General features: G+C 39.1%; 1 protein-coding gene across 1 annotated transcript; it reads right to left on the reverse strand.

Annotated features, from left to right (window-relative positions):
- Window positions 1-13,055: 13,055 nt before the first annotated feature.
- Window positions 13,056-32,211, reverse strand: LOC148830720 (nectin 1a). Its single transcript, XM_088920883.1, has 9 exons — window positions 32,081-32,211; window positions 27,932-28,288; window positions 27,001-27,125; window positions 26,704-26,854; window positions 24,066-24,181; window positions 23,067-23,208; window positions 15,578-15,985; window positions 14,887-14,998; window positions 13,056-13,676 (listed from the first exon to the last, which is right to left on the reverse strand). The coding sequence occupies exons 1-9, from the start codon at window positions 32,121-32,123 to the stop codon at window positions 13,568-13,570; spliced, it is 1,563 nt and encodes a 520-aa protein (XP_088777009.1). The 5' UTR covers window positions 32,124-32,211; the 3' UTR covers window positions 13,056-13,567.
- Window positions 32,212-69,496: the final 37,285 nt, after the last annotated feature.

Below are 69,496 nucleotides of genomic sequence, written 5' to 3' on the forward strand. Positions count from 1 at the left end.
AGCCCTTCCTTGTTAGTTTCATTGGTTCCCGCATCATGTGAGCCTGGGACCTGCATGCGCCTGGCTCTGTTATGGTTTTAGTTTCTGTTTCTTGTTCCTGTTCCTGTTTCCCCTGCCGGTACCGACCCCGCTCTGGATTTTAATCATCTGTCTCGGATGGATCGCCTGGCCTTGGACTTTTTGCGCCGTTTTGGATTTCCCGTTTGTCTCATCCCTGGATCATATGCCTCAGCCACACCTTCCCCGACCACCAGTACTCCATGGACACGCCCCCCCCCCTTCATCCCCCTATCCTGCATGCCTTTTTTCCTCGTGTTTTCTCACTCAACCCTGGATCGTGTCGTCTGCATAGGGTCCAGAAAGAACTCTTCCTGACACTGAGGTGCCAAGCCATGCAGAGCCTTATAAGTGAGCATTAGGATTTTGAAATCAACACAGAACCTGACAGGAAGCCAGTGCAAGGACTCTAGGATAGGAGTAATGTGATCACTTGCACTAGACCTGGTCAGGATTCTGATTGACGAATTTTGGACATATTGGAGTTTGTTCAATGTGGATTTAGTAACCCCAGAGAGAAGAGCATTATACTGTAGTAGTCAATTTGGGAGAAGAGAAATGTGTTGATCGGCTTTTCATCAACAGTTAGCGATAACATAGGATATAGTCTGGCGATATTTCTGAGGTGAAAGAATGATGTTTTGACAATATGTTGCACATATGGGTTGAATGTCAAGCCTGAATCAAATATCACCCCCAAGTTTTTTAATTTAGACAGAAGTTCAAATACAGTGCCATTTACTGATAGGGTGTCAGCACTGGCTTTATAAAGTTGATGGGTTGTACCAATATGCATGACTTCAGTTTTTGTCACAGTTTAGATTAAGGAAGTTTAAAGTCATCCATGTTTTTATGTCGGATATGCAATTAGAGAGAATAGAGACAATCACATCAATGTCAGGTTTGGTATGGATGTAGATTTGAGTATCATCAGCATAGAAGTGATAGTTGAGGCCATGTGATCTTTAAAGTAAGATAAAAGTGATCAGAAAGTAAGATAGTGTGGTTAACAGTGTTTAAAGCAGCACTTAGATCAAGAAGAATGAGGATAGAAAAAGAATCATAATAATAAGCTATTAGAAGATCGCTAGTGACTTTTACCAGGGCAGTTTCTGTACTGTTAAGTTCTTGGAAGCCAGACTGCAGGAGTTCAAAGAGGTTGTTTGCAATGAGACGGTTATTTAACTGAATTTTAACAGCATGTTCTAGAATATTTGCAAGAAAGGGTAAGTTGAAGATGGGGCGAAAATTGCTTAGATTGTCCAGAACCATGTTCGGTATTTTTGACACAGGGGTAATGGCATCAGTTTTGAGGACCATTGGTACAACACCCGTGCTCAAGGATTCATTTATTATATTGAGGACAATGGGACAGACAGAGGTGAAACAGGATCGAAATAAAGCGGTGGGAATGGGATCTAATAGGCAGGTGGTGGATTTCATATGCGAGTCAAGAAGAGAGAAGTTTGGAGAGACGGGAAGCAGTAAAGTTAGGCAAGCAGGGAGGAGGTGTGGATGTGACATGCGTTGTGGAGAAAATGTGATGCTGGATGTTGTCGATCTTGGTGCTAAAGAAATCTAAAAATGTGTGGAATATATATAAATATATTATATATTTAAGGGTAATGATATGTGCTAGAAGCATACAATCAAACATCCATCCATACATCAATTTTCTAGCTGTTTTTTCTAATACAGTGTCACAGGGGAGCTGGTGCCTATCCCAGCAAGCAACATGCATGAGGCAGGATACACCAGTCCATGGACTGGTCATAGACAGATACAAACACACACAAGGATTGATGTTCCCAGGAGCCAACTAAACTACCAGTATGTTTTTGGACTGTGGGAGGAAACTGGAGCACCCAGAGAAAATTCCCTTCGGGATCAATAAAGTCTTATCTTATCTTAAAACCCACTTGAACAAGGGGAGAACATACAAACTCAACACAGATAGCACCCTAGTGAGACTAAAATGCTAACCACTACGCTATCATGCCACCCACAATCAAACATATAAAATATATATGTGAAGGGAGAGAGCTTTCAAATTTTATTTCTGGATAATCTGTGCTGGAAGGACAGCCTGTCTCTTCTTTGTAATTAATGGGCCTGAGAGCTGTGAGCAGAGAGAAAGGGTTTCTGCGTCATAGAAAAGAAGCATTAATTGTACCTATATTTTCTCTAAGGAACTCTGACTCATTAACACGAACAGTGGTGCTGTAGAACTTGAATGAGTCACACATGACTAATGGGTAAATGAAAAGGAATCAGGGGAAAGGGGGGTGTTTAATTTTCCTGCCAACAGCTGTTATTTCTTGCCTTTTCCAATCAAGACAGACAGTATCATATTACTATTTGATATAGAATGGATGACCTTAAACTCTTTAAAGCAGGCAGTGCTTTTGAAGATTGGACCTGAAGGGACACAGTCCAGCAGGTGTTATAATCCTCTTTAAATCTTCAACATGCAATGAGCTGGGAAAGGTCCAGTTTAGCATAATTGTTGGAAATCAGTATTTAAGAACAGAGCTGCAATGAAAACCTGCAGACACAGTGGCATTCTTGAGCCAGGATTGGAGTCCTCTAATGTAATGATACATTATCTTTTGGAAATTACAAATACAAAAAGGGAAATGCAGAGCTTGAAGAGGCTACTTTAAAAAAAACCGTAGGTTTATGTAGGCATATCATTGTCACTTTAGGGAAGCAATTTAAGAGGCATAACGTATGAGGATAGGAACAAGTAAAAAGTTTATTCCATGTTGAGAAGAGAAGAAAGGAAATGCAACGTTTCGGCTGTGGAGCCCTCTTTGGGTGTGAAGGTAGCATGGAATAAACCTTTAACTTGTTCCTTTGCAGCCTACGCATGCCGATGCAGCTACCTACTTGAACTACACATTAGGATAGATAGCTAAAAGCATAGAATTTAAATCACACAAAGCTAAAATTACACATTGAAATAAAATGGCACAATGCACTCATGTGAGCTCAGACAATTTTGGTTACCCTGATATAATCAATACTGCTCTGGAATCAAACCAGATACATTTTTGGGCTCAAAGGAATGTTCTTCACTGACAGCTAAAAGAACCTGTTTAATCTTGCACAAAGAAGACTAAGAGGGGACTTGATTCATGTATTCATGAATAATTTAAATTAAATCAGTTGAAATCTCTCCAGAGATCCCTTTGACATTCATTTTTTCCAGCACTGATGGAACCAAAGTACGGAGCTGAAGTCATCATTCCAAAAAATAATTTAATTCAAAACCACGAGTCATATCTATATGTTCTTGGAAAACAATATGAGCTCCTTAGTCCATCTTAACTCTACTGATGGGGCAAAGTGATTCACCAGGATGCCTGTTGTGCCAAGGGCGAGAGAGACTGGAGCACATCCTCAGCTGTTGCCCAAAAGCCCCTGGAGAAGGCTGCTATTGATGGCACCACAACCAGGTGCTTAAGGCCTTAGTAGACACTATAAGCAGAGGCATCAACAGCAGTAAACATCACCATACAGCAAATCAGACCATTGCTTTCATCAGAATCGGTCAGCAGCCACAACCACAGCCCAGAGAATCAGCGGGTCTCCTGGCAAGACATTGGCAGCTGAAGGTCGACCTAGGGAGGAAGCTTAAGTTCCTTGACTGTAACAACCACACTTAGGCTAGACATAGTATTTCTGTCCAAGGCATCTAAGCAGGTGGTCATGCTAGAGCTAATGGTTCCCTGGGAAGACTGGATGGAGGAGACCTATGAAAGGAAGAGATCCAAGTATGAAGACCTGGTTAATCAGTGTCATGGGAAGAGGTGGAGAGCATGGTGTGAGCCCATCAAGGGGAGTTGCAGAGGATTTGCCAGTCAATCCCACTGTAGAGCCTACAACCTTTTGGATTTAACATAGGTGAGCAAGAGGAAGGCCATCAAAACCACCACAGAGGTTGCAGAAAGAGCCTCAAGATGACCATGGATCAAGAGGAGTGATCTATGGGTGACAAAACCATCTGGAAATAAGCAGTACTAAGTTTACAAAATATTAGCTCTTACTCCTGAGCCTGGACCCTGTTATTGGTACAGATGTCCTGTCGAGACTGCAGGCACCTGCTCTTCAATCCTGTATGTTCTGGCTGGTGTCCGTTTGGATCAGTGCATTTCACACCCATTACCTGTGAGTCTCAATTATGGCTTGATTGCATTTATAATTATAATAAACTTTATTTTATATAGCGCCTTTAAAGGTGGCTTCTCAAAGCCCTTTACAGAATGACAACAGCAACAACAACAATTAAAAATAAACAATAAAAAATACACAAGATAAACACGATGAGAATATGCAGAGGAGAAGTAGATGGTGGTACTACATACAGTAGGAACAGAGGGGTAAAGAATGGAACCAGTAAAGTAAAGGCTCTTTTAAAAAAGAAGGTTTTGAGTCTGGATTTGAAGAAGTTTAGAGAAGGTGACTCTCTGATATCCTTGAGGAGAGAGTTCCAGAGCTTTGGGGCATAACAGGAGAAGGTCCTGTCACCCCACAGAGTGTAGAATGTAAATGGGCTTGGGGGACAGATAGGTGACCAGAATTAGAGGAGTGAAGGTTGTGAGATGGGGAGTAGGGCGATAATAGTTCAGACAGGTACTGAGGTGCCAAGCCATGCAGAGCCTTATACTGTAGGTGAGCATGAGGATTTTGAAGTTGACATCCACAGACAGGGTTGGCTTTACGTTTAGGATTGACTTTAAGTTGATGGGGGGTGCCAATAAGCATGACTTGTCACAGTTAAGATAAAGGAAATTTTGAGTCATCCAAGTTTTTATGTCAGAGATGCAATTAGATAGAATAGACACAGTCACTTCAGTGCCAGGTTTGGTATGGATGTATATTTGAGTATCATCAGCATAGAAATGATAGTTGAGGCCATGTGATCTTAAAAGCTGACCAAGTGGAAACATGTAAATGCTGAAAAATAGGGAACCCAGTAACAAGCCCTGAGGAACACCAGACTTAATTAGACCAATTTCAGACCTAAACCTGCCAAGGGAGACAAAGTGACAGCTATCAGTGAAGTAAGACATGAACCATTTGAGAGCAGTGTCAGAAACTCCAAACACAGTCTCCAGACAGGAAAGTAAGATGGCATGGTTAACAGTGTTGAATGCAACACTGAGATCAAGAAGAATGAGGATAGAGAGAGAACCAGAATCAGAAGCTATTAGAAGATCATTAGTAACTTTGATCAGGGCAGTTTCTGAGCTGTGAAGTTGACAGAAGCCAAAGGTTATTTACAATGAGATGGTTATGTAATTGAAATGTGACGGCATGTTCTAGAATTTTTGCAAGAAAGTGTAAGTTGGAGATTAGGTTTTTAGGTTGTTAGGTTTTTTTGGCACGGGTGTCATGGCAGCAGTTTTGAGGACTGTTGGTATAACACCAGTGCTCAAGGATTCATTTATTATATTGAGGACAATGGGACAGAGAGAAGTGAAACAGGACTGAAATAAAGTGTTGGGAATGGGATCTAATATAGAGGTGGTGGATTTCATATGTGAAACTAGTTTACTGAGGGATGCAGAGAGAAGAAGAGAGAAGTTGGAGAGAAGGAAACCAGAAAAGTACGACAAGCAGGGAGGAGGTGTGGGAATGATATGCGTTGTGGAGAGAATGTGATGCCGGATGTTGTCAATCTTGCAGCTAAACAAATGTAAAAATCTGTTGCAAAGTTGCGATGAGGGAGGTAATGTGGTGGGGGAGTTAGGCTTTAGCAGTCTGTTGATGGTGGAGAAAAGATGCCTGGGGTTGTTATGGTTATTTTCAATGATGTGAGAGAAATAGGTGGATCTAGCAGATTCTATCGTATCCTTGTATTCAGACAAGTAATCTTTCCAAGCCTGATAATGTACGTTTAGGCCAGAAAGACGCCACCTATGCTCAAGTTTCCGGGAGACTACCTTCATAGATCGCAGATGGTCAGTCTACCACGGGGCGGAGCGAGAAAAAGAGATGGTGCGAGTTTTTAGAGGAGCAAACGTGTCAAGAGTAGATAAAAGGGCACTTTTAAGCAAATGCCTAGAGGATCAGAGGAAGGGAAACAAGATAAGGAGGACAGAACAGAATTTGCAAACTTAGGCTGATCAATTGATCGCCAGTTGCGGAAATTCACAGAGTGTGAGCAGGAAGTGTTAGAAACAGGTAATTCCAGATTGAAAAGAATAGCTAAGTGGTCAGAGAGGCCTAGATCAAGGGAAGAGCACTGGGAAACAAAAGAGTCACTTGCAATGATTAAGTCAAGGGTGTGTCGTTTGTTATGTGTAGGGCTACGAACAAACTGATTTAGATCAAAGCATCCCAACAGAGCTAGAAAATCCTTAGCCAAACTGGAAGACCTTGAGTCAATGTGCTTATTAAAGTCCCCAAGATTGCCTGAAAGGATTAACAGTGTTAGTGTTTCATCTTCTCAGGTCTAAATGCTTCCTACTTCCTGATTTGAGTTTTCTGCCAACCACAGTTGCTCTTTAACCACTACATGCTGCTGTTGAATCCTCCACATTATTTAAAACCTGCATGTTATTTAATGCTATCCATTGTCTGCGAATGACTGCAGTCCCATCAAGTGTGTAGTCAGGTTCTGGCTTATTGCAACCCTCTTAAAGAGGAACTGCAGCGTTATTTTGACATTTCAGGGTATTATAATGAATCAGGAATGATGAGTGCCTTTCAAACCGCAATGAAACTAACAAGTACATAGTTACATGCAATCCTCTAATTTCCATCACAAAGAGTATGCGTAGCGCGATATTGCAACATAACATCCGGTGACGCAAAAGAGGTCCTATTACATTATAAACATGTTTTAGACCAAGCAAATTTTGCTACTATATTATTAGTAAATATTTTTTTAGGTCGACACATACAAGGCAACATGGTTTTTAACCACTTTTAAGCATTTCATAAAAAGAGCAACCTGCCAACCAATATACACTCATAATAATTAACATTAAGAGACCATGTTTCATTTGCTTACCACGACTAGTGAGCATGAAGGGCTGTTTTCATGTCACAGTTCATGGGAACTCTCGCTCTTGCCCGTGGCGAAACCAACAATTTGCGACAACATGACAACCATGTCATACTTTCACAAAAGTTTACCATTTTAGTCTTTTTGCAATACTGTCCATTTATTATTTTGTTACTGAGATTTAATACCCAGTCTGAGAAATTGGGACTGCAGTTCCCCCTTAAGGATAAAGCACTTACTGACACTGTGACACTCTCTAAGAAATGTGGACACCTGCGGGGATTTGATGAAAAATACAGCCAGACTCAGAACATATGCAGCATCTGACCCTCAAAAGCAGCAAGTTCTGCAGGGCTGAAGTACTAAGTCTACTGCTGGCTTGGGAGACCTCTGCAGTGTCTAAGTGTGACATCACATTTAGTAACAGGCTCTTGCACACTGAGCTCTGTTTCATTTTTTCTCCATGTTACACCAATCTTTTCTCCCTTTTACCACTGGGGGGTGGACTTGCATTAGAATTGAAATTGAAACCATTTTTTTATTTGCTTTTGTGCATCGGCTTGTTAGTGGCTTTGTATTTTCTTTGCTTACTTACAAAATACAAGCACAGCGCTCTTCCAAGCACCTATTTAGCAATACATTGGTGTCATCACAAAACAAAATACAAACTAAGTAAATACGTAGTTGTAGCCACAAGTACTACTACTGTTTTTTTCGTTGGACAGTTGGTGACAAACTTTTAAATTTAAAATGACCAAAACCATAACCTGAGTCTTTGAAGGGAATTCTGGGGGGCTCTTATTTCACACCCTCGTGTTCAGTGGGCAAAAAATCGGGTGCAGTACCTGTCAGTTTCAAAATGCTACAAGGTCATTGTCTTATCTTATCTCATTAGCTTAGCTTGATGAATTATGTCACCTATAATTACTTTCAAATTCTGTACATCTGAAAATAAGATTAAGTGGTAAGTTTAGTATTAATAACTTAGAACTGGGATCCAAACTGAAGTGGATAGGCAGCACACATCATTGCATCTCCAGCACCATTTTCTTTTATGTAAATATTGCTAAATCTTAGATATACAGAAGCAAAGGAAAACTGCTTTTCTAATCTAGAATTTGAGTTTAGCTTTGAAACACATTAGGAGGTGAAAGTTATGTGGACATTGGTGACGCCTAGTGAAAAAAAAAGTGAGTTGCAGCCTTAAATATTTTTTTTTTGTTTTTAAAAAGGATGTATCTTTCTTCAAGCAGGCAGCTCAGAAGCAGAAACATTGGAAGATCCATAGGTTTCATTTTCATTTATGTTCCTTGAAGAAAATTATTATTTATTTCTACAAGTACATCCCAAGGTTTTTACACACTGTGCAAAGACATACTGTTTTCTGAACTTCTGTAGAGTGACATCACTTGACGCTATTCACAGCCTGCCAACTTGCTAAATCTCATCTCCCAGAATCTTAGTGTTGGCTCGAGTCCCCCAATTCCAGGAAAAATGTCAAGAGCAACACCACCCTCTCTGTTTTAAACGACAGTTGACTCTGTTAAGTATGAAGCACTCTGAAAGATACCTCACAAAATATGAACGTCCTAGAAAAAAAGTCAGCATCCTTTACTTGCTTCTTGATATGCATATAGTAAAAATGTGATATAGACCTCTGGTAGCCTGAGAGTCCAACAATGGAGAGTCATTCCCTGACTTTTATTTAAATATTTCATTTAAATATAGACAGGCTCCCTCCTGGATTGCAACAGACCTAGTAAATGGACAATAAATTATTTAAGCTCCCTGGAATCCCATCTAAAACTAAAACTACCCTGATTTCACTCATGAAGCTCCAATAAATTTATAATAAAATTGAGGATATCCCTTGTCAGAAGAGGATCTCCAGAGATTTGTCAATATATTTACTGAAGCATGAGAAGATGGCACTTACACTTAAAACTGTGAAAACCAAAGCCCTCCATCCAAAAGCGCACCCTGCTGCAAATGGATTCACATTCATAATGGGTGTATGTAGAATATCTATAGCGCTTTTCACAGTGAGTACTATCTTTCACATAAGGCTCATAATGACATAGATCTCGTATTTCCTAAAATCTAAACGTACAGATGTACAGAAGCAGATGTCTGAGGACCCCATCATTAATATTGACACCAAACTGATGGGAAGTTCAGTAATTCCTACTGTTTAATTTGATGCTGTTTGATGCTGTTAACTCCCCTATCTTTGTTCTGTGAACAAGATATCTCAGGCTCAGCTTGTAGCTCTCTGACTGCTCTTTCAGGACTCTCTTCTCCTCCTCTGCATCACATTCACAGGTTCTAGCATCAGTAGTTGAAAGGCACCTTCTGTCCTCTGCTTATACTCAGACTCTTGGTTGTCTTATTTCCTTCCATGTCTTTGTCAACACTTTGTGATTGTTATTATTATTTGCTTAGCATTTTCCTTAAACAGAACAGCTTACAAAATATACAAAGTTAACATTGACTACATTATAATGCTCAGATCTTTCTTTCCTCTTAAACATCTGTCATTGTTTTGTGGATACTTAACTGGCAGCCATTTCCTCCCCTCACATCAGTTAAGTCTGTAATGTGTGGTCTGCTCTAGATTCCTTTCTCATCTAATTTTTCGTTCTCTCTGTTTCTCTAGTTTCTGTCACCTTGTCTCGCTTTCCCACTTCCAAGAATGTTAGCGTTACCCTTGGTCATTGGATCTGCTTGTGCTTGACTCCAGTTTGGCCTGGAAACATCCACTGCCAATGGAATTTCAACTGAAATAGCTTTTGGACACTACTCTCTACTGACCACTGCTGTCCAGTCTAGATGGTGTAGTTGTACATCTTCAGTTCCAACAGGTCCAAGTTTAACCTCAAAACCCTCCAGACATACTGGTTCCCAGCTAAAATCTTGGGTTTTCTCCCTCACTTCCACCTTCTGCTATGTTACACTGCTGCCACGTGAACGTGCGTGGGCCTGACTTGTTCAGACATAGAAACATACATATAAAGTAACGGTCACTGTTAAAACATAAAAATCATTTGTCAAATGACAAATTTGCTCATGCATGTAAGATTGGAATGGCATGGCAGATGATTAATCCAGAATGTCTGCATGTCATCCAAGCAGCAAGTGCTTCTTCTCTCAGTGTGGAAAGAGTTCACATCCCAACAGCACCTGATGATGGACCCAGTTCTGACCTTTCATTTCAGAACAGGTCTCTTCACTGAAAGGCAAAGAGCTGGTTATACAGTATGCGTGGGAGACTTCTCAGATAGGAAGAATAATTCCTGCAGTGCTTAAAAACGATATTAGCAATCAAAATTATACTTTCAGGTGGGTAGCTGCGTCAGCATGCGTAGGCTGCAAAGGAACAAGTAATAGGTTTATTCCATGCTGAAAAAAGAAGAAAGAGAACACAACGTTTCGGCCGTGGAGCCTTCTTCAGGTGTGAAGAAGGCTGAAGAAGGCTCCACGGCCGAAACGTTGTGTTCTCTTTCTTCTTTTTTTCAGCATGGAATAAACCTATTACTTGTAAAATTATACTTTGACAGCTTTCAGGAATACTTTATTTATTTAACTAAAATACAACTAAGAAACTAGAAATACAGTACTTAATGTATGTGAACAAATCTAAAGGTATAAATGTAGAGAATTTACAAAATATACACTATTAAGCACATGTATTTTACATTGGCATATGAAATTTATATGAACTAAAAACTTCAGATTAAATCTTTGTTCACTGTTTTCTTTTGTCTTTATGAACGTATAAAATTAAGATATTTAATAAAGCATATATAAGACTTGACCTTCAAGAGGCTTTTAATAATACATAACATTTGTCATTGTAAAGATAATCGTATGTATAAGTGTTCTGATTCATGTAATTATGGATATTAATACAGCTGTTTTGTCTTTTGGAAAATGGTTATAAAGCTTTCTGAATGTTATTATAGCATCATTAAGGTATTATTCTGCAACATAGGACAGCATTCAAATAAAGAAGTACCCTTATTTCAAACAGAACATTAAACGTATTTCAAATATAGTATTTCAAATAAAACATTATCCCTACAATACGAGCAATTAAAATGAGAAGGAATAAGCAGCTTATTAGTTTAGACCACCCTCATTATATTTTCTACTGTACACTTCTGAGCCTGTGGGTTAATTACTTTTCATGATTAAAGAACATGTTTCTTTGGTGTTAATTTTGAAAAAGAGTACAGTTGAATATTCATGAGAATTAATATTTTTGTGTCATTAAAAATAAACCTGGAGATTAGGTACCAGATACCTCATTCCAGGTCTTATGTGAATATTTCACACATATTGAAGTAACTAAATCCTTTTAGTCTTCAACAGAGAAGACTTGGAATGGACCTGATCCAAATATTCAAAATTTTCAAAGGAACTGACAGATTCAACCCAGTGCACATCTTCAGGAAGAACAGTGAAAACTGAACCAGAGAGCACAAATGGAAACTATAGTATGTGGAAGTGCATTTGAAACTGAGATCAATGAGCACTTTTTACCAAAAGGGATGTGAGAGACTGGAACAAGCTGCAAAACTATGTTGTTGAAGCTGAAACTGTCACGATTCTAATCCCTCCTCCTTAAGGGCGCTCCTGCTCTTTCACATTTTACCTGATCTCCTGCACCTACCTTCTGTTCCAGTCTCCCCTTTAAAAGCCAGACGCCCCCACTATTCCGGTCTCAGTATTGGAAGATGGACGCCACAAGGCTTACCTATTTTCCGGGTTGTCCGAAGGCAAGCCTTTTCCCCAGCGTCTTGACCATATGCGTCCGGGGCTTGGAGCGACTGTCCCCGTTACCCTTTTTTATTCCTCTGACCCTTCGCTGGATCCTGTTCCGGCTTTTAACTTCATTTGTCTTTGTCATGGATGGACCACCCGGCTCTAGACATTTGCCTCCCTACGGATTTCCCTAAGTAACACACTTTGGACTGTTTGGCTGGACCATGTTTCCCTCAACACCTTCGTCACGCCCCCCTGTTCGTCTACCAGCCCTGTTCCTTGTCTCTTCCCCCTGTCTGTTCACTCCCTTCAGGATTGGGCTGTCTGCATAGGGTCCTGAAAGATACTACGTGACAGAAACCCTGGCTTCCTTCAAGAAATGGCTGGATGAGATCTTTGGATCAATTAACTACTAACTACCAGAGGACTAGAGGGGGTGAATGGGCTCCACTTGTTCATAACTATTCTTGTGCTCTTATTAACTATTTAGTCCCTCATCGATGAATCATTCAGTTTAAAATTTTCTCTGAAATATATGTATTACTCTGATCCTCAGAAAGCCTTAAGGATTGCTTGGAGGAACCTAACTGTCAGTGTTTCTTATTCTGGTCCCTGATAGATGAGCTCTCTGCTGTTTAAACCAAAAGAAGTGGTGGATGGATGACTGTTTCCATACAATTATTAAATTAAGGCTGTGTTAGTGGTAACTAAAAACACTTTGCCATTGAATCTTTTATGACTTATACCCAATTCCACCAGCATCACTTCATCAAGTAATTTACTGTTACCATTGGCTAAGAGTATAGGAAAAGTAGTACAATACAATCCTCTGTTCACCTCCAGTCTGCAAATTAATTAGTGATACAGCTGGTCAATTTACCTAACCGTGTAAGCGAGTCCTAGCTAGGACATGACACCAGTGGTGGAGAAGTGATTTACTCTGTATGTTTTGTGAGGAAAGTTATTATCTTCAGTACCTGAGAAGTTATAATGTACTTTGTTCATTTTCTTTCAACTGTTATATCAATTTAAAATTTGGTGCAGTTTAAGAAACCACAATAGTAGTGCTTTCCTTGTAGACATACTGTATAATCTGACAGAAGAATGTTTACGTTAGGTATACACTCCATTCTAGACATTGGAATTTGATTGAGGGTGATCTCTCTTGTACATCACAGTGGCCAGTTTTGAACAATAGAGAGTTGGATAAAATAGGCTGCCTGAATGTAATAATTCAGTTTTGAAGATACATACTGAGCTTTATTCTCATTGGCTAATGAGGGATTGTGACAGACCCATCCCTTAACCAGAGCAGTCCCAAGAGACTGCACACACAAAAACTCACAACAGCCACAGAGTAGTGAAATCCAAGGGGCTTTTCAGTTCCACAGCAAAACAACACTAAAAAAACAGTAGCACCTTGCATGCTTTTTAAACACCGAAAAAGCTTAAAACACTCTGTGAGAATATGAAATTCTAAAGCCTTTACCAATTACCCAATAATTAAATCACCCTAGTGTGGCTATTTACAGTTAATTAGAGGTCAAATGTTGCCCTCTTGTGGCAGTGAGTTTTAAATGCCACCCCCAAAGTCACCCCTCTTAAATCAACCTACCACAGGATGTTTGAAGGGCATTTAAAATGGAAAAAGGCTAAAAGTTCTCAAAATGGGTAGCAAGGGTTTCAGACTCATAAGAAAAGCCTCATTTCAGAGCTGACCGTGCTGCTTGTCTATTTAATTGCATTATCTTTGAAGTTTATTTCCACCATTTCCTGTGTTTCAATTGTCTTGTATTTCGTTGGCGGGGGAGGAGGTTTAAATGACGGAGGCTCATCCAATCTGAAAGGTAGTTTGAAAACAATAAACATACTCAGATCATTTTAAATACACTCCTGCTTAGTAATGAGAATGGACTTCAACAATATGAGATTGCATTTAATAGAATATGATATGATAATCTAGCTCTATCATACTGTACTGTACTCCTCCAAGTTTACACTCACTCTACATTCCATTTACATTCTTTACATTCAGTGAGGTTGATCCTTTGTTAATTTTAGCTGGGATTAAAGCTTAGACTTTTGATGCCCTTCCTCCAATTTGTAGAGAGACAAAAACGTTGTCTTCAAATCTATACTCCAAATAAATGTTTTCTATGGTGTAAAGTCTTTTGCTCAGGCTTACATCCGATTTCCCTACATTCTATCCCATGTGTTTTTGTTATTTTGTTTCTTTTGTTTTTTATTGTAGTTTTTTGTCTTTATCACAATGTACAGAGTCATTGGGTTTTGAAGGTGTTTTATAAATAAAAGTTATTAATGTATGAGAGCTTGGGATAAAGTGGTGGAAAGACACTGTATACTATTTCTGTACTATTACAGTATTTTTCTTTCTTAATGCGGAGTTACCATGAAACGTAAATTGAAAAGATATTGCATGTAGATTGGAATGTTAAAAACAATATGGCTACATTGTAATTGCAAAGTCATTTTATAGAGAATTGTCTGCTAAGAAAAACATGTAAAGAGCCTGACAGGAGGTTTTAAAAGACAGGTGACAGCATTTGGCCACTGATAACTGTCTAGTGACCTTTGGAGCTGGAGCTAAATGGTTCTTTAGAACAATATGTGTAACTTTATGTGTAAATATTGTTTTAGTAATTTTTAAGCCACTTCACAAGCTGCAATCTTGAAAGTAGCTTTTCATTCCACTGTATCAGTGTTCAAGTTCAATAGTGAATCCACTCACACAGTTCCAATTACCCATCCCTCTGCAAAGAGCAAAAGTTAAAAATAATTCAACACCGTGCTGCAGAAAAGTCTTTGTCTGAGTTAATTAACTTAATTTAACTCACCTTCAGCCCATCCGGAGTTACAGTACATGTGTGATGTTATTATATGATGAAAGTAACAATATGTGACAAGAAAAAACATGCATTGAAAAGCTATAATGCATTGCTAAATGTAAATAAATGTTAACAAGTAACGGAAGTGATAACCAAACTACTGAAATTGGTGACAATAGATATTAAAAGGACAAATGCACTCACTTCTTCTGCTGTATGTATCTTCTGACCAGGACCACAATCAGAATGAGACATACCAGACATGGCAGGATAATAAACACTACTGTTGTGTGGCCTTCTTTACCTCCTGTGGCACCTGGAGAAACAATCAGTCGCTGAAATATAGATAGTAATGAACCTGAATAGCTAGTCAACGATACTCAGCTTTGTGTATTTCTAGAAGAAAGACCTGGATGTCTATGCTGCACTTTTTACACTCGTATACAGACAAACTATGACTATAACATGGTCATTAAAACCATTTATTTTAATACTTTTATTATTTCAAATGCCCATATTTGGAGTCAATGATTCCATGTACTCTTCAGAATGGGGGTGGGCAGAATAAGTTCTACCAATTCAACCACTCACTTTCACACAGGAGTGCTCATGTCAGCTGGAGCAGTGGCTATCCAGAAGTCAGTGTTGTGCTGGGGGCCTAGAGAGCTTTATTCAACTAATCTCCACCCAATCCCAATTGTGCAACACCACCTGAGAAATCCCACCTGTAGCTGACAAAGGGCAGGGACATAGGCTTGAATTTATGGTGTCTGGGCTGTGGAGCTCAACATGCACTTGTAACGAGTTTGGTTACTGGTGAAGTCTATCTGGAACACAACTTTGGTAGTTCAAACATAAAAAATAGGAGATGAAGTAACAAGATAACATACTGTACCTGTGTCTATTGCTACAGATGTGTTGAAATCCCAAGGGGTTTGAGTGAAGGATGTTATGTTGTACTTGAGAGTGGCTGGGACTGGATATGAGACTTTGCCTTTGGTTGCGAAGTCTGTGCTGTTTCCTTCATTATAAGACATGCTGGAGTTCTGCCAGCTAGTACTTGCTGAATGATGCGTGGAGTAGCCTTGCCCATGAGTAGCATTCACAGAAGAGGTTGTGTCACGTTCCTGTTCTGTCATTGTGGTCATGGAAATGTTGGTAACCTGCCCAGGGCTATCAGTGGTCCATGCTACTTGTGTTGATGCAGTAACATCAGTGTACATATCCGTTCCTCCAGTCTGGCTTATGTTTGGAGTAATACCAGGAGAAGCGGTTGTAAATTTGAATGAAGGAATTACTGTCCCTACAAATCAGAAAGACTGAAATTAGATATTTTTTGGTGACATACATGAATATAATGAAAAGAACAAGACCTCTTTAAAGGTTAGAAAAACATTTTTAAATTGTTAAGTTTAAAAGAACTTCAAATTCAATAAGGCAATGGCAGAATATGTTTAAAAATTTGATTCTGACCAGTGACAGAGATTTTCAGAGAGTTATATATGAGGGTAATTTTAATTACAGTATTTCTCTTCAGTAATTTACCCACACATTATTATTACAACACAAAGATTAAGTTGCCAGGTCTCCAATCCATCCATTTTCTAAACGCTTCTTCCCATTCAGGGTCACCGGCAAGCAACAGGTGCAAAGGCAGGGTTCACTCTGGATGGGCAGAGTTTTTTTCCCCGGAAGCCAACCAACCTACCAGTGTGTTTTTTGGACTGTGGGAGGAAACCGGAGTGCTCGGAAGAAATGGAACATACAAACTCAACATGGATAGCACTCCAGGTCTGGAATTGAACCCAAGGCTCCAGGGCTGTAAGGCAACAATGATTAACCACTACGAAGCTGTGCCACCCACCTGACCTACAATATATAAAATGATTTAATTTAATATATGCTTCCTGTACATCTTCATGCAAGGTGAGTCACACAACAAGATTACAGTTTGGACCACAAAGTATTTGGGAAATCAGTGACCAATTATAGTGTAATAAACCACTGTCCTTCCCAGATCTGTATCCTATGACTCTACCCTTTTTTAAAACCTTAATGGGGCTCATTCAGCTTGACCTTGGCACTGAACTTGTTCTGTCTGCTGAGAACTCAAACCTTCTTTCCAAGTGGAGCAGTAGCTCCTAAGAGAGTGAGCTTGTTGGTGATAAATAAACCTCTTCAATTCTTTCCTAACTTGTAGGAAATTCCAATAGGAATACCTGTTTTGCCTAACCCTGGATCAACAGATGAGATTTATTAGATGCCCACATCAGTGCCAACTCTGAAACTAAATTTACTAGACTAATCACAACACTAGACACCTTCTGTGTTCTGTACCTATTTATATTATACCTATTTACAGAGAAACCCTTTTTTAAAAACTTTAATGCGGTTAAACCTTAATTAAATAATAATTTAATAATTAAACCTTAATTGAAACCAGCAGCATTAGATTCCTCTGATAATCTCATGCAAGTACAGAACCTGTACTTATTTTCTCTGTAGACGAAGGTTCTCCAACCCTGAGATATTTGATTAATCCAGCAAGTATTCTGTTCATTTAAGAGAACTCTAATCCTTGGGTTGGAGGTACTCCTAAATGATAAATGATCTAATAATTCATCCATCCATTTTCTAACCACTTTATACAATACAGGATTGTGAGGGAGCCAGAGCCTATCCCAGCAAGCAATGGGTTCAAGACAGAATACACACTGGACTGTACACCCATCCTTCACAAGGCACATACTGTACTAACACAATCAAGCACACACTCACACCAAGGCCAATTGTTTCCAAAAGCCAAATAACCTAGCAGTATGTTTGTTAACACCAGGAGGAAATGGGATCATCTGGACAAAAGCCACATGAACATGTGAGAACATGCAATATCCATGAAGTTACATTAACATCTCAGGAACTGAACCCAGGGCCCAAGTACTGTGAGGCAGCAGTTCTAACCACTGTACCTCTGTGCCACCAGTGGTCCATTAATACATTATTTTAGTAAATCACCTGCTTAATTGACTACAGTGGACTTGTTCCATCTGTTTAGAAACTGGTGAACTAATGCTTACCAGCAAAACCTACTGTACTGGGACACTCCAGGACAAGGGTTAGGACACGTATAGAGCAATCCTCTAGACTCTAGAGTCTAGAGTTTCCTTAAGTACTACTTTAAGTAGTGGCTTAAAGTGACATAGACAGCTCTGACAGACAACTGCTTAGTTACACATGACTATGATCTACTGAACTATGAAGCATATTACAATGTACAGAAAGTGTAAAAAATCTAATATATTTAACCATGAAGCCCAATGTTGTGTTCGTCTGTTACTGGGGAGGGCCTTATGAAAGACAAGCGACAAACCTCAGTGCAGGCAAACAGGAAGCTACACCACAGTGTCAGCCGGTGCTGGGTGACACAGTTCACTTGTCAGATTCATCACCTCACTGAAGACAATGAGTCTTGAGTGAGTAACATTCATGTAGATTAAGTATAGATATCCACGAGAGAGTTAACAAGCCTCAAACACATGGCTGCTCTCATTTGGGATTTCAAAGTCTTCATTTGTTTTTATTAGGTCATTTAAAAATCATTTTCCAAAACATTTGCCCCCTCTTTAGAATAGTTTTGTCCTGATGTAATGTAATGGCAGAATCTATAGGGGATGGTAAATGTAGACACCAGACCAATTCAGCACACAAAACCTGGCCCTTTCTAGAACACTTCTTGTCCTTGTCAGTACTCCAACAGAGACAGAGATATAGTTCCTAGATGTTGTGCTTAATATTTTTGCTCTGTCAGTCTGAAAGTAAACTTCCTTTGCTAAGCTGCCCAGCAAAAGGAATTATCAACACAAGGACATCTGTATACTGTACATTCAAGCTCCTGCAGTTTTTTCAAAGCATTGATGATGTTTAATGAAAAGAAAACCACCAAATCTGTAAAACTTGAGCTCAGTTTATATAAGAACAAATACACTACTCCAAGCAAAAACATTTGTATCACATCTAATCTTATCAAATGTACTTCAATACCTATAACATGTCACTGTAAAGAATGTCTTTGAGATAACAAATTTTAAATAAAGTCTTTGTAGCACATCACTTAAAATTATTATTTTTTCCATATCCAATATCAGCAGTGACTTATCCCCAGCAAGAGTCATGGGAAACCGGAGCTTATCATGGAGGAACAGGGCACAAGGTGAGAGACCTTCCTTGAAAAGGCAAAGAAGCACAATTTTGAAACACCAGTGAACACAGCCAGCATGTCATTGAAAGATGGGAGGAAATAGAACCGTTGTCTGCTGCAGCAAGTGCAATGCAATAATTTCATTAGATTTCTTCGTAGGTCAGTTGAAATCAACTGCCATTGGTTATATAAGGCAACATACACCTTAGACTTACGACTTTCAGACGTAATGTAATTTAGGTGTGGGTGTGGTAGTTTAGGCTCAGTATGTCCCAGACTTTTTTCCTACTGAAAAAAACTTACCAATAAAGGAACTGTGTCATTGTTAGAAAAAAAACCCAAAACACAATGCTCTTTGATGTTCTGTATCTCATCAGAACGTATTGAATTCATATTTGCCATCTGAGATCAATAAAAAAGAAAAGTGTTTAAAAATAATTGAACAACAATTTTACCGCTCTACATAATTTAATTTCCTGAAATGTTTGTGTGGGTTTCCTCCCATAGTCTAAAGACATACTGTACAGGTAAGTTATTTGACGTATCAGAAAATTGGCCCTGGTGTGAGTGTGTGCCCTGCAATTCACTGGCATCCTGGCCAGGATGTATCTTCCCTTGTACCTGTTGATTGCCAAGATAGGCTGTGGCTCCCATATGACCCTGAGTTGAAGGAAGTGGTTAGCAAATGGATGGATGGAATTAAAGGTACAACAAATAGCAAGGCTGTAAAATAATCTTTCTCACTCAAAAGTACCAGCAAAAAAGAAGTTGCAGCCGCGTAACAGAATTAGTGCAAATCTGAACATTTTCTGAAGTCTTTGCAGCACTTTATCTGTCTTAGTCTACAACTATCCACACCCCATTCATTTTGCTTGTGTGTTTCTGAAAATCCAACGTTTTGTCATGTTCCCAGCCTGAATCATACAATACTATGATTTTCTATAACCAAATTATTTCTCTTGTAATTATTTCTCTTGTGATTTAGGTACAGTTTTAGAAAGTAAATTTGAAATTTGAAAAAAAATAATAGTAATAATATATAATAGTAATAATAATAATAGATTACAGAACATTATGACATGTACAGCAAAATTGTTCTAAAAGAAAATATGACATGGTATTCTTTTATTATTTCCATAAGGTATAATGCTTTAAAAAAACAATTTATTTTTACAGAACTTGGTTAATATGGAATACTGCTAGACTTGATTGATTTTGAGATGGCAGGCACTGAGGGTACCCATTGTCAGAGGCTACCACTATTGCACATTTTGAGTCTTACAAAGAAGATAAATAATACACAGAAATAGGTAATTAAAACCAAATTTAGATCTGTAAACATATATAGGATATTTTTTAGTTTTCCCTCATTACTCTTTTACAATCTATGAAAGTTTTCTAGATGGCAATTTGGAATTATTATTTTTTAAACCCATTAGTCAGTAGAGCACTATATTAAGACTTTCCAGTTCTACTCAGACACTGAGAGCAATAACCAAATCACAATTAGGGTACAAAAGTTCATTTTCTTCTCACACACATCTCCGTCTGGCCAGGCCAACTTGCTGAGCAAAAGAAATGAGAGCCTATTTAAAATGCAAGAACAGCATAACAGCATTTCGATGCAAAATACCACAACATGCCTTGTGTTAGACATACAAAGGAAATATGGGGAGTTTTTAAACCACATAGCACCAAGAAACAGACTTAAGTCAGCTCTGCTGCAGTGAGAGGATTTAACCTATATTTTGAAAAGACAATGAGAGTGAACTCTAATGTTAAGGTTTGCTATAAGTCAATTAAAACATCATCCTTGACCTTCCCACCAATTGTTCACTTATCCATTCCTTCAGTTTTTATGAATCCAGAGGAACTCTAGTATTTGTCAGTAAACATTTTCAAATGTAAGATTTCAGAATTCAAATACATCAGAACCTGAAGTAAAAGTGGCACATTTCTGATGATAAACGGATCCCTTCCAAGACGGATCTATACAAGTAAATCAGTGGTTGAAACGTGTAGTTGTTGAATGTTTTTCTCTTTGGTTAATTCTGAGCAGACACAGAATTACTACGGTGCATTTGAAAATTTTGCACTGTGAATTCTATCACACACGCATTATCATTTCATCATTTCTGTAAGGAGTGGGGTGAATATAAAAATGAAAATGAATAATATTTCACAAAAATAATTTCCATATGGTTTCTTTTAGAAAGATGTGAGTACTTCTATGACAAAGTGTGATACATGAAGCAAAAGAGAATAATTTCTTTAACCAGGGCACATTATTTTTTTGCTGTCAGAATAGTTGACAGTGGGAATATATTTGGAGGCTACTGGCATGCTACAATTCCCAGGATCGTCAAGAAATTCATCAGAAAGTGCCACACTGCCTCAAGGCCTTAATGAAAGCAGACAGGAATGCTATTATAGAGTTTTAAAATGTGGTGAACACTGTAGCTCCCGGGACAGAAATATAATGTGAAAGGAGCATACTGTATTAATCTATTTCCACCAAAATGGAACGTTTCAGCTAATGAAGCTCAGCTTCACATTTTGCAAGTTGTAAGACATTTAAGAGGTGTTTCAAAGCTGGGCTATTGACAATAGAAGCAAATCCAAACTGATTTAACTGATAAGGAGTAAATTCTCTGTGTGGCAGATGAGGATCCAGTAAGGATTTTATTCAGGGCGCATACCACCTCATTTAAGACTTACTAGTGTGTTGCTCCTAAAAAGGCATCAAATCAGCACAGGAACTCTGGATTAAAAAAATATAAGAATTCCTTAACAGCCCATAGAGGTAATGAAAGCACGGGCTTAGGAGAGATTTGTTTATTGACAGTGAGTGTGAAATAAAAATAATGGCCTTATAATCTATACTTTATTAAAGGCTGCCTTCTTGTGGATTTGTAGCATGTAGACCTTGTTTAAACCCCAGTTTCACAGGTTCCTCATGAAAAAGAGAAAGATGGGAAGATATTCAATTAGAAAAGTGGTAAGATTTGGTGTGCAATTCTGTTGGGACATCTTCGTCACAAAGCTTGGAGATTAAGCCCTACATGGTTGTAGGGGACCATTAATGCAAACACTAGCTGCTGGCTTGTTGTTGTCAAAGTCGTGACATTTTTTATATTTAATGTGTATGAGAGATTTGGAATTGCCCATATTTGTCATTTATGCACCTGTCCTACAGTATGTGTCCAATGATCGGGACTCAGTTCACAGCTGTGACTCCTGTACCCCCAAGGAGAGAATGAGAAAAGGGCAGACATGCACCTCTGACAAGCCCACCTGCAATAGTCATTTTACATGCTGCTTCCACCACAGTGCCTGGTAGGAGAGTTACTGACGACTGGATAAGTAGTGCATCTCTTGCTGTTGTCACTGTAAACCTGCAAACCTCTCAATAAAGTGTTTCTATTTTACTGGAAGACAGGGATGCACTGGCAGACTAACAACCAGTTGTGATTGGGGAATTGTTGTTACAGTCAGTATGTTAAGGTACATGACTCAGAGCTGAACCAGTGATATTTCTTGATTAGATATTTAACATCATGCACTGCTAACTGTTCTCAGCTTAGCCTGTCTTCTTTTCCATCTGTAAATCAAACTGTCCATTTGTAAGATCCCTGTTGTGTTATGCCAAGCTGTTTGCTTACTTGCATTTAAGATCATGGTGGATACATCCAATATTGATTTCTTCGGAGTATTTGATTTTAAAGCACCATATCACAGATCAGTTTTAATGGTTTCATGATGAAATGAGATCAAAGCAAACACTTGGATGATAAAGCAAACTTTGCCCTGTGTAAGCTTTCTTTTAAACAATGGGGTTGTGTTTCTGGAGTGTGTCAACATTTTACACTTAAAAATTCCTTATGAATTTACAAATGGATGAGTCTAATGCATTTGAGAACCGTTTAGATTGGGAGTGTAATGCCTGGTATTTTAGGAGTATTAAAAGCTGGTATGATAATTGCTTGATTCAGCTTGTGACAGAAATTAAAATGTAATCATGATGAGATTACAAGAGACAGGTTACATAAAGTATCAACGTTGACAATAGAAGCATAGGCCTTTAAATCATTTTAAAACATGACACTTTTAAGCTGTTCTTTGTGGTTTGTCCATATTTTAACTGCCAAAAATATAAGCCTTATGTCTATATGTGGCTAAGACATACCTTTTGTTAGAGTTATATAAAACTCTCTCTGACGTTCAAGGACTGCATCCTTTATTGTAGCTGTCAGTTTGTAGACTCCAGTCATCTCACTGGTCACATTTTCAATTTGTAGAATACGGGAATGTGAGACAGTCATATTGTCCTTTTGTGTAGAAGGATAAAAAGTTAAACATTACTAGTTAGAATTCAATTTGTATTTAAAGCTTTAGTAGACTTTTTGCAGTTTATTATGAAGCCCAACTGTATGTGCATTGTGCAAATATCTCAGACATTGTATCAGACACAATCAGGACCCCTTTCAAATCAACCCATTTTCTTTTGTAATTACTTTCCAAAATGTTCGAGCAATTGTTTTTCACTTGGACGTTATATATACAATATTTAAAAAAAAGGTAAAATAATTTCTGATTTAATATGTCTTAATATTATGCTGTTAGGCCACAAAATGTGTTACTTTGGAAAGGATGTATACATTTTCTATAGATGTGGACTATTCTTCTAATCAAGCCCTATATATATATACATATGTATCGTATATAAATATTTCCACACACAGAATCCAAACTTAAGGTTTTGTCTATAATAATTTCCCCCGTCACATGTGTTCGTTCTGTTCTTGGAATTTTCAGTTAGTTTTCAATGTCCCCTATTAGTATCTTAATACTAATTAAGAATAGCTTTGAGAAACAGTTTCCCTGAGATGTTCCTGTTTTCAAGCCAAATGCAAGACAGTAATGTGCTTTGAGCCACTTCACAAAGAAACTGTAAGGAGCACAAACCTCAGAAGTTATTCCAGCAATTGTAATGTCACAGACATTATTGCTGAAACCCTGTGCTAAGACAGTTGCACTGGCATTGCCCAAAAATTAAAATCTGGGTCACCAAGTTTATTATATACAGTACAGCTTATACAGCTGCTTTTGAGACTGTCCAGGTTTTTATATTTTCATCTTCATACACACAGCAGTACAATATTATGCTGTACTGTCATTACCCTACCTTTTTCCAAATGTATTCAGGAGGCTGAGAAGCTTCTGAATGACAGTCAATCTTTAGATTTGTACCTAGATCAGCTTCTATTGGACTCTGAATATCGCATTCAATTTTATCCAGATCTGTTAAAGAAGATAAAGGTAAAGAGCAACATATCAGCTTTTCAAAGTATTAATCTTGGAATTTCTGAGACCCTTTATATTTTGTCATTTTACAATGTAAAAAAGAAATGGAACACTCAGATCTAGTAAATGTAATTAACATTTTAAACATAGGTATCTATCTTATGTTAAGTTATGGAAAATGTGAATGGAAAATATATTGGAAAATCATGATACTCTTTCAGGATGAAACATGGCACATTGTCAGAACAAGAACATGACATCAGATATGACCTCCCTCAGAATGAACACAATACTCAAAGTACTGATGCATAGACCTGATCAGCCTATAGTCAGACTGCTGTAGGATGATATACAGTACTTCCTGTCCAACTTAAGACAACCAGAGAAGACCAGTTATGACACTGCTGAGACATTCCCACTGATGTTCTGTTGGACTCTGGCCGGAGTCACATAGTAAAAAGAATGGGTGTTGGGCACCAGCTGTTGAGGACAGTATGGATGTTAGTTACATTGTTGGGCCAGTGACCCTTTATTGTTGATTTAGCTGTATGCTCTATCCTCTGCATTTCCTGCCCTTATCAAAAGTCCTCTTAATACAGATGCTGGGCAATTAGCACACCTAAGGAAGAACAGGGTGCAATTAATCAACGCATCAGTACACCTGCCCATCTTTGGACAGCTTTTTCCTTTGTCTAGAAGGCCTACAAACCACCAGTCAAGACAGAACTGGGACCTATGGAAGAAGGAAACTTTGCTCCTTGTAGTTTTGCTACAAGGGACAGATTGTGGTAGTTGGACCCTGGAGAGGGCAGAGACAAACACGGTAGAGGAGGGGAACACCAGGGACACATAGTTCATGACAGTCGGAACCAGACAAGATGCTTATGAACTACAAAAGAGCTACACAGAGAACAGAACTACAGGACTGAATGAACTTGGGACATTTACTGGGTAACTGGGGTCCAATGGGGTGCTTATGGCCAGACTGGAATGTGTGTTTTGGATTTGGGTTTTGTATAATGTGCCCTGGGTGTTGGGTGGACATTATTAACTGTTGTATCCTTAAAATAAAAAGGGCACTTATACCATATTAATTCCTGTTGTTGATCTGTGTGTACTCTGGGGATTGTGGGAGATTAATGGTACCTGTGGCAAAGGGCAAAGGGTCTTAGCATCCCTTATGATTGCTAGGTAGTGTAGTCATGCATGAAGCAAGAATAATTATTATTTGAGGGGCTACTTTACAGAGACACTGTGGCCAGGAAAAAAATCTGCCCACAAAAAATTGAAATTATTTTTCTGAAGATGTGTAATTGTAATCCCAGGTCTGTGTTGTTTTGCACTGTCCTGATGGAAAATCAACATTTCCAAAATGGCTTACAGGAAGGGAAAAACTGTTCATTTGATGTCTTTGTTGATACATTCAGCATATGCTCACCATGACATCTTTACATATGTTTTCTTCCATCAAGGAGGTCAAGTACAAAACAGCATACATCTGTGAAAAAAACACTCCTGCAATATCTCACCTGCCACCTCAGATTTTCTCTACCCCACACATGATAGTGATTTTGCTTCTCAGCTATCAATGTTACCCCAGAATAACCACTGAGGATACAGATCATTTTTTAAAATGAAAATAGAAAAACAATACAGTCATTCTGCCATTCTGCTGAAGTGTGGGCTTTTTCACCCTGACATTTTTTGTTTTGAAAACAATTACAGATGGATCAGATGATTGCGAAGGTCTTGGCCTGGCATGGTGACCTTCTGCTAACATACGGTAGTCTGTCACAGAACCAGTTTTCTGGTTTCTGGGATCTAGTTAATGCAGGACTGACATGGCAGCTTCTCTTACAGATAGGGTGTTTTCATTAATCAAACAAGGCACAGTGTTATCTTTTACTTTTCTTGACTGAACTAAAATAGTGTCATTTTGAGTGGTATTTTTACAGATTCTTAGTCAATGGTTTTGCTGAGTTTTACCCAAATAATCAAATACAAAACCCAGAGCACCCAATTTTGTAAGAAATCACATGGTTTAAGTTGAGTATTTTGTTATTCCAAAGAACATTACTACTCAATCAAGAAATCTTCAAATGAAAATAACTATCTGCTGTACAGTACAGTATGTGCCTAATGAGCTACTGAAATGTAGATTGTTTTCAGTTTACATCAATTTACGATGTGAAAAGGACAGTTGTGAAAAACATAGCTAATTTCTTCTTCTCTTAAAGCTTCCAAAGCACAAAGACTGACAATCCAATTCACATGGATCTGACAATCCATCAGAATGATCAAAAAAGGGAAATCTGACTGACTAAAGCTGACCCACCCTGATGGTCCTGGGCCAATTACAGTATGTACTGTCACCTGGGAGATTCTGGGTCTACAAATGTATCAGATAACAAAATTTTGTGTAAGTGCAAAGATTATGTAAAAAATGATAATGTAAAATACACTGGTATATACTGTATAATGTATGAAAAGGTATTCATATAGGGAAGGATTCAACTTACAATGAACTTGAATGTATACTGTGATGTTCTTATCATTGAAAGGGTCTGAATGGAGCCAGTCAGGTTTGCAAAAGTACAGGCCACTTTCATCTCGTTTGACATTCCTTAAGATGAACAAGCCATCCTTGCTTTTGTAGATGGAAGTTTTATTCTGAAATTAGAGAACAGAAAAATGCAACCAAGTTGCACAGAATTATTGCAACAAATATGGGGAGTCTATTGATTTGATTGGACATGAAAATCAGAAATGATTAAATTAGCTGCAGAAGTATTAAGCCAGACTTTCTGCTATCTTACGTTTAGAAGCCAGAGGGAATACTGCTCTACTGGAATATTGCTTTCACAATGGACATTCACGTCATCGCCTTCTTTTATAGACCTTTTTGGCCAAGTCACATTAATGGATAATTTGAAAACAGGTTCTGAAACCAAGAAGAAGAAAGAATTAATCTAATGAATGCTTCACTTGAATGAAGCTAAAAAATGCAGTCTCAACAAATACACAATATGATAAAATACAATGTGTAACAATTATATCGCACAATAAAAGCTCCCATAAGCATACCAGGATAACTGTCGCTACAGCTGCATCTGCATGAAGTCATTATCATTTCTCAAGTCATTAATGGTGTCTTCCCTTACAGTACTTACCTTCCTTCTCTCTACTTCAGCTTTTGCCTCAAACTGTATCTTGTTATAAAACATTATAAATAAATTGGGTGCCTATAGAGCATTATTGAGTTTATTAGAAAATTAGCCCTGAAAGAAAAAAGGCACACCAGCACAATACATTGTTTCAGAAGAGCAAAAGTGCATCTTTGCCACTCTTACAGGAAAGATCTAAGCTAATGGAGAGTTTTCAGATCTGGCAGAAAATAGGTCAAAATTATATTTCCATGATAAAAGGAAAGGTATTTTCAGAGTATGTTTAAGAACTCATAAGATGGTTTACGACAATTTATAAAGGAGACAACAAGAGAAGACAAATATGATATGAGACTTACTCAATAGCAAATTAAGAATCCCCTTATAAGGTGAGGCTAAGTCTTTTCTTGAGGTGTATATATATTTTGACATCTGTCCAGTTGATTACTTCCATTTCATAACGTGATTGAGGATAGAGTTATGGTAAAATCTATAAATAGGCTATGTGAACTGAAATGTTTGTCTTGAATAGACAACCCAAACACTTTTGATCCAAGTGTTAACAACAGAAAGAGCTCGGTACCTGTGATGATGAGGTTTATGATGATCTTTATCGATCCCAAGGGGAAAGTGGTGAGCTCACAAACAAACTGGCCCATGTCTGAAGAATTGATGTTGTATAAATGTAGACGTGAACCATACAATGTAGAAGGATTCCCCTTCCTCAAAGGCTCAAATGTAGCATTTTTGTTCATATAGATTGTCCCAAATGTGGGATTGTGAACTACAATTTTATTTTCTTCTCCTCTTTCAGCCTTTTTCCATTCGATCTGGGCAATACTTAAATTTTTTTCTTCCTCCATAACACATGGTATGCTGACGTTCTGGCCCACCGTGACATTGAAAACGAGATTGTTTTCCATATGGTATCCATCCAGACCTTAAGAATAAAGAAGAAACCAAGTGATACACATTCACACTGAATAGACATTTAAACTTTCCTGGTGTTTCAGAAATGTAGATTGAATATATCAAAATTTACATTAAAGAAAACATTGGCAGAAGTTAATTTCAGGGCTTACCAGTTAACCATGTATTAATTGTGTGACTGAAACATTGCTAGTAAATGTGCAAAGCATGCCTAATTATTTTATCCACTAGGACTGACATTTATAAAGCGATCTGAGATGAGTATGCTGTTCAACATCAGCAGAGCTACTGAGAATTTGAATCCATAACCTTCCAGCTCTAATCCAGATCCTGTAGCCATTAGTCCACACTGTTCCCATCTCCAATGTTTTTGTTAGGATTTAAGTCTGCTTTATGGACCTCCCTAATATTCTTCTTTCAACTGCTCTGCATTATGTGGGTTTACAAGGTACAGTATACCTGTCAACAAAATTGTGTACATACTGTAGCTGCATTTCCACTATCAGCAATCCCTGTGACCAATGACCAAATATATCACTTTTTGGGACAAAACAATAAAATACATCTCTGTGTTCAAAATTAAATCCTGTTCTAAAAAAGACAACATGAAAGGCCTAAGGTCACAATGTACAGAATGTTGTCAGTAAGAAGATGAGTATAAAATACGTCATTAAGAAGGAGAGTGTATATTAGGAATGACACTGGCTCTCAAGCATTTTCAGCATGATGTGTCTTGGTCTGCAACACAGAATGCAGTTACTGATGCATCTAAAAATATGAACTTTCCGGTGTTAAGTTAAAATCAGTGAGAGAAGTAGCTGTAGCTGACCTTACTAGTTTTATTAATGCATGACAAGAGACTCGGGGGCAAGAAAAAAAAATACTGTAGGTTTTTTAAGGTCATCTTAAATAAGAATCAAAGTAGTTCTGTCCAATAAGTTAAAAGTTTAAATTCAAATGCTGGATAGTGTGCTGTTGATCAAGAGCATTGTTTAATTTGTGGACAGTAAAGCCTGATTTTGCATTTTAATGTTCTGCAAGTAAAGTATTTAATCGGCATAAGTCACATGTCGTGTTTCTCTGCTTTTACAAAAGTGGAGATGGTTGCAGTTTAGGTTGATGAACCCATTTAGCAAAATTCATTGCTTTTGAAAAGAAAATAAGAATGAATAGAAAAGAAAAATAAAAAAAAATAAACTAAATTTGTCCTTTTTGTCTCCTTTTTTAAAATGTTGTATTATTGTGGTATAAGACTATAGGGAAGTTTGTATATACAGTAGTACCCTGTGTTTTATCTCTTGAAAACGTATGTGTCTGCTTACACAGAAACACCTCTGTTATTTAAACATGTCATCTAGTTTAAAAATAATGTTGTTTATTTCTCCCTTTGACAAAATTGTACAGTGGGATTCTGGACATCCCTTTGCTTCAGTCATCTCTCCATTGGGGAAAAATGGTGACCACTTATGTTAACTCACAATTAGTTAATTAGGAGAGGACAATATATTAGATTCATTTACATTCAATTGTAAAAAGGAGTTTTGAGGGATGGAATTCCAACACTGCCTTGAGAATAGAAGACACAGAATCCTTTCAAATTCCATATTCCAGTGGAGAACCAGTCCCACAGTTTCACATTTTAAATATCTGCCAACAGGGCCCAGGAATCTGATTATATGTATTTGGCTTTGGCAAATGTAGTGCTGGGTCATCAGCAAAGATCTACAGAGTCTGCAGACCACTATCTTTCAGAAATGATTAATGATAATCCCTTCTGGGCTTATAAAACAGTGTAGCCCTGTATGATCTTAATTAAAATCTCCTTTCTATCTCTTCTAGAGAGCCCCATTCATTATGTGTTACTATAATATAATCTATTCTTTCACAATGCATCTTTTATTTTCAAAATTAAATGTTTTTTTCACCAGATTCATACTAGAAGCCAGATTTTGCCTAAAATAAAGCATCTCACTTCTCAAACGATTCAATTGAAAAAACACAACAAGGATATGATTTGTTCTGTTTATGTAAACAGTACCTGAGCTGATTGGAATGTGAATGTGAGTTTGGCTTAATGATGAATTATAAATGATGGATACATCAGATTAGTGTATAAAGAAAAAAAAATGTTGATGGTTTTGTAAAACTTTTTTAAGTTACTATGAGGATTTCTTATTTTGACAAGTAACATATTCACATTGTTTATTGAGTATCACAGACTGGAAGAGAGACCTGTTATTTAGTTCTAATGACTTCTATGAGTATGGAAGTAACATTAGTAACATTAACAGATCAAAGTGTAGTGATGCAAGAAGTCACAGTGTAGATCACTGCAGATGTGAAGTAGGTAGACGGCCATGGATGCCCATCTGGAGAGCTAAGCAGACACGTTTTGTCATACATTCACCGCAAGGGCCTTTTATAGCCTAAGCACAGCTCTTGTGCTTTTAAGTGTGTTTAAGACATTGAAAAAATCTGTTTTATCTGCCTGCTTTATTGACATAAAGGAACAATATCTAACAGAATTCTAAAAAAATTAAATATTAAATATTGTGGAAGTTACCGAAGAAAATCCTAAAGCACATGAATATGTGAAGAAATGAAATTGTGGTTTGGGCTATTTTTTGTTGAACAGGAAGGTGAAGATATCACACACAATTAGATCGAGGCAATAGGAACACTTAACTGGTGCGGTTAGAGGTAAACATAGTGCATACATAGCAATGTGGCTGCGTGTTGAACACACAACTGCATAAAAACACAAACCACCTCTGTGCATGAAGCTGATGTTGCTGTTTGCATTTTCGTTGTAGGTCATTATCCAAAAAGAAAATAAAAACAGATTAGTTTGCTTGATCTTCACAGTGTGATAGAAAGTAAGAGCCCAAGGTGTCAGCTGTAATTTTCTGGCAAGAAAAGAAATACACTCTAGTCTGGAATTTACTGTGGCTGTTAATATGCGAGGTACCTAGAACATCATATCTTTATATCATTATATTAAATCTTCTCATCAGTTTGAGCACTTGAATGAAGTTTTTAAAGTAGAAAGCACATTTTGTGTGCAGAGAAATTTTAACCAAATCCTTAAAACTAACCGTGATGAAACACTAAAATCATTGCAATAACACCATTGAACACAACAGAGCCCTGTAAACTGCTTACAAACTGCTAGCTTAAAGTGAGAAAGCAGATGATTGAATACCTGTAGCAATATACAGTATGTGTAATTGGTGCCACAGCATGGACCATTAAACCATTACAAGAATGTATCTGCAAACTTAAAAATACTTTTGCTTTATTTGTAAAAATAAAGAAGGAACAAGTTTCACTGGAATAGTAATCTTGACAATCTGATAAAAGGATTCAGATTCGCTCGTAATGAAGCATCTGTCTCTGATAGTCTCCAGCAATCAATGACCAAAACTGTGGAATTTTCTCTGTCAGGATTTTTTTACACTGACCACCTTTTGACTGCAGTGTACTGCAAACAAAAGGAATATCCACTCTTTGTTGATCTCTTAGTATTAACAAAAAAGTACAAGAGAATGTTCAATACAGATGGCAAATATTCTACTTGAATATCAGATGAAAGGAGTCAATGATATTTGCAATAGGTTGTCATGTATAATATATTATTTCACACTTTGTTCCTCTACAGCTTTCTAGTACTATTATGAACCAATACTTATCTGTGGTTCATGGCAGCAATGTTAAATACACAGTGATTTTAAATCATGTAAAAAATATAAAAAAGTAAAACACTCATTTCGATTACATTTTATGTCACATATGTTATGCCTACCTTCAGCGATGACAGCAAAGAAGAGAAAAGCTGTTAGAGCCATTTTTCATTTTCTATCCCGGGTGATAAATGCTTCTCGTGAAAATGGCAGTTGTCTCGTCTGTACAGGAAGTCAGTTTGCATTTAGTATGAAAACCACAGGTTCAAGCTGAAACACTTGAGCAAAAGCCTGCAAGCATGTTTCAAGATTTATTCCTGATTTTTTCATAGTCATATTTGATTTGAATTGCCAAATTTAATTTTGTATTGTTGAAATTTATGTGATGTGTTGAAGATCATTTAGAACTCTTTAAACGCACTGGAAACTCAGTGTGTTACTATAAAAAATGGAAATCAGATAAAGGAAGTGTTAACTGTTACTCTAGTCTAAAAATAAACATTTATTTTTTAATGTACACAAGGATTAAAGGATTAATGTAGCATGTCTCTTGAATGACCCTCAGCCACAGCAGTTTGTTTTTTTCTTCTGTCTTGTTGTTAATACAGTTTTATACAAAGCCAGAATGGCTGGGCGAGGTGAAAACTAGTGTGATGAGTGCATGTGTAGATACAGAATCTGATTAACACAGTACATTTCTGCATTAAGTCATCTTAACGTTTTCCTACATTGGATTATTATAATGCTCTTTATACTGGTCTTACAAGTCAAACCACGTCACAAATCAAGTTGATGCAGAATGCATGTCCTGTCTTAAAACAACAGAAAGACCCCATATCACTTGTATGCTGACATCTTTGCACTGGCTGCTAGTGAAAAATAAAAACTTATTTTAACTTCTTATTGATCAAACACAAAATGCTTAACAGAACGGTGCCAGATTATATAATCAAAATTTTTTTCTCAAAGTGCTTTGAGGTGATCAAATAGCATACTTCAGATTCCAAGGATGAGACTAAAGAAGAAACAAGTACTTTCAAATGTGCAAACTCTGCAACTTTGGATATGTTCTACTTTAATTGTCATTCAGTGCAAGCTTTTTTTAAAAATAATGTAGCTGTGTAGGAATCTAGATAAAAGAAGTATTCTGCAAAGCTCTTGATGTCTTTTGTATTATTATTATTATTATTATTATTATTATTATTATTATTATTATTATTATTATTCCTTTCAATCTTGCTGTAAGTACTTTACATTAATATAGTTTTCATTTCTATTTTTCATCACTGATCTTATTTTTTTGAATTTTTAGTTTATGCAACTAATCGTTTTTTGTGATCTATTCTTAATACATTGAAATTCCTTTGGATTTCTATCAATACCTCAGTAAGTAAAGACTAATTATCTCAATAGGCACCCAAGCTGTAGCACTGGCAGCAGGCAGACTTTCAAAAGGAATCTGTGCGATACTTTAATTAGTTCAAAAGTGCAACCAAATACAAAGACGACCTATGGATGTTATCATGACAAAAGCACTGTAAGCACAACAATTAGCAATTATATGTGTACTATCCCAATGCTTAATAGGGATTGAAAAAAGAACCCCTGCTGTTCTATGTTTTTATCAGCCAGCTGGACGTTGCAATACATTAATTTACTTTTATTAGCTCATTTCAGGCAAGATTTGGTGATGTTGATGGGAGGAGCTACGTTCAAGTGAGTCTCCAGTATGTGACATGCCAAGTCTACACTAACCAGCTCAGACTCAAACTGGTGGCATATGAATGGTATTTGGTCATTGTCTCCAAGCACTACATTGCTTTATAGGGCTTATTTTCCTGCCTGGGGCACCTGTTGTGTGGAGTTTGCATGGGTGTTCAGGTATTCTACTTTCCAGGCACAGTCCATGCTGTCTAGATGAATTGGTGTCTAAATTGTTCCCTCAACATGTGCATGTTAAAACCTTATTTCATGCCTATTGTCTGCCATGTTAGGTGTGACTGTGTGCGTGTCTGTGTTTTGGTCTGTGTGTCTGCCCTGTGATGGACTGGTGTCCTGTATTCTGGACAGGGTGTATCCTGCCTTGCCGGGATAGTCTCCTTCTCCCCCACGATCCTGAACTGGAAGAAGCATGAAGAAAATGGATGGATGCATTTTTCTGTATTGTCAAATGTTTTAAAATGGTGGCTTTTAAAGGTCCTCATACACAATTCAATTGACAATTATTTTAAAAATCACAAGGTGCAGATGATTAATAAAAGTGTCAAGCAAGGAGAAATATTTGATTTAATACAAGGGTACATGAAAATGAAAAAATAAAACTAAAATAATCACAACTAAAGTATGGCTGATTAAGGGCATCATATATACTGTATGTAGCAATGACTCTATGCATTGTATCTTTAAAATGTTAAACACTCTTGGTGAAGTTAAGCAAAATGTTTTTTTTATTTTAAAACTTTTTCACTTTTATTTCAAGAGCTATAAGAATGCAGAAGAATATTTGAATACAAATATTAGTAATTGTAATTTAGAAGCCTTTTTAATATACTGTACAAAACAGAGAAGATAGAAAGCTCGATATTACATCACAGTGGAGCACTGAATTGATAAGTGGTAGAGCACTGAATTGAGACTGTAGAATGACTCAAAGTAGAGTAGAATCAGAGTAGAACCAGATTAAATTTAGATTGTATTCAGCAGGCTAGAAACACATTCAAACATTAATTTCAGTTGTAAGAGAACATGACTGTCTATGGAATGGAAAAGTTTTATAAAAAAACCTTTAGCAATCATATATATCCTTTATATATAAGTATCCTGTAGTAACCAGTGGGGTCTCCTAACAGTTGGAAAGGGTCTTTATTTAAAGGGACAGAAAATGATTGTGTGTTTGTCTAGCAGTTCTTCCCTCTGGACCAGAATTTCCAAACCAGTGCAACAGCATGGTTGTTTACTAAAGCAGCAGTTAAACTTCAAATTAGACATTATTCCTGACTACTTGATCATTAAAGATCTCAAGGAACTTTCCAAAGGAGTAGGAATGTTAACCCCAGAGACCAGACTGCTGATATACAGTCTGGCCTCCTTCAAGGCCCCTGTTAATTAAACTGATGAAGTAACATCTCATTTGTGAATCATCAGATCTTCCTGATCTGCTGTATGTGTAGTTAAACTAGTGAAATACAACGGTGGGTGTATGTTAGTAGTAGATGAAGCGGGCTCCTTCATGTATGTAAAGATTTTTGGGATCATTGTGGCTGGAAAGCTCTACAGTATATAAATAACCTGACAATTAACGAATCATGACTGTCCAACACTATTGCATACTGGTTTTTTTCAAGACCACATCTTTGGTGCAATCAGCCACTCACTTATAATTTAGACAGTTATATGATTTAGACATCTACTGAATAATTTAAGAAAAGGCTGTCAAAGTCCTACAATAGTTTGTATAGGAAAAGTTGTTTTTTTGACTATATGATTAATTAAAACTAATGATAATGAATGATGCAGAAACTTTGAAAGGCAGTAAGAAGCCGGTTTACATTATCATAATAAAAAATAATCATTTTAAAATCTAGGATTGATAGAGACAGTAGGTTATTAACAAGGTAGGTTGCACCTGACCCTAAATTGCAAGAAGTGGTTAGATAATGGATTGATTGCAATGCAGTTCATTGACCTGCCCTTCTAATGAAGCTCTCACTTTAGAACATTTTCTATCTTTGAGGATAGAAAGTTAAAGAACAAAAACCAGTAGACAAGGAAAACTCCAAACACACTGTGGTCTCTGTATGGCAGAAAATGGTAAATCAGTACCATGTAATAATGGGAGTTCCTGTTCCACAGCAATTTTCTTTTCACTTAGTCTCAAGCTAAAGTTAATCTCAATTAATCACAGTCATGTACCAGTGCCAAAGAGCAGTTTCACAGACCTAAGAGACTTGAGGGAATTGTTATGGATTTGAAGGAATTAAAAATATCTGTTTTGTCAACTAGGCAGCTTGCTTGCTTTGAATAAAGAAATAACATGGTCAGTAATTTTGCAATCTGGATTAGTAATGAGTCAACTGATGTTGTAAGGTAAAATAGAACTGACAAAAGGATGAGCCAGGATTGGAAATACCAAGGATAGACTGAGTGACCATGATAAAAGGTCTCCCAAGATGTCTGCTAGGATGTCTGTGTCTGCATCTGGGGGTCCAGAGACATTGAGGAAATCAAAAACAAAACACAACGGAGCTGGAGAAATTTTGAGTAGAAGTGCTTAATATAAGCAAGCCATTCAATTTCTGCCAATCATAACATCCTACTGGACCATATATAAAATTCAATAGAGATCACTGATACTTGTATTCTTGTATTTATTCATATGGTTCCTATTTGGCTACTAGGAGTCGATTTGTATGTGTTCTAAATCTAACATCTTTCCACTTGTTCATGGTGTTGCACAACCATCGTGGATTTGTCTTTCACTGATGTGGTCTTGACATTCAGATTTATTAACTGACCAAATCAGATACTGCTGCTGGAGTTTACTGCACTTCACAGGTGTTTGTCTGATATTAAGATATGGAATAAAATGACCCTTCATCATCTAAACTGTGACAAGACTGTGACTTTATGCCAGTTGACTACGCTCAAAGGTTTATAAAGTTGATGACATCAATGTTTTTGTATATAATTTTGAAATGTAGTGAACTATGATGGAATCTAGAAGCCTTGGAATTACTTTTGACATGTTTTGTCATAACCTGCATAATATTATTGTCATGACCACCAGCCAGCGGAAATCATCTCACAAAAGAAAGAACTAACCAGTACCAGCAGCGGGTTAATAATAACAAGCGCCGCCGCACGTGTTAATCCATCAGCACGTGCTCTACCGTGCGGCAAGCAGCACTATTTAAACCATCCTAACCCACTTCCCGATGCTCGGTATTGAGTCTACTCCTTGAGAGCTCTACCTGGCGTTTATTCTGTACCTCGCATTCTTCTGGATTCTGGAATTCCCTTTTGCCTTTCGACTTCGGACCTCGCCTCTCATTTCGGATTGTTTGCCACTATTTGTACTTCCTGGATTTCGAACCACCTTTCTCCTTTTGACCGCAGACTTGTTACGATCCCTGCCTCCCGGCAACGGAGGAGGCAGAAGTAGGCGTAGCCCCTATCCAATCAGTTCACCTATTAGTTTTCCCATTCACCACCACACCCTCGTCTCATCCTACTTAAACACCTGTCCTTCCCTACCTCGTTGCTCAGTATTGGTTTTTCCTTTCGAGCTTCCCGGTTGCGCTACTCCTACTTCTACCCTGTGTTCGTCTCGGCTTTCGGTTTGCGGCTTTTCCCTTTGGACTTCGGCTTTTCGGATCTTGGTTTGGCTTGGTTGCTTTCACTCTGTTTTGGATCACTGGCTACCCCTGGATTATCGGATTGCTCTACTGACTACGACTTCAGATCACGCTTCGGCTTCGGTACTCGTTCCCTTTCGGATATCTGGCTTCCCCTGGACTCTCGGCTCGTTTCTACGATTACGGCTTGCTTTCGGATTACGGCTTGGCTTTGTTCGCTCCTGCAAGTGGGTTCACTCACTGGTTCGGTCCCTCGTACCGAATCCCTAACAGAATACTGAGCCATTTAACATGGACCCAGCGGAGCAAGAGGAGATTCGCTCGGCTCTGGATCAGCACGGACAAGCCTTACTCCAGCTCCAGGCTTCTGTCCAACAGATCTCTGCGCACCTGTCTGCAATGCCGCCCATCGGCGATCAAGGAAGCAACGCTGGAGCTGCCGCTTCGGCTCCGCCCCCGCCAGCTGCTACACCTGCCCCTCGGCCTCTTCCACTAACTCCACCTGACAGGTTTGACGGCAACCCTACGAAATGTCGGGGCTTCTTAGCACAGTGTGCGCTGGTTTTCAGGCTCCATCCGGAAACTTTTTTTTCTCCTCAGGACAAGATCGCCTTCATAGTTTCACTGCTAACCGGCCGCGCTTTGGAATGGGCTACTGCTCTGCTTGATCGCGGGGCTCCTGAAATTCAGGATTATGATCTCTTTTTAGGAAAATTTAAGGGGGTTTTTTGTCATCCCGTAGTTGGTCAAGACTCTGCCTTCCGCCTCTCCTCCATCCACCAGGGCAGCCGGTCTGTACAAGACTATGCTATAGATTTTCAAGTAGCAGCAGCGGAGACTCACTGGAACGACGAGGTCCTTATTTTTTTTTTCCGTCAAGGACTCAGTGAAGAAATAAAGGACTGTCTGGTAAATATGCCGCAATTGGGCAGTACCTTGGAGGAAGTAATTTCACAAGTGTTGGAATTGGATATCAGAATTCGTCAAAGGAGTGCTGAAAGATCTCGGACCCCAATATTAAAGGCTCCTCGGCTATCTCCTATCAGATCTTTCGACTCAGATCAACCCATGGAAGTAGCCCGCACCCAGTTAACCCCTGAAGAACGAGAGAGGCGCCAACGAGAGGGTCGCTGCATGTACTGTGGGAAATTAGGACACTTTAAAGCGGCCTGCCCTGCCTCATACTCATCCTTGAGGCGCAGCTCACCTTATCAAGTTCCTACGGTGAGTGAGATTTCTCAATCCCCTCAGTTTTCCTCTGGATTTTTTATTCGTTCTACACTATTCTGGGGTAATGAAAGGAGACCTCTTCTAGCTTTTAAAGACTCAGGGGCGGCAGGAAACTTTATTGACGCCTCCATCGCTCGAACTTGGAAATTACCCTTGACCCCGGTGACTACACCACTTCGTGTTCAATCGATCGACGGCTCCCCCGTATCTCCAGGACTTATTAGATGGCAAACTGAAATTATAAGCTTGCAGATTGGCGCCACCCATGTGGAAGACATCTGGTTTTATCTCCTTGAGACCCAACACATCCTCTGGTGTTAGGCTTTCCTTGGCTACAACAGCATGACCCTAACATTTCTTGGTCCCGAAAAGAAATTTTAGCTTGGGGACCCAGATGTATTAAAGATTGCTGTCGTCTACCAGTACGAATTGCACTCACGGCGACGTCCCCTTCAGGGGTTCCTACCATACCCCCTCAATATTCCGATCTACAGGAAGCCTTTAATGAGCAGGAGGCCTTGGCCCTCCCACCTCATCGACCTTATGATTGTGCCATTGACCTTTTGCCAGGTACTATCCCTCCTAAAGGTCGTATTTTTCCGCTCTCCAATTCTGAGTCTGAGGCCCTGAAAGTCTACATACAGGATTCTCTGAAGGCTGGACTTATACGTCCATCCACTTCACCAGCATGTGCCAGTTTTTTTTTTTCGTGGAAAAGAAGGATGGTGGGCTTCGTCCCTGCATCGACTATCGTGGCCTCAATGAGATCACAATCAAGAATCGGTACCCTTTGCCTCTAATTCCAGCAGCACTTGAGTCGGTGCATGGAGCCAAAGTCTTCACCAAACTGGATTTACGAGGGGCCTATAATCTAATCCGCATTCGGGAAGGGGACGAGTGGAAGACGGCTTTCATGACAACCCATGGACATTACGAATATTTGGTCATGCCCTTTGGTTTGGTTAATGCCCCAGCGGTGTTTCAGTCTTTTATTAACGACATCTTTCGTGATCTCCTACAAAGATTTGTCTTGGTCTATCTAGATGACATTCTAATTTTTTCTGATTCCTTCCAGGATCATGTTTTCCATGTCAGAGAAGTACTCTCCCGGCTCATCAAGAATAAACTATATGTCAAACTGGAGAAGTGTACCTTCCATGCTTCGAGGATTCATTTTTTAGGTTACGTCATCTCTCCAGAGGGTGTGGAAATGGATTCGAGTAAAGTCTCGGCGATTACTGATTGGCCCACACCCAAGAACCTCAAACACATTCAACGATTTCTCGGCTTTGCTAATTTTTACAGGAAGTTTATTCGAAACTTCAGCTCGGTGGTCACTCCCATAACCTCCTTGACCCGTAAAGGACCAAGACAAGGCAAATGGACCCCTCAAGCCGAAGAAGCATTTCAGCGTCTGAAACACCTGTTCACAACAGCCCCCATCCTAAAACACCCTGATCCGACTTTGCCTTTTGTAGTCGAAGTGGATGCTTCTGGCCATGGTGTGGGGGCTGTTCTCTCTCAACGTCATGGAGAAAAACAGATTCTTCATCCCTGTGCCTTCTTCTCTAAGAAGTTATCCCCTGCCCAAATGAACTATGACGTGGGTAACCGTGAGCTCTTGGCCATTAAGCTGGCATTGGAGGAATGGAGGCACTGGTTAGAGGGTGCTCATCACCCTTTTTTGATTTACACAGATCACAAAAACCTGGAGTACCTGCAGTCGGCCAAACGTCTTTGTCCTCGCCAGGCTAGGTGGTCCCTTTTTTTTTCCAGGTTTAATTTCTTGATCACCTACACTCCAGGTTCTAAGAACGTCAAAGCAGACGCCCTCTCACGGATCCATGACCCCCTTGAGGCCGAATTGATTCCAGAACCCATCATTCCGTCTGGTAAGTTCCTGGCTGCGGTAAGATGGGACATTGAGGTGATTGTCCGACGAGCCTTGGTTGGGCAGACGGTACCTCCTCAGTGTCCTCAGGACAAGTTATTTGTCTCTCATCCCGTCCGATCGGCAGTTTTACAATGGGGTCATGACTCCCGCTTCGCTGGACACCCTGGAGTCCACCGTACCTTGGATTTCATCTCCAGAGACTTCTGGTGGCCAACTATGGCTAAGGATATCAAGGAGTATGTCCAGGCCTGCTCTATCTGTTCCCAAATGAAGTCTTCCAGGATGAGGGCAGCGGGCCTACTTCAACCCTTAACCATCCCGGATCGTCCTTGGACCCACCTCTCAGTAGATTTTGTTACTGACCTTCCACCCAGCCATGGACACACGACTATTATGGTAGTGGTAGACCGTTTCTCCAAATCTGTTCATTTTATTCCCCTACCATCTTTACCTACAGCTCGAGAACTAGCAGAATTGTTTGTACAGCATATCTTCCGACTGCATGGCATCCCTAAGGATATTGTTTCAGATAGGGGCCCTCAGTTTGTCTCCCGATTTTGGAGGGCCTTCTGTAAGTCACTGGATGCCTCAGTCTCACTTACCTCAGCTTACCACCCTCAGGCCAACGGTCAGACAGAACGCATGAATCAGGAACTGCTGACCTATTTACGGACTTATATCTCCTCTACCCATGATAATTGGGTGTCCTTGCTCCCATGGGCAGAGTATGCACACAACTCATTGTATACTACATCTACTGGCATGTCTCCCTTTAAGTGTGCCTTAGGTTATCAGCCTCCTCTGATCCCTGACTCCCACCCCAACACAGAGGTACCTTCGGTTCAGGACTACATCTCTAACCTGAAGACCTTCTGGAGGAAGGCCAAAGCCACCCTTCTTCGCACCTCAGCTCAGCAGAAGATGGTAACTGATCGGCGCCGTCGGATCCCACCCAGACTTCGACGTGGTCAGTTTGTTTGGTTATCTACTCGTAACCTTCCTCTTAGGCAACCTTCTGGCAAGCTTGCTCCCCGGTACATTGGTCCTTTTCGTGTCCTCGCCCAGATTACCCCAGTAACTTACCGGCTGGCCTTGCCTCCTACCCTTCGGATCCACCCTACTTTCCATGTTTCCCTCCTTAAACCCTTTCACAGATCCACCCTGTCTAAACTGCAACAAAAACCCCCACCGCCTCGAGTAATTGATGGACTCCCTGCTTACACGGTAAATAAAATCCTGGATTCCCGATGGTCTCATGGATCCCTACAATATCTCGTCGATTGGGAAGGCTACGGTCCGGAGGAGCGCTCATGGGTTTCGGAGAAGGATATTCTGGACCCCAACCTCATCCAAGACTTCCACCTTAACTTCCCGGATCGTCCCGTTAGGGCGTCAGGAGCCGCCCGTAGAGGGGGGGGGGTAATGTTACGATCCCTGCCTCCCGGCAACGGAGGAGGCAGAAGTAGGCGTAGCCCCTATCCAATCAGTTCACCTATTAGTTTTCCCATTCACCACCACACCCCCGTCTCATCCTACTTAAACACCTGTCCTTCCCTACCTCGTTACTCAGTATTGGTTTTTCCCTTCGAGCTTCCCGGTTGCGCTACTCCTACTTCTACCCTGTGTTCGTCTTGGCTTTCGGTTTGCGGCTTTTCCCTTTGGACTTCGGCTTTTCGGATCTTGGTTTGGCTTGGTTACTTTCGCTCTGTTTCGGATCACTGGCTACCCCTGGATTATCGGATTGCTCTACTGACTACGACTTCGGATCACGCTTCGGCTTCGGTACTCGTTCCCTTTCGGATATCTGTCTTCCCCTGGACTCTCGGCTCGTTTCTACGATTACGGCTTGCTTTCGGATTACGGCTTGGCTTTGTTCGCTCCTGCAAGTGGGTTCACTCACTGGTTCGGTCCCTCGTACCGAATCCCTAACAAGACTCGCCTTACGTACCGGATTGTTCACCTGCTTCGTCATCTACCTACTCCTGCGTCTACACAGGATCTGTATACCTTTTCATTGAGGATTCCTGACAATTATCCAGTTGGTCTTTCTTCTACAGGTGAAAGAAAATGTCCACAAAAAATGCAAAGAAAAATAACTTAAATATAAGTTAAAATATATTGCTTACAGATAGATTACATGGTATTTTTATACTATAGTTTGAATGATTTCTAAATAAATAGACCAAATGTGGCTCTGTGGCTAAGGATTCATATCCTGCGGCTGGCAGAGGAATCCTACTCCATTGGGCCCCTGAGCAAGGCCCTTAACCGCAACTGCTCCAGGGGCACTATATAAATGGCTGACCCTGTGCTCTGACCTCAAACTTCTCTCCCTGTCTGTGCGTATCATGGGGAGCAAGTTGGGGTATGTGAAAAGACAAATTCCTAACATAAGAAATTGTATATGGCCAATAAAGTGATCTTATCTTATATCTCAACTAGGTAGTGAATTTGAAAGATTTGACTTTGAAGTCCAAGGAGATTTCATGCAGCTCAGGGAAACAGTTATAGAAATACACAGATCAGGAACATGAAATATGAAACCAAATCCCCTTGAATATGGTAAAGACATTAATTAATTTAATTAAAGTGTAATCACACCACCCAGTATTGACTACAGTATATCAGGTTATCCCTCCAAACTGAGGAGCCAGGCAAGGAGCATTCTGGTTGAGAACGCTACCACAAGGCCAAAGGCAACTTTGAAATATCTCCAGTTTAATGTTTGAGAGAGAAGAAAATGTCCATGGATTGACAATATTCTGGACATACAGAGTTTTGTATGGCAGAAAAGTAGGAAGAAACATTTACTGAAAAACTAAAAATGCATTTACAGTAACTGATTAAGGCTTTGCAGTCAGATGAGACCAAATCTAATCAATAAATATAAATAAACTTTTTGGTCTAGATGCAAAGCATCAGATCATGCACAAACCCAATACAGTGCATCAACTAGTCAACACAATCCCTGTTGTCAAGCATGGTGGTTGTTTTTATTATCAGGGACTGAGAGTACAGGAGTACAGAAAAATCTCAAGAGGAAAAAGTGCATCAGTTAAAAGAAAAACTCCTTTCAGCAGGACAATGACACAAAGCACCACGGTAAAGCTGGAGTGGCTTAACCTGTAAGGTGAATGGCTAAGAGTAGTTCAATCAAATCCTGATTTAAATCTGACAGAAAATCTGTATAAAGCCTTGGGAATTTTTGTCCATTGCAATCCCTGACCAAGCTTGAGCAGGTTTACTAGAGTTACTAAATTTGTTTTGAAGGCTTGGTTAAAGAAAAAGGTTCATTGTGAGGCACAGAAATCACTATACAACTGTATACTACTGCTGTATTACTGAAAGTGAAAGGATAGGCAAAACAGTTTATTTTAAAGAAGGAAGTTTCTGATGCATCTTTATATGGACATGTAATTTAAATTGGAAATAAAAAAAAACTCTTGCATCATTTGGCCCAGTCCCTGGAATGCCTCCCCTATCCGCCCTCACTCATAAGAGGGTTTACAATAATTTATAAGAGACAGTAGGAGAAGACAATTATAATAGACATATTTAATAGCATATCAAGGATCCCTTTCTAGGGTGATGCTAAATTGTTTCTTGAAGACCAAGGTCCTGCAAGTTTCTATATACATAGTGTATTTTGAAATCTGTCCAGTTGATTGCTTCCATTTGGTAACCTGATTGAGGATAAAGTCCTGAATTATGGTAAAATCTATAGATTGGCTATGTGAACTGAAATGTTTGTCTTTAATATTGAATCCAAACACTTTTGATCAAAGTGTCAACGACAGAAAGTGCTCTGTACCTATGAAGATATTTATGATGGTTTTTATCGATCCCAAAGGAAAAGCGATGAGCTCACAAACAAACTGGCCCATGTCCAAAGAACTGACGTTGTAGAAGTGTAGAACTGAATCATACAATCTGGAAGGATTCCCCTTCATCAAAGGATCAAATGTAGAATTTTGTTCATATCGACTGTCCCAAAAATGGGATTGTGAACTACAATTCTATTTTCCTCTCCTTTTTTAACCTTTTTCCATTCGATCTGGGCAATGTTTAAATTTTCTTCTTTTTCCATAACATGCAGACATTCTGGCCCACAATAACATTGATAACTTCATTTGTTTCCATATAGTATCCATCCAGACTTTAGGAATAAAGAAGAAACCAAGTGACACACATTCAGAGTGAACATTCAAACATTGGTAGCAGTTAATTTTAGGGGTTACCTGTGAATCATTTATTAATGGTTTAAAACATTGAAAACTTGTTATCAAATGTGCAAAGCATGCCTAATTATTTTATTCTCTAGCACTGACATTAACAGTATGTACAGAGCAATTTGCTGGAGCAATCCGAGACAAGCTTGTTGGTCAACAGCAGCACAGCTTCCCAGAACTTGAACCTTCCAGTTTTAATCCAGATCCTGTAGCCACTAGTCCACACTGGTTCATCTACAATGTTTTCATTTCATTAGTCTCACTGGAGCTGTAATCAGTGACAATTTGATGAAAGGATTCAGGTTCACTCATATTGAAGTATCTTTCCAACTCTAGTAGTATCCAAAGGCTATCAATGACAAAAACCAAACTCTAGAATTTTCTCTGTCAAGATTTCTTTACACATCCCACCTTTTGACTGAAGCTATACTGCAAACAAAAGTAAGAAATCTTTGTTGATTTCCTAGTATTACCAAGGCCTACAAGGGGATTTTCAAAACAGACGGCAAATATTATTTTTGAATATCAGCTGAGAAAGTAGTCAATGTTATTTGCGATAAGTTGTCATGTATAATATATTATTTTACACTTTGTTCCTCTACAGCTTTCCAGTTCTATTATGGACAAATACTAATCTGTGGTTTGTTGCAGTTGTTTTAAATATACAGTGACTTTAAACCACGTAAAACCATGAAAAAAAGTAAAACATTCATTTTGATTAACAGCTTTCCAATTCTTTGATAAAGCCATACTAATCTGTTCATGGTGCAATGTTAAGTATGCAGTGACAGTAAACCACGTAAGAAAAAATAATAAAAGTAAAACAACATTTTGATTGTATTTTATCTCACATACAGTATGTAAGCCTGCCTTCAGCGATGACAGCAAAGAATAGAAAAGCTGTTAGAGCCATTTTTCATTTCTTATCCCTGGCTTCTTGTGAAAATGGCAGTTGACTTGCCTCTACGTGAAGTCACTTTGCATTTATGAAAATCACAGGTTCAAGCCGAAATGCTTGAGCAACAACCCACAAGTGTATTTCAAGAATTTTTTCAGATTTGATTTTTTCAAAATCATATTTGATTTGAATTACCAACTCTATAAACACACTGGAAAATCCGTTTTTACTATGAAAAATGAAAATCAGATAAAAGAAGTGTTAACTGTTACTCTAGTCTAAAAATATTTTTTAATGTACTGTACACAAGGCTTAAAGGATTCATGTAACATGTTCCTTGAATGACCCTCAGCCACAGCAGTTTGTTTTTATCTTCTGTGTTGTTAATACAGTTTTAAACATGGCTGGGCAAGGTGAAAACTAGTGTGATGAGTGCATGTGTAGATACAGAATCTGTTTAACGCAGTACATTTCTGCATTAAGTCATCTTAATAACGTTTTCCTACATTGGATTATTGTAATGCTATTTATACTTTTTTCAAGTCAAATCGTGTCAAAAATCAAGTTGATGCAGAATGCAGCTGCTAGAGTCCTGTCTTTAAAACAACAGAAAGAGCCATATCACTCCTATGCTGGCATCTTTTCACCGGCTGCCAGTGAAACACAGAACTCATTTTAACATCTTATTGATCAAACACAAAACACTTAACAGAACGATGCCAGATTATATCATCACAATGCTTTCCCCAAAGTGCTTTGAAGTGATCAAATAGCAACTTCTTCATATTCCAACAATGAAATTAAAGAAGAAAGAAGAATTCATTTCTAATGTGCAAGCTCTGTAACTTTGGAGATCCTACTTTGGAGCTCATCCTCTAACCATGTTTAAATCTAGCCTCAAGACATACATGTTATAGCAGTTTATTAAAAATAAAGTACAGTAGCTGTGTTTTTCATTATTATTAAACTTCCCCTTTCAGTACCCTTGTCCCAACAGAGCTGGAAGGCAAAAAGAGGTTGACAGTGAAATCCGAAAGAGAACTAGGGAAAAGAAGTATTCTGTAAGGCTCTTGCTGTCTTGTGTATTGTTACAAATGGGGGGTTACAAAAATTGTGAAAATCAGGATTCGACCAACTAGTTTAAGTCAATAAGTGAAATAATTATTAATAATACCTAACTTGTAAGTGATTTCTCCAGAATATACCCAAACGGTTGGTATAATTGGAGGCACGCGAATTCTCTGTTCGCTGGCACAGTCTTGGTGAGAAGAGTAATAATTCAATTCACTTGGTTAAACAAATATTTATTACAATGATTTATTACAAACTACACTACACACAAACTCTTAATGCCTACAGAGTCCACATAACAGATAAGCTGCCTTCTAACTATATCCTATATCCCTATCCACAGAAATGCACCCTAAGCAGGAAAGACGTTTCTGAGGTATCTTTTACCCAGGAAGCCCAAGTTCTCTAAAAACACAGAATAGCACTAAGATCCGTGTCAGGTCTTGTAGTAGACCCTATGCGATGCAGTAAGAGCTGGAGAAAACAGGAGGCATGGTAAAAGGAAACACACAGGGGTTAAATAGTGCACAAAATAATAGTAACAGTCCGTGAGACAGTAAACGGGGGAGACAAAGAACGGCATCCAAATCCAAACAGGTCCAGCGGCGAGTAATCTATCCTGGGACGCGACAAAGTTAAAATCCCCGGGAGGAGGGAACACATGGACAGACAAAACATGGAGGTCCAAGAGTGACGGGGTGAGATCCTCCAGACCCCGGGCTCAGAAGCGGAAGGTGTCGGGGATGAGGCCTATGCCCTCAGGAGACGGATGTAGGATTTCCTTGTGCCAGGTGGGCCTCGTGACATCCTTACCCTAATGATGAGCCCCGAGGACTGGAGGAGCTAGTCTTTAAAAATACATCTAAGAAGGTACACCTGGGGAGCTTAATCACAAGAACAATAACAGGAGTAGTGGAGCACACTCTACGGAGGGATGTCAGGCGTGACAAGCATGCTCTCCCTAGCAAGGTTCAAATACTTAGCTCTAGTCAGGTTTGGTTTGGATGATCATGAAGTAGGGGCTCTCATCTGGCACAAGCTTCAAGTCCCCACTCCTCTGGACTCCTCTCTCTTATTTGCTTCTTCTTGTTTCTTCCGCTCTTTCTGTGCTCTTCATGTCGTCTTATATAGTGTGTTTCTGTACTGCTCTTTGACAATCATTAACCCGCAATTTACCCACTGTAGGTATATTAAGGTAAACTTTTTGTTTCTGATCAAGGCACCCCGGACCTCAGCAAACATCCTCTCGACTTTGAAGTCAGAAGTGTTTAAATGTCACAAACTTTATCTAAAATCCAAGAGACACTTCTCATTCACCTAAAGCTGTAACAGTATTATTATTAGTGTTAGTATTCTCTGTTGTTTCCTTTAATCTTATTGTTCTTTACGTACTATGCATTGGTATAGTTTTTATTTTGATTTGTAAGCACTGTTCTTAGTTTATTATGTGAATTTTTTTGTATTTGCAAATTATTGTTTATCTAATTTTATTTACCACATTGAAATTCCTTTGGATTTCTATCAGGAACTCAAGAAGTAAAGATTAATTACTTCAGTCCTTGAAATAGTAGGTACCCAAGCTGTAGCACTGACAGCAGGCAGGCTTTCAAAAGGATTTTGTGCCTTATGTTAATTAACTCAAAAGTGGGCAGTTTTCTGTGCAACCAAATACAAAGATGACCTATGGATGTGATCATGACAAAAGCACTGTAAGAACAATAATTAGCAATTATACGTGTAGTACCTCAGTGCTTAATCCGGATCAAAAACAACAACAGTTGTTTTGTGTTTTTATCAGCCAGCTGGATGCTGCAATACATCCAATTACTTTTCTTAGCTCATTTCAGGCTCGATTTGGCAATGTTGCCTTTTGTTCGGAATAAACAATTATTATTCTATTTCTGTTTCATTAATCAGTTTTGCATACCACTGCAACAAGTGTACTCCAAAGGGAGAATGAGGATCCATGTGTGAACTCTGACACACCAAGCTTGCAAGCGCCACAGTGCCTGACCAGAGACTGAGCACTGATAGGAGGAGCTACATTCATGTATAGTAAGTCTCCAGTATGTGGCATGCCAAGTCTACACAACCAGCTGAATGGTATGTGGTAATTGTCTCCATGCACTTCTTGTAAGGCTTATTTTCCAGCCTGGGGCACCTGCTGTTTGGAGTTTGCATGGGTGTTCAGGTGTTTCTCTTTCCAGCACTTTAATGTGCTGTTGGTGTTTCTAAATTTTTCCCTCAACATGTGCATGTGCAATACCTTATGTCCATTGTCTGTATGTTAGGTGTGAGTGTGTGTGTGTCTGTGTTTTTGTCTGTGTGTCTGCCATGTGATGGACTGGCGTCCCTTCCAGGGTGTACCCTTTTTTCATCCGTTGTTTGCCGTGATAGTCTCCGGGCTCTCCCACGAACTGGAAGAAGCAGGAAGAAAATGGATGGATGCATTTTTTCAGTATTGACAAGTGCTTTGAGATGGTGGTTTTTCAAGTTCCTCATACACAATTCAATTGACAATTATTTAAAAAATCACAAGGTTGCAGGTGATCAATGCAAGTGTCAAGCAAGGGGAAAGATTTGAGTACAAGAGTACACAAAAATGGAAGAATAAACTTAAAATAATCAAAACTAAAGTATGGCTGATTAAGGGCATTCTATATACTGTATGTAACAGTAGAATGTAAAACACACTTGGTGAAGTTTAGCAAAATGTTTTTTTTAATTATTTTTTTATTTTACTTTTTAGTTTTGCTCCAAGGGAAAACCTGATCCCTGTTATGCTGCTTGGCTAGTTCCACCCACCAGACACTCAGGGCCTGTTACCTTGGTCACCAATTCAACAGGAGACCTGGATCACCTGGAGTCAGTTACAATCTCTCCTGCTTCAGATGATTTTTAAAGAGAGAAAGACTTTTCTCCAGCCTTTGTAATGTTTGTACTTTAACCTCCCAAGTCTTGAGCTTGTCCTTGTTCTCCCTAGCTTTGGCTTTTCATTATTCCCATTTCCCTAGATTTGTCTTTTTGGGTTTCTTGACCTCGGCATTTTTTTACCTTGTTCCTAGATCCGCCTTTGGCTTGTTCTCTTTGTTGACATCATGACATTGTCTCCTGGATTTGCCCTTGCTACTGACTCTTCTATCATTTTTCCTTTCCAGAATTGCCACCTCACATAGGGTCTTAACTGCACTTTCCACTGTCACGGAGGCAAACCCAGCAGCCGTGACAGTTCGTATTAGTTCTGAAGCCTCTAGCAACATGGTTAACAATGGATTCAACTGGAGTGAAGCTTTTAGTAGACTTTTCAGTACTTTTTTGTCACTGGAAAAAGATTTAAAGGACAACACATTTTGGGACAGAGGGATCAATCTTAAGTTTGAAAACTCTTCTATTTAAGTTTATCAAGAGATTGGGGGAGGTCTGTTTTCTACTACTTCACTAACATTGCTATAGACTAAAGGGGAATTATTTGAATTATTACATGTGAATGGAAATTTGATAGCTCCAAAACTCCCTGAGACTGATCTAAGGGGCCCCTAATATAGAATAATTTCTTAGCATTAGAAGTATTTATAACACTGACACCACAGGCTGATTGAGGAACTAACTGCAGCAGGTAGCAGCACAGTGTTCACAGAGCTGAACACCTATAACTATGAAAGCAAATGCATTGCTAAATTAAGATTAGTTATAACAGAAGATTTGAAAAGGTCAGTAAGACACGTTATGGGTTATCCACTCAAACACATACTCAGACATGTCCCGATAATGTTGTAGATAATATGAGCAGATTATCAATGCACACACAGGATCCCCTCATTCAGATAAAGTGTGTGAGGTATCTCTGTCCTGCATCTCCACTGTGTGGCTGCTACAATAAGTGCAATAAGGAGGTAGAAATAACAACAGTAAGATCTAAATCAAAATAATGTGGCTGTAGTAACAAGCAAGAAAGATACTGCCTAGATCAGGCTGTCCCTCCAAACTGAGCAGCTGGGCAAAGAGTAAAGCAGTATCAAAAAAGTCTATCTTAAAATGTTTCAAAGTTTCTTACATTCAAAATGTTAAGGTAAGGAAGTTAATTGTTTATGGCTGATGTACCTGTTGCAGAAGTCTTACAAAAGTTAAAACATTTAATTTATGTAAATGAATTTTAAGACTTCCTATGGATATTGTACAGACTTATTGGCATTTAAAATGGTTATAGACTTCTTAGTGAACAACTGGACATTGCAGCAGCATTTGGAAACATTGCTTTAACAATGCTGTGAAAAAAAGATGTGATAATTCACAAAGTTTACATTATGTTTCCATAACCTACCATTAGGTAGGTTTTTAATATGTGTGCAACATTCCAACAACATTTATTTAACATGCTTGAAATATAATTCATCATAATATCATAAAATTACATGCATGCCATGCAGTAACATTACTCAACAGTACTGAAGAAAAAGCTATTTCATGCTATAGGTAATATTTCTAAGCTTAAATATTCTAATATTCACTTTCTGTTAAACTGTCATGGTCATAATATAAATGGTATTTTGTGTTTTTTGATTAGTACTAGCTCATTAAAATTCCAGTTTGCTGTTTTACGTATCTTCTAAGTTAGGACCAGATTGCACATGGTGTGTCCAACTGTGAACTGTCTTGTAAGTGGTCTGTCCTTAGCTACTACTCAAATCAGCTATACAGCTCTTACAGATGATGTCAGTATGGCTATATATTACAGTTTTGTGAATTTACCTTTCTAGGTTAGAGCCTGTTTAATGATTTGGCATGTTTAATTAAGGAATCTTCTGTTTTAACTACATACTTAAACTTTTAACCTTTCTGTTTAGCACTGTGGTTAATGGACTGGATTATGACATCTGTGAATTAGATCGTTTAGTTCAACACCTTGAGTCTACCATCTGTCCAGCATGCTGACCTTTGCTACAATGCAATTGCAGAAAGTCATTAATTAACCAAGCTACAGTGCCATCATCTTCTAAGGCTGTGCAGTGGTTACCTGCATTCTTCATGAAAGGTAGAAGGTATTTTAGGTCTGATATCTGCAAGAAATGTTGTTTCTGCTCACCACATTACAGAAAATAAATATAGCAGCTCTATACATTTTGGGACGTAAGGGAATGAATTACACTCACAAGTCTACAGGAAAAGAAACATTTTTTGGTTTAGAACAGAGAAGAATATGAGCTGATCTGATGCAAGTATTCAAAACCCTCCAAGGCAATGAGTCCAGAGGATCTCTTCAGAATGACAAGAGGAAACTATGTGGAAGTAAATTTCAAAATGATAACAGGAGACACTTCATTCCCCAAACAGAGAGTTTAAGCCAATGTCCTGTCGTCTTTCAAGAAATGGCTGGGTGAGATCCATGGATCAAATTAGCTAGTAACTTCGAAACAGGTGAGATGGGCCAAATGGGTCTTCTCTCATTTGAAGCCTTTCTTACAGTATGTTCTTAATTAAAGTGTCAAGTCACTGGCAGTCAAATGCATGATGAATCTTGAGCGGCATTTTATCCTGTCACAGCGTGTGCCATCACAGTGCATACCAAGGTGTTTTTCAACAGGATATGCTGTTTGAGGTCTGAAGTCTCATGAATGTTGGAGCTTAATCCGAATTTTGCTGACAAGTTTGTTTTGGTGGATGAGCAGCTGAAACTACAGTATTTGGTTTGCAATATCACACGCTGCACCAGGAAATGGCAGGATTAGCACTGCTGGTGGTAGAAGGTTTTCACGATGTAGCGGCGAGGCTTAATAATAAGGCAGAATTAAGTGTTTCTGAGCTTCCCAAATGAGGCCCCATTTCTCTGTTCATCTCTGTGGTGCAGCCACAGAGAGACCATTAGTGCAGGGTGATTTAAGGTCCTAGGACAGCTCCCAAAGGGGGATGCACTTAGCTAAGCCTGGCTATCATGATCAATTGTCATCCATTGGCGCCTATCTGTCTAGGGAGTGCCAGATGGACATCTGGACTGCATTCCTAAGTGTCAGGAGTAAGTGACTCATATCTCACCTTGATCAACCAATCAGGGACTGGTAGGGCTGAGTAACCCACGTGGGACTCTGATGCCCATGGAACTTTCAGCCAATCAACGAGCTGAAGTTCCTCCAGGTAAAAACAGGCAACACAGAGATTCAGTAAGATTCAGGGAGATTCAGAAGGAGAGATTCAAGTAAGATTCTGGAGAGGATTCTGTGGACTGTTCTAAAGGGAATTCAAAGGAGAATTCCAGGGCAGGACGGCCCAGGAGCAGAAGGCTCCCAAGGGCAGGACATTCTCGCAGCGCGCCTCCTGACCATCCAGAGAGTAACCAGAGGATCCACCCGAGGTTAGCACCAGCAGCAGGCCTCGTGAACAGGTCAGAACTGTGGACAGCTGAATCACTATTCAGAACTAGCTCTTCATCAGGAACGAACCGGTCCTCTTCCTGACTTGCTGGGACCCACAGTCATCTTTTCTCCTGTGCACAAACTTTGCTAGTTAAAGCCAACACTAACTAGCCGGTCAGTGAGCATCAGCAGCGCACCGTCGCAAGCCGCACAGCACAGCCTGGCACGGAGCCAGAGAGCGCGGATTGGACAGCAACAAGCCTGCAGCTGATTGTTTGTGCCTGCAGGAGATATGAATCCCCAGAAATTGGATGAGTATTCAACTTCAATGCATTACAGCTCGAGAATTCAATTGTTATCCCAACCAGTTGATATCAATTTAATTCCTAAGAGTTATGTACTTGTTTTGAGTATCTAATGTAGAAGTTATAACCAAGTTCATTTACGAAACGGTCTAAATGAATGATATACTGAACGTATGTCCTCTTGATATGTGTAACACTTCGTAACTGATTGAATATATACCTTTTGTATTCTGATAACCCTCTCGATAAGATCTGTTAGGTTTATATGCATATTCTATGTATTAATAAATGTATCCTCGTGTATTAGTACCTGTGTGTGTGCGTTGTTTGAGTTATGTCGCATGGTTGGATTCTAAAGCCATCAAAAGAATCAACTTTGTGATTTACTGCTACAATTAATAATTGTCCCAGTAAATGCCCAAACCCTACAGAACTGGTGCCTTCAGAGAGCCACTACATTACATATTTGGCGTCCCTGAGCCGGTTTTCTTACAACGATGAAAGAGGATGAATTAGTGAGAGAAGCAGAATTATGAGCAGGTGTAGGACCCAAAGGTAGCACATGCATTAGCAGACAGGCACCTGAGCAATGAGCCCTGTGAAGAATAGATTATTGACATGAGGAAGAGTATTGTCTTTCTATTAAACTTTTGTTATGAACCCTGTTCATCATAATTTAAAGGTATGAAGTAAATTAATATTTTTTAGTGAGCTTTAAAGCTTCCTTTAATTATCAGAAAAAAATATGAGGATTCTTACTCAATAAGAGGATTTAATTGTAAATTGGAGATCTTTGGAAAAAGTACCTTTACCATGAGTTCTATTTATAGAGACCCTATCGTCACAATGACTCCACCGTACAAGCTTTTAGTGCTAAATTTAACAAACACACAACCTATATAAGGGTGTCTTGCAAATACTTTACTATTTTCATATTATTCAGATATTGAATAGTATTTCATTAACCGAAAATAGTTTCTACAACTAAAATAGATACATTGCCCTGAATCACAGTGTTTTTTATGGTCTGATTGTCCGTCCACAAGGTGGAGCACTTATCATACAAATAACCCACCAATAACCCTGAGAGTACCTGTAGCTTTCATGTGTTCCCAGACTGAATCTGATTTCATAGACCTTTGTCAAGTAAAAAAAAAACCTCATTGGTATATTTTTAAGAATAAAATAATTATTTCACAATTATTAATATAATTATTTATTATTATTCTAGAATAATTATTAATAATTTCTTTATTAATAATTATTCTAGGCTTTTTGTTTTATCATGTCACACAACATATAACACATCATTTTACATAACACATGTAGGTGTGACAATGCCAAGAAGTACCTGTGATATTGCTCTCAGGACACTGCTCGAGAGGCACAAAGGAAAATTCAAAAAATTTTATTTGACTCCTTTGTACCCATGTACATCCTGGGTACATCCCGACACCTTCCATTACTTACCCATATACCCCTCTCGTCTCCTGCACTGGAAGCTACAAGAATGAACAAGTAAGTGGGAAAGAAATAAAAGACAGGTAGAATATTTTAACTTAGGACTGATAAGTGCTATTGTCGGTGCAAGGATGAGAACCAGATATCTTTGTCAACTTACCTTTTATTCAAGACAGGGTTTATGCGCACAGATCTTTACAGGCAGAGCACTGACACGAAACCACACTCCTCACCCTTGAGTCACCCCAGCAAGTCCAGGTGGAGTAAATTCTTAAAAAGAACCCTACCCTCCCCAATCACACAGTAAACATGGGAATCAAAAGGCAGGAAACGGTGTGAATTGAACAGCATTCTCAATTTGGAAGCATGTATACAGTTTGCCTCCCGCAAGTCAACAAATGCCTGGCTGCTGTTCTCAGCTCAGCCATTCAAGTCAGGTGCATGGATTGGAGAGTGTTGAAACAGTCCTTCAACAAGCCCATTCCACAAGGCTCCGCATTCCCTTGATGTTGCAGGGCCCGACTAGGTCTTTACCTTGAAGACCACTCTAATCAATGACATGGAGGGAGAATTTGGTCTCCCACTGGAAGAGGATAAGTGAGAGAAGAAATTGGAGAAGCAAAATTAAAGCATAGGGAAAAAAATCAAAAGTGAATTCATTTCTAATCATTTGAGAACTCCAAGGAACAGAATGAAAACTATGGTGAGGCTGTTACAACCATCGCGTTCTCCCAGCCTTCTTCCCTTTCACAGTCCACCCAAATTCCATTTGATCCTGTTCCCTTCCTGCCTGGATTTTTCCCATTACCTTCCTGTATCCTGACACCCCTGAACTCCTCCTGGGTAACCTGTCCCTTGCTGTGCTCTACACCACTCTAGCCTGCAGTGTGCGATTGGCAGTTGGCTCTCTGGCTGGGAACAGCGCCACCTGGGGCTGTTGGTGTGGTCCTGAAGCTTCCTGCTATCAGAACACACACTTCTGTTCCCCGGACATTCACACCACAATGGACTATTCCCACAGTGGGAGTGAGCTGCTTCCTTGGTGTCCACATCACACTGCATTTTCCCTACAGCGGGAGTGATACTTATCCCTTGGTGTGAGCTCTGGCAGTAGGGTCTGCTGCTGTGCTGGACTCACAGTCCTCATCAGATGCTGTGGCCAGCTGGGGGCCTGTCAGCTCAGCCCTGCACCCTGGATCTCTGCACAGCTGCTGGCTCTGGTGACCTTTCCCTTGCACTCCTGCCCTGTCTCCTCCCCACACTCCACCCTCATTCCCTCTCAGCCTGCTCACTCCTGGTTACCCTCTGGACCTGCCAGCCTTCCTGCCTGTTACATGCCCAGTCCTGTCCCTAGGACTCAGTGCTGGATCTGCACCTCAGTGTGGCCATCGTTTGGCCTTGTCCCTAATATACCTTCCCAGTCCGCCCTTACAATGGGCACTTGGCCTGGTCTCTGGAGGAGACGTCCCCTGAAGAGTGTGAAGAAAACAAGTGCATCAAGTACTTCCTGGTGGACCGCCCAGGTGACCTGTGCCCTGTTAGTCCCAGTTCCAGTATGGACCGGCTAGCCTTGCCTTGTCCTGTCCCTGATTTTCTTCCTTGTTTCTGTCCTGGAAAAGCAGAGTCATTAATGGAGAGTACCAGCCATTAACTCTGGACTGTGACTCCCTTGCTCTTAGGCCCATAACATCTTCTGGCCCACCCCCACCATTCTGGTGGGCACCATGGAGTAAACAGTTTAAATGGTTTCGTATGAGAGCAGCTTTGTTTTTCCACAAACTCGTGAGGGTTTTGTACTTTCCCCCATCTTGTATGTTCTTTATAAAGGCAATTGTAGAAGGGCTTTTAAGGATGACTCTGTCTGGAGTCAGTCTCCTTCACGACGTAGACACTGGGCCTGTGGTGCATTATTTTGTTGAATGGTGTAACAACTCCTTCCTTTAACGTCATGTATCAAAAACCAAACACATAGTCATTGATTATAGAAAGCAACCACCAGCTGCAAAATCAAGTCACTGAGGAGCAAGAACTTGAAATTGTCAGCTGTTACAAATATTGCTGATTACAAACTAAGCTTTGAGGAAAACACTGATGTCATATGTTAGAAGGAATCTCCGCTCTTTAAATGTGTGGACTGCATGAATCACTTTATTCTATAGAATTTTCCTTGAATCTGTCCTAACATTCACCATGGTAGCCTGGTTTGGTAACTGTAATACACACAATTAAAACAGACGGAGCAGGATTGTGAAGGTAGCCAGCATAATTATTGATGCACAACAGCTACAGATTTCAGACTGTATGTGAAGCAAATAGTGTGGAAGGCCAATATAATCATTGATCGTTATGACAACCCCTTTGTACAGTGAATTTAGCTCCTTTCATCTGGACATTGATTTAGACTACCTAGATTCAAAAGCAATAGAATTAAGCTCTGTTTTATTTCCACAGCTGTTAACCTGCTTAATTTGGACAATTGATTGTATGTATATTTATTTATATAGTTATTTTTTTTCTTTCTCGTCATACTTGTATGTCTCTTGTTTGGTTTGCAGGAGCGCAGAACTGGAGTTAATGAGTTCATGTTATGTTAAATGTAATATGTATTATGGTATGTCTTTTACCTGCCAAAGCAAATTTCACATCTGGGACAATAAAAAGAAAGGAAATACATTCTCAAACTACACCGCTGGATGGCACTGATGCCAGGGGGCAGCCATCCACCAGGTACAAGCTGTAGAAGATACCATCAAAGGTTAAAGAATGAAACAGATGAGCCAACTCCCTCCATGAGCCAATGAAATGTGGTATGGGCATTGCAAAATCACCCTGAACTGCTCCAGTCCCTACCTAGAAAGAAGGCTGTCCTTGGCTGAGGCTCAGGAGTCACCTCCACTTAAATACCCAGCAGGTTCTTCATGGTACAGTGATCAAAACCTACAGTAGGAGGATAGCAGCTTTAAACACTCTGTATTCCTCCTTGTACATACGTTTTCTTGCTTTTTTCTTTTGGATGAAACTGTATTTCTGTTTATTCATATATTTACATTTATATACATGTAAATAAACATGAATATGTATACTGCAATGGACTAGTGTTCCATCCAGAGTGTGCCCTGCCTTGCACCCATTACTTGCCAGGATAGGCACCAGATCTTCTGTGACCCTGAATTAGAAGAAGCATTTAGAAGACAGGTGCATGTATGAGTAACGTATGTGTAGTTACATGTGAAGCATAGTTTAGGACCCTATGCAGACGGTATAATCTGGAAGTAAGTGGAGAAGGACAACAGGGAAAAGATTTTAGGGATGACAGACAGGGGTCGTGACAACGGTGATTTGGTGCTCAGGGGGAGTGGCGCAGGTGAACAAGTTCAAAGAGTCCAAGGAGGAAATCCAGGGCACAGTCCATGTTCCAGGTACCAGGAGAACCATCAGAGACAGACGAAGTTAAAAAACGGGATCTGGAACAGGAACAGGAAGTTAAAAACAAGATAACGAGGCCAGGCGCCCGAGCCCCGGTCTCAAATTGTCAGGACGCTGTTTTGAAGCCTATGCCGTTGGGTCTCTGAAAGTTTTTGAAAACAATGATCAGATTTCTATTTCGATCTTTTAACATGTGTGTTACAGATTTGTTTTAGATTATAAGATATCCTGCAAAAAAAAAGGGTTTTGAAAAGACTACCTTCCAGACAATCCTTTCGTCATGACAGTTGGTAGAGCTCTGTAGGAATTCGGTAGCCTATGATTTAAACTATGAATGGCAATGTAAAGAAAAACTTTGGATGAGATCCATCCTTGTGGATAGACATCAGCCGGAATATAACTGACTGGAGTGGAGTCGGCAGGGAAGGGTTTAGGGCAGCAGTAAAGGAGGAGTGAAGAACCGAAGTCACACTGAAAGAACAGACATTGCCAGCATTCTATAACTAGCTGGTAAAATATCGTCTGGTGGTGTCCCAGATGTAATCATCACAAAATTATTATGTGCTTACGTGGTTCTGAGACTATTTTGACCCTTAAAACAGACTCCAGCTAAAGAAAATAGCCAGGGAGCCCATTAGCTACTGTATATACAGCATAGCAGAAAGAAAATCTGTTCTTTTTTGGAGCCATGAATAGATTGTGGCTTCTCTCTATAGGACACAGGCGGTGAAAAACTCTGTGTGCTTCAAACACCTGCCTGGGTCTGAATAGATCATGACTAATTCATCTTAGTCTGGTCAAATATTTACTTGACTTTGGATGTTCCTTTACATTCTTCTGAACTGACTGAAAGCTCAGGTAGCTGTAAGGGAATTTTGCACCATGGGAGAGATTTTCCATCTTCGGTTAAGAAAGGAGAAATACACTGAAACACACATCATATCACAACTTCAAGAAAATGTTCAATCATGTCTGGCAAAGACAGCGAGGGGAAAAAAACAATTGAGCCACTTTACAACAAGGAAAAAACAGCAACATAAATAGTGCATTTCTGGGCAGCACTTTCTTTAAGCACACAGAACACCTTTCAGAGCATAATTAAGCAACATATTAACTTCAGAAATCTAACAACAAGGGTGAAATTGCTTTCTTTATCTGTATCCCTTCAAATTATTCTGAATGCAGAATACAATAGTCACCTTTGATACCTTGGTCATTCAAGTGGAATGAGATGAAACTCAACCACTTGAGCATTTAAAATGTATTTCAGCTAAGGATGAAGGACCTTATATTCCTCCAGTATCAGAAATCTGCTTATTCCATTGTAGGCACCCACATATTCACAGAAATGCACACACATGCTCACACATACACACGGTTAATTAAGATTAATTAATTAACCTGGCCAACATACCTTTGGAAAGTAAGAGGAAACAGAAGCACATTGAAAAATCCCATGCAAACCTGTAGAGAACATGCAGACTCCACACAGAAAACACCTCAGTCCAGAATCAAACCAGGATTCAAAAGCTGTGAAGCTGCAGTGCTAGCTGCCACACCACCCTGCTACTCAAACTACTATGCAAAACACGAGAAAATATTTTTACTGATAAATTATTAAAGGGACCACATCAAACAAAACAAGGTAGCAAACATCTATCTATAAAATAATAGCGAAAAGTAGGCAAGATCAAATGCCGAACCAGCAGATGTGACAGTGAGATTGTGCACCACAATTTTCAATTTCCTGCAGATAAGACGTTTGCTCAGACAGGAGTAAGGTGATAACTGTGGCAACAGTATCAGTATCAATAATTGAAGTAGCTAAAACTGAATTTTGTGATGAAGATGATCAGGTTGCGCATTTCTTGCAGTTGTAATCTGAACTTTCTAAATAACTTCATTGTTACATATTGTAAAATGTATCCATAAGATGAGATGCTTTTGGAGGACACAGTCCTACATTTTGTGTACCATAAGAAAATGAGCATTATACTGAAATCTTTGCGACTGTTGGCACTTGCTGTTTTTTCAGTGCTGTACTACAGGTGTGGTTGAATATTAATTCTTCTTCAGTTTCTTTTGAATACATTTTGATTAATTCAAAAAGAGGACATAGTCTAATTCAATAGGAGCACCCCCTCAGAACATAATTACTTAAATTTATTTATTTATTTTAAAATAGCTAAGTGGCTTGTTAAATATCAAAGGTCAACAATTTAACTTTCCACAGAATTACATCTGTGCCAGCACAAATATAGTTAATGCTTTTAATATGCTCTTTGTGGCTGGTTATAATTAAAAACCACACCCATTTCCATGCAAATGCATCTTCTGACTCAGTGATTCCTGAATCTAAAAGTGCTGGATTAGAAATGAAAATTAGATTTATTCAGTCAAAATATCAGGTGGAAAAAGAAGAAATTTGCAAGTATTTCAATTGCAATGGCTTTGTGATAAAACTGAGAGGAAGGTGTTTGCGGCTTTAGTATTTCTTTCAGTGACTGTCAACATAAAGAAACAAACAAATAAACAATATATAACCACACACACTTTGAACACTGAGTAAACAGGAAGTAAGACCCACTTATTTCACTTACAGGCATTGTGCCAAAGTTCAGATGACAGACATTTTAAGTTTAATTAGTCTTTTATAGCTATTTATCCACCAGTCACCAGAACATTACAGCTTCCCACAATATTTTTGAACTGATGTACTTTCCTCAAGTTGCTTGTTAATTCTAAAGACTCTGTATGTTACTGTGTTATAAAACAGTGGCAAAACAGCTAGGATCTTTAATATACAGTAGCCCCTTTGGTTACACAATGCCCTTGCATAGTAAAGTAAGACTTACAGTACTGTCTACTTTTTGCACCATTTTTCAATTGTCCTTTGAGATTGGTCACCATTAAACCTAGACTGTGTCTACTTATTGAAGCAAGTACTGTATGGAATCAGATAATCCATTTTTTAAACAGTGATATATAAAAACCGGGAAGCGCTAAGGGAATCATAATCACTTCTTTCACCAAGTATCAGTACATGTATCTTTGGGAACCTGGGTCAGAAATCTGATTTTCCTTTCAGAACATACTGTACTGTAGGAACACAAGACATTTCCTCAACAGGGAGCCAATTTGCCCACCTTGCCAGTCTGCTTGCTTAAGAATTTATCAGACCAAGAGCCCTGTGATATATCAGCAAACCAGCTTCCAGAATATGGTTAGATAATAGTTTAATAATAATTCCTTGCATTTTCATCATCCAAGTGTCCAAAAATGCTCCAGTAGGTTCCAGTAGCTAGAGCGTAACCCCCTAATCAAAAGGCACAAGGCAGGATACACCATGGATATTTTAGTATGAAGCCCAATATTATTTAACAAAATAGCAAGAGGCAGATCCTGTCTTAATAATTCATTAAACAATGAACTACTACAGTGGACAGTTTAGAAGATACTGTATGACTTGATATATTTGGACTTAAAAAAAATCTTTCATGTGAAGACTAGCACTCAAACTAAAAGCTGTATGACTGAGTGGTAGTGAATAAATAAGTGGCTAACATGCAGAAAATGGAAGTTATTGATTGATAATAGGCATGTTCTCACACTAAGGGTCTTTAGTGGGGTACACCAGGGATTTAGTGTTAGGACCACCATTCTCCTGTGGCTGTGCAAGTAAAACAAGACCAATCAGATGCTACTGAGATTGGACCAGATACCAGACAAATTAATGCATGTGTGCGTAAGTACCAGGAAACCATGCAGTCTGCAAAAATGTACATTTTACATATTAAGTGAGTTCTCCTGAACTAGAAGAGGCCATAGGTGCTGGCCATTAGCGTTGATCTGCAGGCTGCACCTCAGAATATGTATCCTGTAGTAACAGCAGTCAGGCCATTACGGGGGGGGCTGTAGTTTAACAAAGACCCATTCATGCCTATTTTACAATAGGGGGTTTTAATTCATGTAGCACCTCTGGGACTATGATGAATTCCTTGGCCCATGGAGAGTGCTGCCAGACACCATATGTTGCAGAGTTAATGGGGTGGTCTTGGCAGACGAGGGACAAAAGTGATAGGGGTCAGTCTTGCCAGAGGTCCACCCTCTTGCTCCTGTGAGATGTCTGGACCCAATAGACCATCTCATCCAACTTCTCCTGCAGCTCTCGTGGCCCTAGCCATACACTGTTCAGTTTGGGGCACTTTGCTTTGTGTCTTCTGGGGCTAAAGACACAGACCCTCTCCCCTGCTTACAATTTCCACTGATTCATCTTCTGATCATAATGTCTCTGCATCGTGATGTCCCAGAATTGTTTTTAAAGAGGCAGGTGAGTGTCCTAGCCCACCTGGGGTTTGTCGTAAGAATTGCCTACTGTGTTGGCAGTGTGCATTTAAATCTTCAGACTAAAACACTTTTTGCCTTTTTGGCTTCTGAAGCCTATTAAATTCAGAGCACAAGCACATAATTATTGGCAAAATTTCCTTTGCCTGCTCCTGCTACAAAACCACACTTGAGAAATCTACAGCGGGAAAAGCTATGGCAATATAACATGGAGAAGTAGTTGTGAAAAATAATAAAAGGAGTTTAAAAACTAATTATAAACAATGGTGGATCATAGAATTTGCTTCATCGTGGCATCTTACTTCTAAATTCAATTCAATCTATTACAACATACTCTCAACCTAATTATACAAGTATAGAATTTGCTAAATCAACATCCGCAATTTTAAAAACAAACAAAATCTAAAACTTAACAAGGCTAACAGGTACAAGGATCAGCATTAGTGGGATGTTTTTCAGTGCGTCACACTGTGTTCTCTGAAATTAATCAATTCACAGAACATAAGGTTAGTCATCCCGTATGCAAAGGCTCTTCTTATACCATCCAGGTGTACTTCGCACGTGAATTAATGCAAGCAGTACCAGATGCATGCAATTATTGTAAACAAACCTGTAGAAAAGAAGGAAAGCCATCAGAGAACTAATAACAATGAAATATGCATCCATCCCCATTATAAAAATGTGCAAAACAAATTGAAAATATACAAGGCCCAATCCACAGCATTAAGTAGTAATTATATATTTTTCTCCATTGAGATAGATGGAGAATGAGCTCAGTATTGTACAGTCTTAGCATAACTGAAATTGAGGTCCCAAATGGGCTAGAATGGTTAAATACGAAAATAAAACTAAGGCCTGATGGTATTTTTCTAATCATTCTTAAAGAAGGGCAGCACATTGGCTTAGTTGTTACCATTACAGCCTCCCAGCACTGGTGTCTGGAATAAATTCACGACCTGGGGTACTATGTGCATAACATTTGTATGTACCCCCTGTGTTTGCAGGGCTTTCCTCTGGGTGCTCCAGTTTCCTGGTTTCCTGGTGCGTGCGTGTCTCTGTCTATGTCTGTGCTGAAAAAGACTGGCATCCTGCACAGTGTGTATCCTGCCTTGCACCCATTGCTTGCCAGGATGTGCTCTGGATCCCCCGTGACCCTGAATTAGATAAAGCAGTTATGGACGGATGAATGGGTACTTAAGGAAATGGAGGATGCTATTCATAGACCCGTATCTAGGATATGTCATACCATCTCCATATGACTTCCATTACAGGTAAAGCAAAACAATAGTTAGAGCTAAAAGAGATGAGCACTTTGAAAAAGATGGCATTTTAAGAGACAGCCAATGTGGATTTAGAAAAGCAAAGTCTTATTTAACTAACATGCTAGAATTATTCAAACAAGCACGGAGTGTTGTTGTGAACACTACATCAGGGGGCAGCAGTTCCCAGGCTGGGGTTCATGGAGACTTGACAGTCTACTACTACTGCATGGGGGTCCGCAGTGAAGTACTGTCAATTGAGTGGAATCACATTTAAGGCTAAAAGAGTCGTCACTCCCGTCATGGAAGCCGAACCCGACTCCTGTGGAGTGTGTTGTTAAAGACCCTATGCATGACGGTATAATCCGGAAGTGTCTGGAGAAGCACATCAGGGAAGACACAACAAGGTTCGGTCGGGTTGACAGACAGGGGGTGGTGACTGGTGCATGGGGAAAGGCCGAGGCGACAAATCCAACAAAGTCCAAAGGGGTAGTTAGAGTGCAGTCCAATGTCCAATGCCGGGAGGTCCATCCAAGACGAAAACAGTTAAAAACAGGAAACGGGGAACTAGGAACATGGAAGGTTAAAACCATAACAGGGCAAGGTGCTCCTGGACTCAGAGTTCAGGACATCGGAGGATAAGGCCTTGCCCTCGGGCTGCTCCTAAGACCGGTGGATAGGCGAGCCTTCAGACATCCGTCTTCCAAATCTGAGCCCGGAACTGCGGAGACACCAGGCTTAAATAAGACAAAGGGGATGAGACACAGGTGAAACTACTAAACTAAGAACAATACAGAAAAAGGATACTTTTTCTGTATTAGGAGTGCCCTCTAGAGGAGGGATGACGACTGTGACAACTCCAACTTGAGATCCTGTCTTTGAAGACAACAAAACAACATCAGCCATCTTAAGTTTCATATACATACTTAATGTTTATCTGCACTGGGTTAATATATTTGTTGAGTAAGTATTTAACAAGATTTAGGGTATGCACATGAGTGTACATTGATTCTTTATGTTAGATTTCAGTATATCACATTATGTAAACAACAACTAGTTACTATGCTATAATCTAAGAAATGTTGGAAATTAAAAAAGAGGGTTTAACACTCAAATAGTTGGGCACCGTTTGCATACAGTATGTTTAGTTTTTTAGAATGTTTTGGAAAAAATAAAAAACAAACTTTTAGAACTGCTTTGATTCTCAAATCAAAAGCCATAGCAATCCAAGGTAAGCACTAGTTAGCTGTAAACAGTGCCTCATTCTGAGCAGAGGTAAGCAGTAGTGTGCTGCAGGGATCTATTCTGGTCTAGTTGTTCTTCCTGCTGTCTGATTATCATATAGTTAGAAAACTAGATAAATCTGTGGACGATACAACAATTAAGGGGCGACAGGAACAGAAGCAGCAGCAAGAAAAATGACAAAACAAACTTTGATGAAATCATTGATTGGGCAGTCAGCTGGCAAAGGAAATTCAATGTTGCTGAATGCAATGTGATCCATTAAGGAGGTAGGTACATGTAATATATTACAAGGGTGATTCTGAGCACCTGGAAATTATACACAAAAGACATCTGGGTACGTCCGGAGATTATTTCAGTCTTCTTTAAGACAATGTGGAATAACAAAGCAAACAGAATTCCTAGGTATATAATGAAAAGTATGAACATGAAATCAGGAAAAGTTTTGTTTTGCTTCAGCTTTGCAAAGCACTAGTAAGATCCCATTTATAATATAACTAAAAAATCATTTAGAATATTGTGTTCAGTTGGTCACAATACCACAAAAAGGATATGACATCCTTAGGAGGAACTTGACGAAGAGCAACAAGAGTGGTTCTTGATCTCAGGGGAGTTCAATATCTTCAGTAGAGGATAATCAATGAATGCAACTTCTAATGCAACAATTAAACTATTTCACAATCTGTAGTGAAACACAGACATGTCATTACATGTCACAAATGGAAACTAAATAAGAATTAATTTGGAGAGAAAATAGGAAATGCTTCTTTATACTAAGAGTTGTGGGTGTCTGAAACAGGTTTGTTTATCAAGTGGTTGAAACCCAGACTTAAAAAAGTGATTGGACAGAACTTTAGGGGATCCGTTTAAGTAAGTTTAGTGTTTTTATATTCGCAGCCACTAGAAGGATTTCTGCTGTTCACATTCTCCGGTACCACAACCAATATTTTAACCCGAGGTCCTGTTCCAAATCCACAATGAACACAATTATTATATTGTATTAAGGGTTTCAAAGATCGATGTCCAAAAGTCACTCAGTTTGGGACAGGATCAGAACATATGAAAGTCATTTCCCATTGTCTCACCACAGTCTTTCTAGCAGTTACTTGTGAACGCAGGGAAACAATCTACCATTAGCTTAGTGCTGGTCAGCCTTTTTTGGTACTTAATTAAAAAATATTCAATTGTAATGGGTTCGTTCATCATCCAATTGCAGTTCTCTTGCTGAGAAAAGGAAATACTTTATTTGAGAACAATGGGAAGGGTCAATTTTGGAAATCTTAAATTCTGTTTGCGGCTGTTCAAAAGTTTACATGAGACTGCCATTCAGCAATTAGTGTACAAAGAGTAAATCTTAGCCAAACCATCTTCAAAACACAAAATTCTCCCAGTGGGAGGTATAGTATGCACAAGTTTTTCTTCAAGATTTAAACATAGAAATAGTCCAAGTACAATCAGAACTCAGAACAAGTCTGCTTACTTATTTCCTCATATTTAACTAATGTCTAACAACTTCATCAGTCTTGAAATTATAGGCTGCAACAGAGCAGCCTAAGAATATAATTTTAAATCTGACAATGCCAGGCTACTTGAGGTGATCAAGAGCTATCATGTTTTAAAAGTCATATTCCCTTGGCAAACAAAATGTGAAATCAGGCAAATTTTTTGTATGTCAAACATATAAACGAGTACTCAAAGACAATGACTGAAGTAGATATAGTAGTCTAGGAAAGATATTGATTCTGAAAGTTTTTTTCTTTTCTGATCACAGAAAGTGGTGGAATGGACCAGTGAAACAAGTAATTCATTTTGTATGATTTGTTAAAATTAATTCATCTAACAAGGATAGTATTAGAATCCCCCAAAAACTGCCAAATTATGGTCACTTAAACAAAAAGTACAATTAAATTTGTGTGTGTGGGTAAATTACATCCAGAGCTCTATGTAAATGCAAAAGGATCTCATTATCACCATATAGGGGCAAGTTATGTTTTTGCCTTTGCCTACTGTCACATTTTGATCTTCCCTGTCCAGCCTAGAGAAACTAGAGTACTGAGCACTTGCACAGATTAACCATGGGAGTACATTATCTGAGACAATAACAGAGCTAGTACCAAGACCAAATCAGATTGACTCCTCGAAGAAGTAGGCTGACCCACAAACACTCATTAAAACTCTTCTCGTCTTGAAAACAAGGGACAGCCAATGTCATCGCAGCATTTCTAAAACTCAGGTATTGCATAGAACTTTAACGACTTCGATTAGTTTTAGGGAATTGAATTATTTGCTTTTTTGTCACTGTATTAGATTAATCCATCCATCCATTTTCCCCCCACATCATCCAATTCAGGGTCCCTCTGGAAATGAAGTTTGAGCACCCAGAGGAAACCCATACAAACCTTTGGGAGAACATAAACTCCAGTGTGGGATTGAACCCAGGGCCCTAGGGCTGCAAGGAAGTAATGGTAATGCTATTTCATGTGATAATGCTGTAATAACACTTTTACATACGATTATTTACATCATAGGCCAGTGTGCTGCCCTATTAGACTAATTTATGTAATCTAATATTGTTATGGGCAACTGTATGAGATCTGTAGAGTTTCTTCTTCTTGTTATGGATTTCCAAGCTGTGATAGCCCTTTTCTGGCTTCCCATTTGGAGCAAAAGTCTTCATCTTCATTCTCCTCCTGGAACACTTTCAATTTGGCAGCATAAGGAGGTTGGAATTCAATGTTTTATGATTTGAGCCATTTTCTTTTATATCTGCATAATTATATGGCTTGAATTGTGAGGCTGTTTGAAAGTCGAGAAATGTCACAGTTGATCGCAGGGGTATATTTAGGTGTGGTGGTAGAATATGTTGCAATGGTGTTCGATTTCACACACTCAGGGGTGAGGTGAAGCTTAATTTTCCAATCCTGTTGCCCAGTACAAGGGCTCATACAGTAGCTCACCATTAAATATTTCATTTCTACTTGGAGCAACTCATTCTGACCAGTTAAGTACTGTACATCGGTTGTTAAACTATGTAATTTAGAAATTATTTGGGACTTAAAACTGAATACCTTTCAGCCTTCAAAGGCCAATACTCTCTACATTGAACAGATTACTTGATTAATTCATTACTGTCTCACAGGTGTTCCCAATGTTTATAAACAAGTCATGTATAAGGCTAACAGGACTTGAACTTCTCAGAACCAGAGTTAGAGACCCCTGTATTTGAAATATGACATCAACTTTGAGGAAAGTAATGAATGTCCAGACTTGATTTTTAGTACTGAAAAGTCATTCATATAGCATTTTAGAATTCCTTTTTGAAGGTGAATTTCCTGAATAAAAGCTATCTTTCAAAAACTGTTAGTAAGTGCATTCCACATGTTTTGCAACACTCAGTATTTTCTTCACAGTGAAGCCACAGCCAGTCATTTTTAGACACACTTTTGTGACTCAAAAAAAGAGACACATTTTCAGGCCTGATTCAAATTCTTTTATTCACAGGGCCATGTGCAATACTAAGCACTTTTAACATACTGTAGTACTCTGTCAAACATCTAATGAACTTCCAAAAAGCAGATTTGTTCAACCTAAAGGCCCTAACATGATGATCAGTAAGATTTCTCCACCCCCTCTGCAATGCTAATACAGTATGCATTTCTGCCTCCATACTTAACCTTTCTTCTTTTACACTCTTCTTTGTTTCCAGTTCTGACTGGAATGCATATGGGAAAGGAAGAGAATTTAATTGAAAACAGAGAAGGGGAAATAATATGTACAATATGTAATATCTTTGTGGACATGTAATGCATTATCTGTACATGATCTTTTCCTTAATAAAAACATCATGTATTAAAGAGAGTGAGAGAACTTACTGCAAGAGAGCTGAAGAGAATTAAGAAGGGGAGAATTAGCAGAAAATATTCCATCTGGTAACATACGCCTCCTGTTGGCAGCATGTCTGAGGGCCTGAGACTGAGAAGACAAGTTAGAAATCACATGTAAGGCACAGGGAAAGATATTTGAAATGTATTTGTCATTTGAGCAGGTGCATTCTTCATTCCTCCGCTTTGTGGAATGGTTTGTGTCACATCTTGGTTTTTAAAATGGCTTTGCCCTGTATCGCACAGGACATACAGTACTGTAGTTTTAAGGCTACTATAGGCTACAATAGGAAGCTGTAAGACCAGAGCCGAGCTCTAATGTGGGGTGGGAGTGAGAGAAGATTCAGCCCTGAAGTGGAGTGATAGCTGTTGAGGGTTGGAATGTAAAATGGCAAGCAAAGAAGTGAAGTAAGTGGTAAGCACCACTTCACTATGACTGTTCTACCCTCACATTTTCTTCGTTGTAATTTTTCTTTATCAAAATGTTTGCCTGTCCCTGGCAAAGAGACTAGTGTTAAATCAAGGAAGAGGCACAGTGTAACACATTATTTGCATATCCATGTCCCAGTTCGCTTTTCAGTGTATATAGGTCAGCTT

This window comes from Atractosteus spatula, chromosome 7, assembly GCF_055471065.1.
Source record: "Atractosteus spatula isolate fAtrSpa1 chromosome 7, fAtrSpa1.hap1, whole genome shotgun sequence".
NCBI lineage: Eukaryota > Metazoa > Chordata > Actinopteri > Semionotiformes > Lepisosteidae > Atractosteus > Atractosteus spatula.

Coding starts and splice junctions, on each gene's coding strand:
- LOC148830720 (XM_088920883.1), bottom strand. CDS start 32,123: ATGGCTCTAACAGCTTTTCTCTTCTTTGCTGTCATCGCTGAAG. Junction 15,986..23,066: donor TTATATAACTCTAACAAAAG/GTATGTCTTAGC, acceptor TCTGATTTGTAG/GGACAGTAATTCCTTCATTC. Junction 13,677..14,886: donor AGATACATACAGCAGAAGAA/GTGAGTGCATTT, acceptor ACTACCTTTCAG/ATTGGATGAGCCTCCGTCAT.